Raw genomic sequence first — 72,089 nt, 5'->3', positions numbered from 1 at the left:
TTCACTTGGGCATCATTCATGGTCTTGGTAGCATAGTAGACCGGATGAAAGATTTTGTTGATACATTGCCCTAAAATTCTCCAACCACCACATCACTAGCGTCACACATGAGCTCAAAAGCTAAGCTCCAATCTGGTGCAGTGATAATAGGAGTAGCTGTCAACTTTGAACTGGAGCAATTCGAATGTCTTCATCAATCTTCGTTGAAATGGAACTTGGCATCCTTCTCCAAAAGTTTACATGAAGGGTTTACCAACTTGGAAATGTCCTTGATGAATCGGTGATAGAACTCCACATGACCCAAGAAGCTCCTCACTCCCTTTACGGATGTAGGGGGAGTTTGGAGATCACCTCAATTTTGGCCTTGTCAACCTGAATACCATGCTTTGAAATTTTGTGGCCGAGGACAATGCCTTCCTCGACCATGAAGTGACATTTCTCCCAATTCAATAAAAATTTTGTCTCCTCACATCTAGCCAAGACCCTATCCAAATTGTTCAAGCAATCATCAAAATAATTCCCAACCACAGAGAAATCATCCATGAAGACCTCAAGAATATCCTCCACCATGTCGGTGAAAATAGCCATCGTACACCATTGAAAAGTCGCAGGTGCATGACACAAACCAAATGTCATCCGCGAGAATGCGAAAGTACCATAGAGACGAGTGAAAGTGGTCTTCTCTTTGTCCTCAAGAGCAATAAAAAATTGATTGTAGCTGGAGTAACCATCAAGGAAGAAATAAAAAGCACGTCCGACCAACATATCAAGCATTTGATAAGGAAATGGAAGCGGGAAATGATCTTTCTGAGTGACTTTGTTGAGCTTCCTATAGTCCATGTACACTCTCCACCCAGTGACAGTTCTTGTGGGGATCAATTCATTTTTGTCATTTGTTATCACAATCATGCCCCCTTTCTTTGGGACACATTGCACCGGAGAGGTCCATAAGCTATCACAAATGGGGTAAACAACCCCGGCATCCAACTACTTGATTATCTCCTTCTTGACCACCTCTTTCATTTCTTCATTTAGTCTCATTTGATGTTCAACGAAAGGTTTGGCACCCTCACCCAAAATAATCTTGTGTCTGCAAAATACGGGGCTTATGGCAAGGATATCCGCCAATGTCCATCCAATTGCTCTTTTCCTCCTTTGTAGCACCTCCAATGTGGACTCTACTTGCATTTAGTCAAGCAAGAAGAAATAATAACCGGTAAAGTAGAAGAAGGGCCAAAGAATTCATACCTGAGATGTGGAGGCAATGGCTTTAACTCCAAAGTGGGAGGCTCCTCGATTTAGGGGTTTGTTGGAGGAGGCTTCCGATTTTCAAGATCCAAGGATAGCTTGTACGACTCATAAGTGTACGACCCCATTCCTTGCGATGCATTCACACACTCCACATAGCCTTCTTTCTCCTCATCATCGTCAATGTTGAGCAAAACGGCTTCCAAATTATCCACAACATTTATTATGGAACTAGCACCATCAATAATCATATCGGTGACCAAATTCACGAACGAACAAAACTTCATTGCTATTTGGTTGCCTCATAGATTTGCACACATGGAAGACCACCTTTTTGTCACCCACCCGAAAAGTGAGCTCACCGGCTTCCACATCAACAAGAGCCTTCCCTGTAGCAAGAAAAGGTCTACCCAAAATAATAGGCACCTCATAGTCCACTTCACAATCAAGAATCACAAAGTCCACTGGGAGGATGAACTTGTCAACACGAACTAACACATCATTAATAATACGCAAAAGGCCTCTTAATTGTACGATCCGCCACTTGCAACCTCCTGGATATGGGTCTTGGTTTCCCAATCCCCAAATTTTGAACACCGAGTAGGGCATCAAGTTGATACTCGCGCCAAGGTCACATAAAGCTTTGGCAAAGTCGGTACTCCCAATAGTGCAAGGGATTATGAAAGCGCCAAGATCTTTCAATTCGGAGCCATTGAGTGCACAATATCACTCACTTGATGTGTCATCTTGATAGTCTCACAATTCATTGATCTTTTCGTTGTCACCAAATCCTTCATGAACTTTGCATATCCCGACATTTGTTCCAATGCCTCAACCAAAGGCACATTAATAGACAAGCTCTTTATCATATCAATAAACTTTTTGAATTGGTTCTCACTATTTTGCTTTGCAAGCCCTTGAGAGTAAGTAGGAGGAGGCCTTGGCATTGGTGCCTTAGCCTTTGGAACTATCGATTCCGGCATGTCAATCACGTGTTCCCTAGACGAGTTCACTTTTTTTTGCGTCACCTACACATTTTCATCAATATCAATTCTCACTTCTTCATTAGCTTGAACCACATTGCTTGGAATTTCATCTTCTTGAACCACAACATCATCATCCACATTTATTCTTTGATTTGAGGTGATTGCATCTCCACCTATTCCACTTATTGTAGTCACGACCATAGCATGTCCGTATTATTCCCACTCTTTGGGTTCACCACCGTGTCACTTGGTAGTTCCTCCTTAGGATGAGTGTTCAACGCTTGCGAGATTTGGTCTAATTGAACTTCCAAATTATGAATAGAAGTGTTGTGAGAGGCTAGTTGAGCATCGGAGTCGGCATTCTTATCCATAATCTATTTAAACATGTTCTCAATTCTACCCATCTCATTGTTAGAAGAGCTCAGACCTTGAGAAGGATAGGAGGTGGATTTCTCCGTTGTTGGAACATCAGGGGCCTTTGAAAACCCGACCCCCATTTGTTGTTGTTCCACCCTCCTTGATTGTTGCCTCCCCAATTGCTTTGACTGTTTCCACCCCAATTGCCTTGATTATTGCCTCCCCAATTTCCTTGGTTACCTTGATTATTCCAATTTCCTTGATTATTGTTACCACAACTCTAATTGCCTTGGTGGCCTTAGTTGTTCCAATTTCCTTGATTTCCTTGTGACCGCCATTATTGTTGATTTTTTCCTTGATCATTGTTTCATTGGCCTTGATAATTGTTGAAATATTGCACTTATTCTTCTTGCTCATTGAACGAATCACCTTGGTCATACTCACTGTCATCTTGCATGAATTATTCCGGACAACTTTGGATTTGTTGACCTTTTTGCCGTCTCTTGTTCATTATCATATTCACACCTTTCATCGCATTGACTTGTTTTGGCCGTTGAACTTATTGAAGCTGAGCTTTGGACAATTGATTCATTATAGTTGTCAACTCGGCAATAGCTTGTCCATGATCATGTAGTTACTTGTGTAGGTGAATGACATCTGGGTTACCTTGAGGAACATTGGCTCTACTTTGCCATGCCCATGAGGTATCCGCCATCTCCTCCCAAATTTCACAAGCTTCGGCATAAGTCGTTCTCATGAAGTTCCATCGGTGAGTTGATTTATCACACATTGATTTGTTGTGTTGATCCCCCTGTAGAAGGTTTGTTGGATCATGGACTCGTTCATATCATTATTTGGGCACCATGGTACGATATCTTTTCCAAATCTTGTGCAATGGCTCGTTAGGATCTTTCTTGAACGCAAGAATCTCATCTCGAAGTGTTTCCATATGCCTCGAAGAGAAGAATTTGGCAATGAATTTTCCCCCCAACTCATCCTATGTATGGATGTAAAGATTGGGCAATCTCTCTAACCAGTCCAATGCCTTTCCCCGTAGAGAAAAAGGAAATAGCCTCAACCCCAGCGCGTCCTCGAAGACATTGGTTTGCTTGCTCCCCCAACAAGTATCGATGAACCTTTTGAGATGCTTGTAAGCATTTTGACATGGAGCCGCGATGAATAATCCTCGTTGCTCAAGTAGTGTAATCATCATATTGGTGATTTGGAAGTTGCCCGCCCTAAGTGAGGCGGGACTATAACACTTGCATAACCCTCATTCGGCAACACCCGGTGCACTGCCGCTCTTGGTAGAGGTGTGGGGGGGGGGACGGGAACATTATCATGAGGCGGTCGGCCTCGCCTATTTGCTTGAAGTTCGGGAAGAACCTCATCTCCTTAATCATCTTCCACTTCCTCCCCAATGGCATATTCCTGATGTGCTCATTTTTGAGAGCCATTCTCATAGCTATAATCAATTCAAAGACAAAGTTAGTGACTCAGAAGGAAAAGAAGACAAATCACATAAAAACCTAGATATATAGCTAATTCCGTTTAACTCCACGACAACGGTGCCAAAAATTGATGTCGCCCAAACTCACACCAGAAATATAGGTTGTGAGGCAGTCGAAGCAATAATAAAAACCCAACGCAAGTCGGGGTCGAATCCACAGGGAGTTAGATTTTGGATTGGGTATACACCTAGTGTGAATGTATGATGTGCCTCAAATTACACTTCCACATTTTCAATTGTTGTTTAGACTTCTACTTTTAAACTATTAATTGTAATTGTAGAGCTAAGAGACAATATTTTTGGTTTTGGGTTGCTTTTCAAGTTATGAAAGATCTAGGGTTGTGACTTCTGCCTAGTTGGTTAGCTAATGGATTTAGAGCTTTAGGGAATTTTTGGTTGATCGGGATACAATATAGCAATCACACTCAATAACTCACTCTATACCTCTCGGTAGTTCTAGTGATTTTGCCCGATTTGGCTTTTCAAGTCCAAACGGGTATTTCACAACGCAAGTGATAAATGCTCTAGTCGGATCTTACTATCTCTAGGTTAGACCCTTTAATTGGGGCTATCAATTTTTTGAGTTCACCCCAATTCCTAGTTAGCCAATATTTCCTAGAATTATTCTCTCTTTCTCAAGTAGAGAATAAGTCAAATAGGCATGAATCAATGTTTGCAACAATCAATTCTCAAATTCAAGCAAGAACTAGGCTAAATATCATAAACGCAATCATAAATATGCCCTAAATCAATTACCCATTAAGTACCCATACTAGGGTTGGGTCACAACCCTAGCTAAGGGTTTAGCTACTCATGGGAAATGAAGAAATTAAAGAAAAAACTAAGATAGAATTCATAATACTTGATTAAGGAAAGAAAATCTAATGAAAGCTAATCTAGCCCAATGTTACCCAATATAGTAAATAAAAACGGCTCAGGTGATCCCCACTTACAAAACTTGACCTAAAATAGACAAAAAGTTCTATTTATACATAGCTGAAAATAACTGACAAAATTGCCCCTGCGGAGGTTGTGCGGCTGCACAATTATGTGTGTGATCCACACATTGAGACTTGGCTTGACAGGTTCTAGTTTTGCGGCCACACAATTATGGGTTACGGCCGCACTCCTTCAACTTCTACGGACCACACATTTATAAGTGTGTCCGCACTCTTGCTTCTGCGGGCGCACAATTATACTGCGGTCCGCACTTCTTGACCTTGGGCTTTGGCATTGTGGGACTTCTGCGGATCGCACATTTCTGAGTGCGACAACGCTCTTAATTATTCTTCCGCACAAAAATGGCGGTCCATATTTCTTCTTGACCTTAAAATCCCATCTCTCTGAACTTTATCTTCTGAGGCTGCACCAGAATTGTGCGGTCCGCACTTTGTAGAGCATTTCTTGTCAGAGGCTTTATTCATGATCTACGGCCGTATTCAATATTATGCAGTCCGCACAGTGCCCTTTTAGCCTTGTTTTTGTCCTAATACAAAATTACTCCTTCTTGAGTTGATTTTCATCTCTTTAGCTCATATTCTAACGCTCCCGCAAGCAAGCACATTTCATTAGTTTTCGGGAATACCTTTAGGCAATTTTGAGCTAAAACGAAAGTAAAAGAGTGCAAAAAAGTAGTCAAAATCCCTACTTATCAAATGCAAGGTGGGGGACACGTTCGCGAAGAAGAGAAAAAGCAGTTGGGGACCCCATGCTAATGGTCTACGCATTCGCGGGGGTGAGGTCGCGTTAGAGATGAGAGGGGTCACTGAAGCTTCGTGTTCACGCGTGGTTGAACGCGTTCACCTAGAAGGATTTTGGTTAGAGGTGATATTGTGCTTTGCAAACGCGAGGATTTCCGCGTTCACGAAGAAGGTGTACCTAGGTTTCAAAAACGAGGGTGCTCATAACACAAAATTGATTTGGGAGCTCGGTAGAAGGCGATAATTTGGAGGGATTTTCAGGTGGGTGTTTGGGGTAAGTGATTCATATCTAGTGTTGGTTAAATTCCATGATTATGTCTTTGATTCTACCATTAAATTTGTGATTTCGGATGGAAAATTTGGGAAAATGAAGAAGAGTTCATTGGCAAGATTTTTGAGGTTTTGAATGGGATTTTGATATCGGATTTGAGTAAATTTGGTATGGTTAGACTCATGGTTGAATGGGCTTTAGGATTTTTGTGAGTTTTGTCATATTTCGAGATGTGGTCGGGGGGGACAGCTTGGAGCCAATTTCGGATTTTTGATTTATAACTTCATAATTTCTTATATAATTAATTCCTTTAGCCCGTATTGATTGTATTGTATGCTCGTGGCTAGATTCGAGACATTTGGAGGTCAATTTGAGAGGCAAAGGCATTTTGGGGTAGATTTTTGCTCGGATTGAGGTAAGTAACACTTCTAAACTTGGCTCTGAGGGTTAATGTATATTCTTGGATGGATCTTCCCTAGGCCGGATTGGCCATACAGAGGACTGAGTGATTGAGCATTTGAGAGTGTGAGCATATGAGGCTGTCAACATGATGCATCATATACAACATGCGCATTGTCATGTAGAAGTAGAGGAGTATATTCTTCACATCATTCAAATTTGAACTATCTTACCGTTTTGAGTTTATCTGTTGAACTTGAAAGCATGACTACATTTCTGCACTATTATTTCTATATTGAATTGTGCCGGTGAGTTCGTCACTACTTTTAGTCCAAAGGTTGGATTTTGTTACTTATTGAGTTGGTTGTACTCACGCTACACCCTGCACCTCGTGTGCAGATCCAGGTGCTTCTGGTAACAGCGGCTACTGAGTGTAGAGTCAGGATCTTGGGAGACTATCGAGGTAGTTGCATGGCATTCGTAGACCATGACTCTCCTTTATTATCTTTACTTATGTTTCAACTATTATTCCTTAGACATTGTAGTAGACTATATCCCTGTATAGATGCTAATGTAGTCTGTGACACCCCGGTTTAGGGAGAGAATTGTATTGAGTTGTGAACTTATTTCTGCTTTCAAAAGGTTTTCTTTAAATATTAACTGCTTTCATATATTTTTCAAAGCTCTTATTGGGTTGAATTTGTTGAGTACTTGGCTTGCCTAGTTCCACGATAGGTGTCATCACGATGGTTGGTATTGGATCATGATAAGTTGCTATCAGAGCCAAGGCTACATAGCTCTCACGAGTCATGAGCAGGTTTAGTTGAGTCTTGCGGATCGGTACGGAGACGTCTGTACTTATTTTCAAGAGGATGTCAAACCCTTAGGAAACATCACATTCTTGAATTCTTTTTATGCAAATCTGTTGATTCTAGTAACTAAACTTGTTTTATTCTATTCTCTCACAGGTGGTAATGACACGTACTACTGGAAAGGATGGATAGCCTCTAGTACCACCAGCTAGGGCCACAAGAGGCTGAGGTCACGGTAGAGGCTGTGGTAAGGGCAGAGGTGCAACTCGTACAGCAACAAGGGCAACACCTGTAGATCTACTAGTTTCCCCTGTTCAGGTGCAGGTTCCAGTTGTGGATAAGCCAGTGGGGCCAACTCAAGCACCAACTGTGCCCATTATGATTCCAGGACTTCAGGAGGCCTTAGCTCAGATTTTGACTATATGCACCAGTCTTGCTCAGGCGGTCTCTGTTCCGACTGCAGCAGCCACGTCTCAATTTGGGGAAGGTACTCAGACTCTCGCTGCTCATACATCAGAGCAGGTAATGTAGGGACTCCAGACACCAGGGGCACTACCAGCCTAGCTGGTTGTAGTTGCTCAAGACCAAGTGGTTCCTGTTATGACTGATGATGAGCAGCAAAGACTAGAGAGGTTTGGGAGACTCCAGCCTCCATCTTTCAGTGGGACAAAGTCGGAGGATGTCAGGCTTTCTTGGACAAGTGTTAGTGGATTCTCCGTATAGCAGGTATTTTGGAGACCAGCGGGGTCTCGTTCACTAGTTTTTAGTTTTCAAGGGCTGCCTTCAGATGGTGGGAAGCTTATGAGAGGTGCAGGCCAGTTGGTGCAGCACCACTTACCTGGCATGAGTCCTCCGTTCTCTTCTTGGAGAAGTTCGTGCTGCAGTCTCATAAAGAGGAGCTGTGCAGATAGTTTGAGTAGTTACGTCAGGATGACATGTCTGTGATGCAATACAATAAGGTTTTCTGAGTTGGTCCGTCATGCAATTTGGATGGTTCCCACCGATAGAGAGAGGATCGGGAGGTCCATTGACGACCTCACATATCAGTTGTGGTTGTTTATGACTAGGGAGAGGGTGTCTGGTGGTATTTTCCATGAGGTTGTTGATATTGCTCGATAGATAGAGATGGTCCGGAGCCAGGAGCGAAGTGAGAGGATGACTAAGAGGCCTCGTGCATCAGGTGGTTTTAGTGGTGCTCCTTCTTGAGGTCAGTTCTACCACGATAGGGGCTGTCCTTATAGGCATGCTATAACGGCTCATCCAGTTCACCGTGGTGCATTATCTGGCCATGGTTCATATAGTGCACAACATGGTTACTCATCTCTTAGTGTCGCTCCAGCTTAGAGTTCGTCTCATGCACCATCAGCTCATGGTTCATCTATGTCGGGTCCTTCTAGCAGTTATCCCGATGTTCGGGGCTCCATTCATTCCCACCACCATTCACAAGGAGATGTTGTTTTGAGTGTGGAGATTTGGGTCACATCAAGAGGCATTGTCCCTGCTTTTCAGGAGGTCAAACTCAGCAGAAGAGTCAGCTTACGATCTCAGCACCCGTTACTTAACCACCTACCTAGCCAGCTCGGGGTAGAGCTGAGTCAGCTAGGGGTCACCTTAGAGGGAGAGGCCGATCAGGTGGCAGTCTGGCCTGATTCTATGCTCTTCCTGCTAGACCGGATACTATTGCTTCAGACACAGTGATCATAGGTATTGTCTTAGTATGTCACCAAGATGCTTATGTATTATTTGACCCTGGTTCCACCTATTTATATGTATCATCGTATTTTGCTCATTATCTAGATATGCCCTGTGAGTCCTTAGTTTCATTTGTTCATGTATCTACGCCGATGAGCGATATTTGTTATGGATCGTGTATACTGGTCATGTATAGTGACTATTGGGGAATTTGAGACTAGAGTTGATCTCTTGGTGTTTAGTATGGTCGATTTTGATATGATCTTGGGTATGGATTGGTTGTCTCTATGTCATGTTTATTTTTGATTGTCACGCTAAGACTGTGATGTTGGCGATACCGAGGTTGTCATGGATTGAGTGGCAAGGTTCTCTGGACTATGTTCCCAACAAGGTGATTTCGTATTTGAAGGCCCAGCAGATGGTTGGGAAGGGTTGTGTATCTTATTTGGCCTTTGTGAGGGGTGTTGGTGCTTATAACCCAATAATTGATTCTGTTATGGTGGTGCAATATTTTTCATATGGGTTTCCTGCAAACCTGTCAGTCATGCCGCCCGATAGGGATATTGATTTTGGTATTGACTTAGTGCCAATCACTCAACCCATTTCTATTCCTCCGTACCGTATGGCATCGGATAAGTTGAAGGAGTTGAAAGAGTAGCTTCAGGAACTTCTTGATAAGGAGTTTATTAGGCCTAGTGTGTCGCCTTGGGGTGCACTGGTTCTGTTTGTGAAGAAGAAAAATGGTACCATGTGCATTGATTATAGGAAGTTTAACAAAGTCACAATCAAGAACAAGTATACTTTGCCACATATTGATGATCTATTTGACCAGCTTCAGGGAGCGAGGGGGTTCCCTAAGATTTATTTAAGGTCAGGGTATCACCAGTTGAATATTTGAGACTCGGATATGCAAAAGACAACCTTCAGGGCCCGTTATGGTCATTATGAGTTTCTTGTGATGCCTTTTTTACTGACCAACGCCCCAGCAGTGTTCATGCATCTGATGAACAGTGTGTTTCAGCCTAATCTCGACTCATTTGTTATTGTGTTCATTGACAACATCCTTGTGTACTCTCGTAGCCAGGAAGAGCATGCCCAACATTTGAGGGTTGTGTTTCAATGGTTGAGGGAGGAGAAACTTTATGGAAAGTTCTCCAGTGTGAGTTTTGGCTCAGTTCAGTGGTGTTCTTGGGGAATGTGGTGTCCAGTGAGGGGATTCAGGTGGATCCGAGTAAGATAGAAGCGGTTCAAAGTTGGCCCAAACCGTCCTCGACTAGAGAGATTCGGAGCTTTCTTAGCTTGGCCGGTTATTATTGTCGCTTCGTGCCGGGTTTCTCGTGTATTGAATTGCCCTTGAACAAATTGACCCAAAATGGTGCTTCTTTTAGGTGGTCGGATGAGTGTGAGGAGAGCTTTCAGAAGCTGAAGATTGCCTTGACCACAGCTCCAATTCTAGTTCTACCTTCGGCTTCTAATTCTTAGATAGTGTATTGTGATGCTTCTCGGATTAGTATCGGGTGTGTTTTGATGTAGGAGGGTATAGTTATTGCTTATGCTTCGCGCTAGTTGAAGCCTCATGAGAAGAACTACCTTGTTCATGATTTGGAGTAGGCTGCCATTGTTCATGCATTGAAGATTTGGAGGCACAATCTCTATAGTGTGTCTTGTAAGGTATTTACGGATCACCGGAGCCTCCAACACTTGTTCAAACAGAAGGATCTAAATTTGAGGCAGCGGAGATGGTTGGAGCTGCTAAAGGACTATGATATTATAATTTTATATCACCTGGGGAAGGCCAATATGGTGGCCGACGCCTTGAGTAGAAAGGCAGTGAGTATGAGCCTTGCATTCATTCTGGTTGGTGAGAGACCTCTTGTAGTTGATGTTCAGGCCTTGGCCAACCAGTTCGTGAGATTAGATTTTTAGAGCCCGGTCGACTTCTAGCCTGTGTGGTTTCTCGGTCTTCCTTATTTGATCGCATCAGAGAGCGCCAATACGATGATCCTCATTTGCTTGTCCTTAAGGAAAAGGTTCAGCACGGTGATGCCAGAGATGTTACTAGGGGAGATGATGGGGTGTTGAGGATGCAGGGCCAGATATGTGCGCCCACACTTCCCGGTATTCCATTTATCCGGGTATCGCGAAGATGTACCAGGACTTGAAGCAACACTATTGGTGGAGGAGAATAAAAAAGGATATAATGGGGTTTGTAGCTTAGTGTCTTAACTGTCAGCAGGTAAAGTATGAGAATCAGAAATCGGATGGACTGCTTCAGATAATAGAGATCCTAGAGTGGAAATGGGAGCAGATCACCATGGATTTTGTAGTTGGGCTCACATGGACTTCGAGGAATTTTGACGCTATTTTGGTGATTGTGGACCGGCTAACCAAGTCCGTGCACTTTATTTTTTACATCTCGTACTTTAATATTTGGATGAGTCACAGTAATCTATATGAGCTTGAAGGGATTAAGACCATTAATGAGGTTATGAAGGATTTGTGACTATGTTAAGACCCCGTGACTTTAACAACCTTGATACTGTCATACACATTTGATATGGTATTTTGAGTGGAATATTTTTGTAAAAAGAAAGTTTGAAAAATATGATTTTATATAGCTATTAATATTACTACTTTCGAATATGCTTTAAATTATACACATAATATGAGAAAGTTTATGAGATTTTCTTCATTGTAAAGATAGAAATTATTTTCTCATGGATGTTTAATGAAATAATAGTGTATCTATTGATTTTATATGGTAGAATGATTTATTAATATTTAATACTTTAATAGTAGTAATTTAGGATGAGGACAAGATTATTTTCGAGATTATAAGTATTCACGCTATTTCAAACAAGTGATAAGTAAATTTGTGAAGGTGAGAGGGTAAACGAGTTGAAGAAAATGAGGTTGGTCGAAATTTGACATTTGAAGATAAAATATGGTTCAAGCTATAATACCCCGTATTTATGAACTAGTAACATACCACATGACCATGATAGTAAAATATATTATAGTAAGATATATAAAGTGTGTTAAAAGTGAGTAGTATTTTAAGTAATTTGAAATAATTCTTATATATGTGAATAATTGGTAATTAATGATTTTTGGTGGGAGATTAACTAACTAATTAAAATCTTTGGATAAAGTTTAATGCACCCCAACGTGGAAGCAAGTGTCATTCTTAATCAACCAAACAATGAATCTTTGAATTAAGAGATGAGGTTGCATATTTAGAAGAAATGGTTGGCCAAGTTCTCTTCCTAAGTGGGGCCCACACCCACTAAGACTTAAAAAACCTTTCTAAATCACTTTATGAAGATGTTGATATCCCCATTTAGTGCTTCTTTTGTGCTCTACAGTTGTTATATGACTTATCGGGTTAGTTGGTTCGGGTCCGGAGAGATTTCGGAATGAATTGAGACACTTAGTCTCATAATTGAAAGCTTAAGTTTGAAAAGTTAACCGAATATTGACTTATGTGTAAATGACTTTGGAATGTAAATTTGATGGTTTTGTAGCTCCGTTGGGTGATTTTGGACTTGGGAGCGTGTTCGGATTGTGATTTGGAGCTCTGTAGTTGAATTAGGCTTGAAATGGCAAAAGTTGAATTTTTAGGATGTTTGACCGGGAGTGGGATTTTTGATATCGGGTTCAGATTCTGATTCCAGAAGTTGGAATATGTCTGTGGTGTCATTTGTGACTTGTGTGCAAAATTTGGGGTCAATCGGACGTGATTTGATAGGTTTCGGCGTCAGTTGTAGAAATTTGGAAATTCAGAGTTCATTAGGTTTGAATCCATGTGCGATTCGTGTTTTTGATGTTGTTTGAGGTGATTTGAGGGTTCGACTAAGTTAGTATAATATTTTGGGACTTTATGGTATGTTTGGTTGAGGTCTCGGGGGCCTCGGGTGAGTTTCAGGAGGTTAACGGATCAAGAGTTGAAGTTGGGAAACTGTTGAAGTTGAGTTTTGCTGGTTTTCTGGTTTCCTCTTATGCGTTTGCGAGAATGGTCTCGCGTTTGTGAAGTGCATTTTGAGGCTGAGGAAGATTTGTTCTTCGTGTTCGTGAAGGTTTGGGCAGAAATTACATCACGAACGCGAGATGGGGTATGCGTTCGCGAAGAAGAGAAGAGGTATCTGGGGACCCCATGCTAATGGTGTACGCATTTGCGAGGGTAAGTACGCACTTGCGATGAGAGGGGTCAGTGAAGCTTTCCGTTCATGAGTGGTTGAACGCGTTCGCATAGAAGTATTTTTGTTAGAGGCAATCTTGTCCTTCGCAAACGTGTGGATATTTTCGCGTTCACGAAGAAGGCATACCTGGGTAGAATATAAGTTTCTAACATGAGGGTTTGAGCTCATAACACAAAATTGATTTGGGATCTCGGTAGAAGGAAATTTTGGATGGATTTTCACATGGGTGTTTGGGGTAAGTGATTCCTATCTAGTTTTGGTTAAATTCTATGATTATGCCTTTGATTCTACCATTAAATTTGTGATTTTGGGTCAAAAATTGGGGAAAATGAAGAAGAGTTCTTAGGCTAGATTTTTTAGGTTTTGAATGGGATTTTGATATCGAATTTGAGCAATTTTTGTATGGTTAGACTCATGGTTAAATGGGCTTTCGGGTTTTTGGACTTTTGTTGGATTTCGAGATGTGGGCCCGGGGGCCAGTTTGGAGCCGATTTCGGATTTTTGAGTTATAACTTCATAATTTCTTGTAAAATTGATTCATTTAGTCCGTATGATTGTACTATACTACTTGTGGATAGATTCGGGATATTTGGAGGCCGATTTGCGAGGCAAAGGTGTGTTGGGGTAGAGTTTTGCTCGAATTGAGGTAAGTAACACTGCTAAACTTGGCTCTGAGGTTTTGAAAGCCCGAATTATGTGTTATATGATTGGTGTTGAGATGACGCACATACCAAGTGATGGGCATGAGGGCCTGCATCGTGAGAATTGTGACCTGGTAGATTCCATGGCACTGTATAGTGGTTCTATCTTGTTGATATCCGTGTTTTCATCATGTGATATAGTAATTGAGTTGTCAATCATGCTAGAGATCATGTTTAGGGTATATGCGGTACTGTTGGGACCCATAGTGGTAGTTTCTTCTTGTTGACTTACTGATTTCATTGATATTTCGTACTCAGTCACATTCATTCATTTTATATCATATCTTAGTATCTGTTGTTATTTATTGATACATCATATTATCATGTTCGAGCTAGTTTTATGACAGTGTGAGCCCGTGAGAGAGACTGGAGAAACTGATGACTGAGTGAGGCCGGGGGCCTGATTATGAGTGACATTTATGGGTTCGGGCTGCACACCGCAACGGTTGTACTGATTTGTGATAGCTCTTGGGCTGAAGAAGCCCCTCCAGAGTCGGCACACACACCCAGTAAGTGTGGTTGATTATATTGAGGTATGGATCTTCCCTGGGCATGGATCTTGTCTGAAGCATTATATACCTGGGGATGGATCTTCCCCACGGGCTATATTGGCCCTACTCAATACTAAGTAACTCATGGTCACTTATATATTCAGGGATGGATTTTCCCTCGTCAGATTGGTCATATACCGTACTGAGTGATGGTGCATTTGAAAGTGTGAGCACATGAGGTTGTCAGCATGGTGTATCACATATAGCATGTACATTGGAATATAGAAGTAGAGGAGTATATTCCAAAACATCATTAAGATTTGAACTATCTTACCATTTTGAGTTTATTTGTTGAACTTGAAGGCATATCTATGTTTCTGCACTATTATTTATATATTGAACTGTGCTGGTTGAGTTCGTCACTACTTCCAGTCCAAAGGTTGGATTTGTTACTTATTGAGTTGGTTGTACTCACACTACCCCTTGCACCTCGTGTGCAGATCAAGGTGCTTTCGATCACAGTGGCTGCTGAGTGTGGAGTTAGGATCTTAGGATACTATCTAGGTAGATACATGACGTCCGCAGGCCTTGACTCTCCTTCACTATCTTTACTTATGTTCAGTTCTTATTCCTTAGACATTGTAGTAAACTATATCCCTGTATAGATGTTCATATCCTTGAGTGTGGGTTGTTTATTTTGCATGCATGTGTGGTGAAAGAGTGTACGAAGATTATGGGATAAAAATAATAAAAGATGGGTTGTGGAATGATTGAATCTTACACAAAAAGAGTCTTAAAACATATTGAACACCTAGTGTTTGATAATGTGCTCAAATGAGCTAGAATCTTGATTATCTTTCTAATTTTTCGTCTAGCATGTCATATTCCTAAAATAGATTGAGGTTGTTAAGGGTCCGGAATATTGTAGAATTTAAGGAAAGTTCAATTGAGGTATGTATGGCTAAAAACCCCTCTTCTTAGAATCGAACCCCTTGGGGTCCATGCAATCAGTGTAAGTCCCAAGTTCATCATTATAGAAATTGCTATCCCGAATGTTCTTACGTTGAAGAATATATGTGAAATGTGTGTTCTGATGCTTTTATCGTATTATCTTACCTTTTGAAGATGTGTTAAAAATATGGAATATCTTCTAAATGTGCCTAGACTTCAAGTCAAATATGAATGTTGATTGTTATGCCAAAACCGTGTGAAAAGCCTCTATGCGCCTTAGATTCTAAATTGCTCATGTGTGATAAAAATCTTGAATGAAATGCCTTGTTGCAGTTGATATGATAGTAATGTGGAATGTGTAAAAGAACATGAATTATGAAATTCTGTCAAGTGCCAAGTATGATATAACAATTGTGGCCACCAGTGCCGATGAACTGAAAAACGTGAAATAAGTATGAAATGAGATAATTGGTAGAAAATGGTAATGTCTCGGGCGAGACGACCTAGATGATCGGACCGTGATCGGACACCATGCCGCACACATGGTGGTAACTGTACTAGAAATTAAAACTGAAAATTGAGAATGAAATTGTGATTATGGTTGATAAATCTTAAAATGAGACGACCTAACCGATCGGATCGTGATCGGACGCCGTGCAAGAATGCGGTGGTATTGTAGATGATGGAGTATCAATATTAAAGATGGCCCAATCTAAAGCCATGAAAATTTACTTGAAAGCTTATGTGATTCTTAATTTGATGACGTGGTGTTATTTAAGGATTTTATTGATTTTATGATTACTTCCTTCTTGTATTATTGTTCATTTTAATGAGATAGTGTTTAGTTATACCTATTAGTGCTATTAGACGGCACTAACCTCCCTTTTGACGGGAGCGCTATATCTTTAATTGTTATAGGTGGTTCCACAGCAGGCGGCATTGACCTGTGTTAGTGGTATGCTCCTCCCAGCAATCTTGGTGAGCCCCATTTCATTTCGGCGTTGTACATTTTTTGTTTCTTATGTATTGTACTTGAGGTATAGTCGAGGCCTTGTTGCCGGCACTTTTGTAGTACTCTTTTGTATCTATTTAGAGGCTCCGTAGACACTATGTGGGTTGTATATAGGTATTAGAAAGTTCAATGGATTATGTTGTGTGTAAAACTCATGTTCCACTAAATCGCAAGTATGTGTGTATTTTAAAACTTAAAAATGATGTAATCTATGAAACGATTTAGTAATGGTTACATGATCATCCTATTGTTTTAATAATGAAAGCATGCCCTTTCTTGATCATAAGTGAGTCCGGTAGGAAGTGTCTAACATGCTTGCTCAGTCGGGTTTACTCGGTTGAGCACCAGTCGCGCTCCTTGATTTTGGGGCGTGACATTAGTAACATTAGATGCTATATCACTTACAAGAACTTGGTAACCATAGAGATACGATAGCTCTAGAAAGATCTTCAATAATAAGAACACGATGCCTACAAAGAGACTCGGTTATGGGGATCTAACACATAAAGAAATCAGTAACGATAAGAATAGGACTGTCCTTTTCACGAATTGAAAGTCTATGATACTTGAAAATGGCACGTGAACGCTCATAGCTCATAAGAATATAAGCAAAACAATTTCGATACAACTCATCTTAGTGAAGTACTATAACCCCCAATCACTGTAATTCTTGAAATCTTAATCCTAAGAATAGAACAACCACATTAAGTACCAACTTATAAGCATGTGACATATCATTTACTCAACTAATGGAACCTGTGACATGTAATCGATATGCTTCGTAAATTTTAGACTTCATATCTCATATAGAGAAGCAATAAACGGAAGTTGTGCCGCAACGGCGAAAGAAGGAATAGCCTTACATACCTCATTCGTAATAGTTATCAGACTATGACGATCAATATTCTCCTTTACAACTTCGATATATAATAATAATAACAATAAAAGAAACTTCATGTTAGCAACCAAACATTATTCAAGCCATGAAGACAATTCATTGAACTTTTGGTGGGCATAAGGTTTAAGGCCCTTTCATAATGGTGCTTCACCACATCCTTCAATTCTTCTAACTTACAGCAACACACAAACCCTTTTGTGAGGTTAACAACACCTTCGGTAAAGAAGAACATACAAAACAACCCCTTATACATCACATTTGAATCACAAAGCATGGACTCACGACTTCCGATCATCGTCGCGTGAATCCTTATCCAAACACTTTAAAATACTTATTTGAATCCATATATATGATTAGAAGAAATCTTCTTACCTTGGTTTCTGTTTCGCTAAGAACTCATCACTTGAACTTTGCTAAAAGAAAACATTAATTCAAGAATCCAAGATGGATTGAGAGTAAGATTCATATTCTTGAGAAAGAATTTTACTAATGAAGTATTTGGATCACTTACCTTGACCTTGGAGAGTGATACGAGGAGAGAAAATGGAGAGATTCAGTTCCCATATGGTATACAATAAAAATGAAACAGAAATCCCGAAATTTTATCTTATAAACTACAGGATTTGACTGACTTAACCTTTGGTGCCACGTGTCCCGTAGCTATTGGGCATCGTGCTGGTTCGTTGTAAAACGCGCATAACATTTTACTCTAACGTTGTGTTGATGAATCCAAAATTCAACTAGTCGTGATGACACCTAAACTAACCCACCAAGTAAACCAAATAACAATAAACCACAATATAATGATAAGAGTAAAAAATGAAATAACTGAATATTATACAATTACCCAAGGACTGGTAGTATCAATCATGAGCTTCTAAGAATTAGAGTTTACAAAGCTGGTATGAAATAAATACATCATCTATTCGAAATGTAAATAAACATATTCATAAATATAAAGCTACCAAGAACAAGAGGCAGCTATAATCGGAACGAAGTACATCTTCAATACCAGCTTCCGCCACTTGCAGCAACATCAGCACCAAAATCTGCACGCAAGTTCCAGACATGTAGCATAAATATAACTGACCACATGTATTCAATAAGTAACAAAGCTAACCTTAGGTTGAAAGCAGTGACGAGCTTGAACAACGGTCAGAGTCCAACACCAATAGCCAAGAACAACTTGTAACAATATAATACAAGCAACACAAGTAATAACTCAAAGATATGATACTCAGCGCGTTTATAGTTACAAAAATATGAGTAAATCAGAAAATTATAATTTTTCCCAAAAACTTTCAACAACAGATAAGATATTTCATTCTCAGATAGCATGAGAAAAGTACATCTCTTTGCCTACATTTTAATGTGCATGTGAAATCATAAATGTCACAAAATCGTGTAGCATGAGGAAATGCATCTATATGCATGTATATCAAGTATGCATGCCAAATGCAATGCATCAAGTGATGAACTCCTGTACTCACACTCCTAGAGTACTCAATCTCACTGTCTCGCACTCCCACTCATCACGCTCAATCCCTCAGCACACTCAGTCACACAGCATTGTATGGTACATGCGCTCGTTGTTGGTACGTCAGACTCCGGAATGGAGGATCATGCCCAAGCTCTAATATAAGCCAACATGGCCTACTGCGACGTGCAGCCCGATGCCATCAATAATAATAAAGCATATATATATATGTATACATACATGCATATATATATGTATATATATATATATATATATATATATATATATATAATATCTCTCATAATATGGCTCTTAAGCCCCAACTCAGTCATTAATCTCTCCAGCATCTCGGGCTCACAAATCGCATGTCAATCAGCCCAAACAATGATAACATGATGTGACAACAAAGAATAACATAGACTGAGATATGATATGCGAATGAATGAATACGACTGAGTATATAACTACAATTTAAGCAAATAACTCAGCAGTAGAGATGACCTTAGTGGGTCCCAGCACCAAGTTTAGAAGTGTTACTTACCTCGAACAAGGTGAATCTTATACCGATCAAGCCAAACAATACTCTAGAAATACCATCCTGCACGTACGGACCTTCAAACAGCTTGAAACTAGCCAAAAGCAACTCAAGAACATCAAATAATGCCAAAAGAAACAAACCAAATCAATAAAGGTCGAATCTTTAATCAAAAGCCCAAAGTCAACAAAAGTCAATGTAGAGCCCGCCTTAGATTCCGAATCCAAGATTACCTAGTCGAAGCCCGAACCAATACAAGCTCACACGAACGAAAACTAACACAATCGGAGTTCGATAGCTCAACCAGTTCGTCAAAACATCGCTCTTGGGTGTTCATAACCCAAGAGTCCAACCCACATTAGTTGGATCCCATAACTCCCGAAATACTCCTCCAAAACTCGCCAAATTCGAATTGGTTATTCTCCTAATATAGGAGAACAAAACCCCAAAAGGAATAGAGAAATAAATGCCTCTAACTCATTTTCATATTTTAAAATTTAGGGCATAACCTTAGGTCTTAATTTAAAGAATTAAATGGGTTTTCAATTAACATCATGGATTAAAGCTTAAACCAAGGGAATGAATCAAAGGGAAATACTTAGGTTATGGTTTAGACCATACCCCATGGAAAAACTTGAAGAACATCCTTGAATTCTCCCAATCCCAAACTTTCAAGTTGAGAAAAACTCCAACAACATTAATAGCCAAAAATATGCCCAGCTATTCTACCTCGTTTTGTATGCTAGATGATCCCGAAACTCATTTTTGATACCTCCAATGGATTTCTCGTGAAATTCCAGTCATGTTAGGCATTTGAATCACTCCATTTGACCTTATAACAAAGGAGATATATTGGTTTCAATATTTGAAAATAGTGCAAATTTTTAAATACGAATTCAGTGGCAATTGCGAAATTATTTTGAAAAAATCTGGCAACCCAATTCTTAGTAAAATGACCATAAATTCCTCATATGATGTCAAAACTTGATGAATTTAGTTGATATGGTTCCAAAATTATGATACGGATATAATGGTTTAGTCAAAACATGAATCAAATGTCGTTTTATGAATATGGTAACATTTATGCTCAAATCGACGTCGAAATCGAAAACATTCACCATAAAACCCAAACTTATCTAAATGCCATCGGAATTTAATCAAACTTTGTGGACATGTCAAAGTCATCATACAAACTTATTGAAATAGTTAAAACCCGATTCGGAGTCTGTTTACCCAAAAGTCAAAGCTTGGTCAACTCTTCCAACTTAAAGCTTCTAAAACGAGAATCATTCTTCCAAATCAATCCCGAACCGCTCGAAAACTGAAACCAACCATACAAGTAAGCCATAATACATAATATAAAGGTACTCAAAGTCTCAAAACACAAAATGGAAAGCTAAAACTCAAAACGACCGGACATGTCGTTACATTCTCCCTTATTTAAACATACGTTCGTCCTCAAACGTGCCAAAAGTCATTCTAAAGCCATCAAATCGCCATATACCTCACCTTACACATAACCATGGGTGATCCTACGTCACCCCAATCCATATAAGCCTGACAACACCACCTAACAGAGGATCTTTACTTCAACCTTAGTCCATATACCTTAAAACCCAAATCCCCAACATCATGAACTCATTATATGACCCGATTCTTGCATCTATGCACCGTATAACTCTGAACAAGTAGTATCAATCCATAACCATATCTCAAGACATAATCACATGATATACCACATAACTCAAATACCCATAGCAATAACTTCCGACCGCAATAGTTGCTCGATAACCAACCCGACACCGGTAACGAACCTCATATCAACTAAAATCTTGTTTTGAAACTTCGTACACTGCCAACGATGAAAGAAACATAGAGAAACTCATAACCAGCCATCAGATTAACAAGTCGTGGAGCTTTCTTGCCGGATAAGAACCATAGCCAAATTCTAAGTCGACTAGTGACACCATTCTTGCAAACATACCTTAATTAAATCTGATGGCACTCATTTCAGGCACAATAACCTCACCTCATCCAGTACAAGCTACTCAACCGAACCATCACACAAATACTACTTAGAGCCACATACCATGTAAACCGTGCACCAATGAACAATAACTCAAATATACCTAATGATGGAAAGAGAATGGAAATGAAGAAACTATCCCCCCAACTCAATAGATACCACCACGAAGCGCAATGTTATCAATCCACCACACAAGGGGAAATATAACACACGAAATAAGCATAAAGGATCATATCCTAGCATAAGGTCATTATGATGCATGACCCAATCCGAACACCGGTCCATATGAAATACCTCAAACCACTATGCTCAAAATCAATAACCACATGCAATTCGACATCAAATGCACGAAGTGCATGACCATAAACATGGAGAAGCAAATAACACAACATACCACAACCCGATAACAATGAAGTGCATGACTATAACCAAGGCACAATCAACCATTCAATACCCCAATAGCCACTTTACTCGAATTCCGCTACAAGACCCAAATAGAACTGCATCAGTTGTGCATATAACCAACAAATCACAACCCCTCGTAGCATAGAAGAGTAACACATAGAACATATCAGAACATGAACAAGCTCAACTCTAACCGAATAACACACCTTTTAGCAATAACGGTGTTGAGTCAACAAATCTAACCCGATGTAGAATACACATCCTCATTGGTCCTACCAATGGGCTCCGAACTCAACTCCGGTCATCCCCAAATGGATAAATGGCCCTCCAAAAATCCACAATGACCTAACCATATCACATACTACCATCTAGCTAACTTTGGCCACATCTTCACAGTCCGCAACCCCGAAACAATCTACTTCTGAGAACTCTCAGTCTCCAAATCCATAGAACACATGAATCACCGTAGCCGATCCCAAATACACCATTTGAATGATAAATACATCTCACATACATATTTATCCCCACAAGAAATAGTTCTATAATTCATCCATGCCACATAGCAAGATCTGAACATCAGTAGTCGATCAACCAGGCGAGTACCGCAATACCAATGAAGCATCCATCAGTCAAAACACAGTGTGCCTTCTGAAATGTGCACCCTTCTCAGCAATACCAAGTAGTAATAGCATTCATCTAGTCATCTGAAACCGTCCATGTTGTCTAAGAATTCATATCGTTCCCTTCAAAACTGAATCGTGAGCTTGCACATGAAAATCTCAACCCCACACAACACACCGCATCTATCATGCCATCATATGAAAAGCACGAGAATCTCATAATCAACTCTGAGTCACCAGCATGATACATACCCGATCATTCAGAAACCTTCTATCTGATCCCATCAAGGAGAAAATCACAATACGAAACATACTCCTCACGCCAGAAGGAAATATCTATCTCAAACCGTGGTAGAAATCGTCGAGCACTCTTCGAAACACATTTGCACATAACCAAGACATCAGAACTGAATCTCTCTAACTCAACCAAGACAATTAGGTCGCCACCTAAGAGTATTTCTACAAAACACCTGTAGAGACTCACCACATCATAAGTACCCAAAGAACCGATCATATCTATTATCGTGCTGATCGAACCTACTACCAAGCTGTCATATTTCTCCGAGTTCCTTCCGACATACCCTCAAGTTGACACTTCTCCTTGTTAGAACACCATGATGCTTACCCCAAAGCTCACCAAAAGAGATCCTAGCATAATACCACACCGCCCTAAGGCCCATAAGCCATTATATTCCCTCTTAAGCACCCCAAAAGTACCACATTTGAGAAACCCACTCTAAAGAGACCTTCTGTGATCTAAAGTCATTTCCATTACCTTCCTAATACCGAAATGTAGAATCCATAATGATATAGAAATATCGCGATTCCTGAAACCATCCAATGTAAATCTTAGATTCTAGACATATACGAATCTTAAAAATTATCAATTTCTACATATAAATCTTGAATCCATTAGAACCTTCTCAAGTGTCATCCACTCTACTCGAATCTCAATTGCACCGCCCAAAATGGTCGAACGACCTATGCCTCATTAGCACGAAAAAACCCAACGATGTAACTTTGCCTTAATGCAACCGAGCATATTCCTACTCTATGCACACAACATCCTTCACGAATAACAACTCGATCATTCCATGAATTCCATATACCCATAAAGTGTAATACAACATGCATCCAAAATTTTCCTTGCTTAAGTCATCTTCAAAACCATCCTCTGCAAGTCATAATCGATCCACAAGTATGCCTCAGACCAAAACCAATACAACACGTAACCAAGCAATCAAATCATCGATAGCTGACTCCCCCACTTGGCTCAAAGCCATATATCAAAGCACTCGATGCCCATACTCTATTATTGCAATAATACCGCAGTGAGATTCAACTAAATCCTTTATAAGCTCATGTAACACAAACCATATAATACCTCAAATCATTTGCTCAGCTCGCAATCATCCTCATGACAGTCAGGTCAACTTTCTCAACCAATCAAAACTCAAATCGCAACACCTATACCCACTGGTAAAAAAGAAAGCATCCACACAACATCATAAGCATCACACATTCATAGATTACCCCACAGGTGATAACCAACCTCCTTATCCTCAAACTGACATCTCTATATACCCTTTCACAACCACAACTACTTCGCAATCACTTAATCTTATTGAGTTTGAACTCAGCAACAAGAAATGAAAATCTACTTCGTTCCACAAATGAAATGACATGAAAGAATCTCTCAAAACCTTCATAACTCAAGACTTTATGACACATCCACAAAAATCGAGCATCTAATAGTCCTTTTTATGTCTCAAGAAAACTCTTCCTATCACATTCATACCATCTGAACATATCCCACAGTCACATCCTACTCATCATATAGCCAACCAACCACTCACCGAGCCACCAATCCCACTCATAGTGACACCACTGGACATAGAAGTCCAAAATCACATGCTAAGACAACTGAAACTATCGAGCCTAAGCTGCGGTCCAAAACGGGCCACAAGTCCTCTAGACTGGCCCATCACCAAAACACAGAGAACACATCTCGCACTTCATCCATGGAATCCACAAGCCATTGATGTATAGCAGATACCGAGCGCTTACATGCATATACAAGTGAGTGGAAGGAATTCAAAGAGTTACGCTTCAAGCTAAGTCAATGTCGCATGATAAGGAAAGAAAAATAGGAAGTTTATTCTAAATGCCTTGTAGCTTCTCGAAGATAGGTATGGACGTCATCATACCGATCTGCATGACTCTACTAGACACTTGCACATGACTCATAGAACCTATGAACATAGAGTTCTGATACCAACTTGCCACGATCCAAAATTCAACTAGTCGTGATGGCAACATAACCTAACCTACTAGGTAAGCCAATTAACGATAAACAACAATATAATGATAATGATAAGATTCAAAAATGAAATAACTGAATTTTATACAATTCCCTAAAGGCTGGTAGTACCAATCATGAGCTTCTAAGACTAAGAGTTTACAAAGCTAGAATGAAATAAATACATCATCTATTCGAAACGTATATAAAAATATTTATAAATCTAAAGCTACCAAGAACAAGATGCAACAATAACCGGAACGCATGTACATCTTCAATGCCAGCTCTCGCCACTTACAGCAACATCAGCTCCAAAATCTGCATGCAATGTCTAAAAGTGTAGTATGAGTACAACTGACCTCATGTACCCAATAAGTAACAAACCTAACCTTAGGTTGAAAGCCGTAATGAGCTTGGACAACAGTCAAAGTCCAACACAATTAGCTAAGAACAACTCGTAACAATATAATAAAGCAGCTTGTTCATAATTACGGAAAAATAGGCATGCTTTTTAGATATAACAGTAAAACCCAAATCATTCACCGAAATCACCAAAATATGAGCAAATCAGAAAACTGTAATTTTTTCCCAAAAACTTTCAACAATAGATAAGATATTTCATTCTCAGATAGCAGGACGAAAGTACATCTCTATGCCTACATGTCAATGTGCATGTGAAATCATGAATGTTACAAAAATGTGTTGATGAGAAATGCATCTTTATGCCTATATGTCAAGTGTGCATGTCAAATTCAATGCATCAAGCGATGAACTCATGTACTCATACTTTCAAAGTACTCAATCTCAATGTCTCGCACTCTCACTCATCACGCTGAAGCACTCAGCACAGTTAGTTACTCAGCAATGTATAATGCATGTGCTCACTACTGGTATGTCAGACTCATGAGGGGCGGATCCTACCCAAGCACTATTATAAACAAACATAGCCGACTGCACCGTGCATCCCAATCCCATCATGAATCAATAAAACCTGCTGCGGCATGCAGCACGATCCCATCAATAATAATGAAGACTATAAGGTGTGCAGCGGCGTGCAGCCCAAACTATATAATAACAATACTAATATATAAAGCCAATATGGCATGCTACAGTGTGTATCCCGATCCACAATATCTCTCACAACATAGCTCTCAGGCCCTAACTCAATCATCAATCTCTCCAACCTCTCAGACTTACAAATTGTATACCAATCAGCCCAAACAATGATAACATGATGTGACAACAACGGATAAAAGAGATTGAGATATGATTTGTGAATTAATGAATATGACTAAGTATGTAACTACAATTTAAGCAAATAACTCAATAGTAGAGATAACCTCAGTGGGTCCCAGCAGAATAAGCATATAGCCTAAACATGATTTCTAACATGATGCATAGCTCAATTTCTCTAACACGTAAAAATTTCATTGATAGAAATAAGGTAAGGTAACTACACATTATCAGCAAATCAATCAAGTCATAATTTATACGGTGCACGCCCACATGCCTGTCACCTCAATGCGAAGCACATAACACATATGTTCAGGGATTCATACCCTCAACACCAAGTTTAGAAGAATTACTTACCTCGAACAAGCTGAATCCAATATCGAGCAAGCCAAACAATACTCTAAAAATGCCAACCCGCGTGTACCGACCTCCGAACGGCTCGAAACTGGCCAAAAGAAACTCATGAACATCAATTAATGTCAAAGGAAACAAACCCAGTCGATAAAGGTCGAATGTTTAATCAAAAGCCCAAAGTCAACCAAAAAGTCAAACAAAGTCAAACAAAGTCAACACCGGGCCCACCTTAGATTCCGAATCCAAGCTTACCCAAGCACAGGACGAACCAATACAAGCTAACGCGAATAAAAATCGACTCAATCAGAGTTCGATATCTCAACCAATTCACTAAAACATCGCTCTTGGGTATTTATAACTCAAGAGTCCAGCCCACACTAGTTGGGTAACATAACTATCGAAACACTCCTCCAAAACTCGCCAAATTTGAGTATGTTGTTCTCCTAATATAGGAGAACAAAACCCCAAAAGGATTTGAGAAATAAATCCCTCTAACTCATTTTAAATTTTTAAAATTAAGGACATAACCCTAGGTCTTGATTTAAAAAATTAATTAGATTTTCAATTAAAATCATGGATTAAAGCTTAAACCAAGGGAATGAATCAAAGGGAAATACTTATGTTATGGTTTAGACCGTACCACATGCAAAAAATATGAAGAACATCCTTGAATTCTCCCAATTATAAACGTTCAAGATGAAAAAAAACTCCAACAACATTAATAGCTAAAAACACCCAGTTGTTCTACCTCGTTTTTTGTGCCAAACGATCCCAAAACTCACTTTTGGTGACTCTAACAGATTTCTCATGAAATTCCAGTCAATTTAGGCTTTTGAATCACTCCATTTGACCATATAATGAAGGAGAAATGTTGGTTTCAATATTTGAAAATAGTGCAGATTTTTTAATACGAATTCAGTTGCCATTTTGTCATTAACCAGAAAAATCTGGCAACCCAATTCTTAGTAAAATGACCATAAATTCCTCATACGATGTCGAACCTTAATGATTTCAGTTTCTATGGTTCCAAAATTACGACACGGATATAATGGTTTAGTAGAAATACAAATCAAAGGCTGTTTGCTCAATATGTAACCTTTATGCTCAAATCAACATCGAAACTGAAAACAATCACCATATAACCCAAACTTACCCAAAACGCATCAGAATTTAACCGAACTTTGTGGACATGTCCAAAATCATCATACAAACTTATTGGAATAATTAAAATGCAATTTCGAGTTTGTTTACTCTAATGTCAAACTTTGATCAACTCTTCTAACTTAATGCTTCTAAAACGAGAATCATTCTTCAAAATATATCCCGAACCGCTCGAAAGCCAAAACCAACCATAAGCGCAAATCATAATACATAATATGAAGATACTCAAAGTCTCAAACCACCCAATAGAGCTAAAGCTCAAAATGAATGGTCGGGTCGTTATAGGAAACTAGTCTCAATAGCCTTTAACTTGAAGGGTAGATCAACCCTAACTCCAAATACACAGGTCGTAACATGCACTAGAAGTTGGAACTTGTTCAAATGCATTCTGAAAAGCTTAACTATGAGCGACTTTCACTTTTACTTTTAACGTCTACCTTTAGTAATAGCAAAATTATTATGGATTCACTTACATACTTCCAAAATTCTTTAGGGCTCAAGCCTCACGACATTTGTTGTAAGTTTCACGTTTTACTCCAAATGTACGGGATATGATATTTTCTTCCTTACTTTTTTTGTTCTTCTTAACATTCATATGATAAGGTGATTCCTTTCAGTCCATATAGCTTTCTAGAGGGAGTGAAAGACATCCAGGTAGAATCATCATTCAATACTTATAATAGCCTCTATTTCGGATCTATTGTGTCATCAGAGGTTTTACAATAATTGCCTACGGTGTCTGATTCTATGCACCAGATTCAAAGTTGAGAAAGTCTAACAGAACTTCCAAACCTCCCGTTTGGATGAAGGATTTTATTGTTCCTAATGTTAAGCATGTAGTTCAAGCTTACTTATATCCCCTGTTAGCAGTTATGGATTATAGTTCTTTGTCCTTGTCACGACCCAAAATCCCAATAAATAAGGGGTCGTAATGGCGCCTAATGATGTGTGGCTATAATTCAAGTTTTTGCACATTATATGCTTTGCGTTTTACATGCTTTAATGTTAAAATACACTATGTTTAAGCATAATATAGGCTATTTTATGTGCAGGTGCATCGAAAATGAAAGTAGAGCTAAAGGGATGCTTAAACGTCGAAAGTGCGCTCGAGAACGGTAAAAAAGAGAAGTCGGGAAAAAGCTAGCTCGACGGGGCTTTATCCAGGTGAGGTCAGCTTAAAGCCGGGCCTAACCAAGCTTTATCCAGGTGAGGCCAGCTTAAAGCCAGGCCTAACCAGGCTTTATCCAGGTGATTCCAGCTTAAAGCCAGGCCTAGGCTGGAGTTATCCAGGCGAGGCCAACCTAAAGCCATGTCCAATCGGAGTTTTGAAGGCTTATTTCGTCTCCTGGTCTGACTAGGACTTGGCCCACACATTTAGGCCTTTTCCTACACATATAAATAGACCTAAAAATGCCATTTTTGGGGAGACCTAGAGGGAGATCGAGTTTGGACACGCTTGAGACCTACGTATGCAAGAACACACTAGGAGCAAGGTGGAGAATTCTTCTACGAGTTTTTCAATTCCTTCTTCCTAGTTCTATTATTGGTTATGAATTCTAGTATTGTAGTTTTGCATACTATTATAAATAGCTAATTTGTTATCTAGGGTTTTGATGGAACCTATTGGAGGATGATTTTATTGTTTTGTTAATATAGATTTGCTGTAGTATTTTCTCGATTTGTTCAACTACGTTATTATTGTTGTTGATTGAAGGGCCCTCAACCGATTGTGTCTATTTAGTATGTATTACTCGGGAGAGAGTACATATTTAGGTAGTTGTTGAACAACATCACTCCTAACGTATATGAGGGATCAATACGGAGGGTTTAAAAGTGGGATTAGGGATAATGAAACCTTGGGTGCGATCCGAGTGAGCCGTACTTAATGCCAGCTAGCGTAATTCGGGAGAATATGTCTAGTAAATTGTGGTAATTACTCGAGAGAGAGTTATGACATTGAGAGAGCTCATGATCGGTAGAGAATACTTAGGCTACTTTATAGAAAACTTAGCGGGAAGGATTCCGATAATAGGGGAAATCATAACTCTAGACCTCCTTAATCTTGTCTCTAATCCTTATCCTTGTTAATTGATAGTTTTACAGGTTTCTAGATTTGTTAGTTAATTAGATAAAAATAAATATTATAATCTTTATAATTAGGAAATTGTTTGGACTTGTGTTTCTTAGTGATATTGAATAACTATAGCTAACCTTAGTTCTCTGTGGGATTCGACTTTGGACTTGTAAACCGGATTATATTTGCAACGACCGCTTAGTCCTTTTTATAAGGTATAGTTGGGCTTGATCTCCTAACATAGCTTACTAGGCAAGCCAACACAACAAATAATATGCAAAGAAAAGCAATAAATATAAAACAGCTGAACAAATAACATAACATGAAACAACTATGCAATAACATAGTAAGTTAAAAAAACCAGTAACTAATGCAAAGCCACCCCAAGATTTAGTATCACAAGTACATGAGCATCTAGATACAACTAAATACAAGATTCTGAAAGAAATACAACATTGTTCGAAATAAAAAAAATCATACAATAAAAATAGGAAAGTGACTTTAAATCCTACTAATGGGATGCGGTTCTAACTTGAATCACTGGCTGGTATCCGCTATGTACCTTTCACGATTCTGCTGTTACTAATATCAAAATCTGCACAAGAAGTACAGAAGTGTAGTACGAGCACAACCGAACCAATGTACTCAGTAAATGCCGAGCCTAACCCCGATAAGGTAGTGACGAGACTAAGACAAATACCTACTAAGTACATGTGCAGCTATATACATAAAGCAACGGAATAACAAATAAAGCGTCAAAATTAACAACAGGGTAGGGACATGTAAAAAGGGCATAAGTAGAACAAAAAATAAAAATCACCATGCAAACATCTTTCAAGATAAGATCTGAAACCATCAGGTTATGTTCAAATTTCAATTATCAAGTCAAAGCAATAAAATCAACAAACTGCACGGCATCACCCTTCGGTTATGGCTAGTGGCCTCTCCACTACCGGTAAATATGCCAAACTACCCATGCTCTCTACCTTTCTACCCAATGCATCACCCACTGTATTGGCCTTCCTCAGATGATATAATATGGTGATATCTTAGTCTTTCAACAACTCAAACCATATCCTCTGCCAAAAATAAAGGTCCTTCTGATTGAATAGGTGCTGGAGGCTCTGATGATCGATATATACCTCAAATGGAATGTCGTATAGATAGTGCCTACAAACCTTCAGCGCGTGAACAATGGATCCCAACTCTAAGTCGTGCACAGGATAATTCATATCATGAACCTTGAACGGACGAGATGTGTAGGCAATCACCCTACTGTCCTGCATTAACAACGCGGCAAGCCTAATACATGATGCATCACAATACATAGAGTAAGATGTCGAACCTGTAGGCAACACTAACATTGAGGTTGTAGTCAATGCAGTCTTGAGCTTCTGAAAGCTCACCTTACACTCGTTAGACCATTTAAAAAGAGCACCCTTCTGGGAAAACTTGGTCAATAAGGCTGAGATGGATGAAAAACCCTCCACAAACGGGCGATAATAACCCACCAAACCCAAAAAGTTTAAAATCTCAGTAGGTGATGTAAGTCTAGGCTAGTTATAAGCTACCTCAATCTTATTTAGATCCACATTGATGCCCTCAGAAGATAAAACATGGCCCAAAAAGGCAACTGAGTCCAACCAGGACTCACACTTTGAAAACTTGGAATATATCTAATGATCCTTCAGAGTCTAAAGTACAATCCGTAGATGCTGCTCATGCTCCTATCAACTATGGGAGTAAACCAAAATATCATCAATCAAGATGATCATGAAGGATCCAGACAAGGCTTTAGTACCCGGCTCATCAAATCCATAAAGACGGCTTGGGCATTAGTCAAGCCAAATGATATTACCAAGAACTAGTAGTGACCATACCAAGTACGAAAAGTTATCTTAGGGACATCTGATGCCCTAATCTTCACCTGATAGTAGCCTTACCTTAAATAAATCTTCAAAAACACCTTGTCACCCTAAAGCTGGTCAAATAAGTCATCAATACTAGGCAACAGATACTTGTTCTTGATAGTAACCTTGTTCAGCTGGTGATATTCTATGCACATCCTCATCGATCTATCCTTCTTCTTCACAAACAATATCAGTGCACCCAGGGTGGGACACTAGACCTAATGAATACTTTTTCAATCAAATCTTGCACCTGTTCCTTCAATTATTTCAACTCAACTGGAGCCACATGGTATGATGGAATAGAAATAGGTTGAGTGCCCGAAACTAAGTCAATACAAAAGTTGATATCCCTGTTGGGTGGAATCTGATAAGTCTGCAGGAAACATATCTAAAAACTCTCTCACAGGGTCAACTCTACTCCCAAGTAACAAAAGGTCGACCCTAGTCCAATAGCTCCCAATGGTGACCAAACAAAATGATAGACCCGCTCTACCATAATAGAATTCCCAACGGGCGTAGACACATAATAAGAGGACTCAAAGAATCACAAGACATATCCAAATATGAAGTAAAATAGGATTACACATACGAATAAGTAGAGTCTGGATCAAATAAAAGTAATACATCTCTATGGCAAATCGGAACATTAATTAATGATTGCATTAGACGACTCTGCCTCAGGTCTAACTGGGAATGCTTCTAAAATCTAACATCACACTCGTCGGACCATCTAAAAAGAACACCCTTCTTGGACAATTTGGTCAATGGGGTTGAGATGGATGAAAACCCCTCCACAAACGGGAGATAATAACCCACCAAACCTAAAAAGCTCTGAACTCTGTAGTTGATGTAGGTCTAGGCTAGTTCTAAACAACCTCAATCTTCTTTGGTTCCACCTTGATGCCCTCGGAAGATACAACATGGCCCAAAAAAGCAATTGAGTCCAACCAGGACTCACATTTTGAAAATTTGGCATATAACAGACGATCCTTCAGAGTCTGAAAGTACGATCCATAGATGTTGCTCATGCTCCTCTCGACTATGGGAGTAAACCAAACTATCATCAATCAAGATGAACATGAAGGATCTAGACAAGGCTTTAGTACCCGGTTCATCAAATCCATAAAGACATCTGGGGCATTAGTCAAGCCAAATGACATTACCAAGAACTCATAATGACCATGCCGAGTCCGAAAAGCTATCTTAGGGACATCCAATGCCTTAATATTCACCTGATGTTAGCCCGACCTGAAATAAATCTTGGAAAACACCTTGGCACCCTAAAGCTAGTCAAATAGGTCAACAATCCTCCATCAGGCATAGCAACGAGAAGAGCCCCACCAATCTGACCTCCTCCTGTTGGATGGCCTCTCACGGGCTAGCCTCTACCTCAAGTTGCCTGCCCCCTCTAGCTGGCTTAGTGGGCAGTGGAGCAACCGGTTCCGGAACTATGGCACGAGTACCCTATTATAGCATACGGCTTTGTGACCAAGTACAAAACCTCGCGACATGTCACAGATCTCCACAAGTATAATAAGCCCTCAACTGATGTGAATGATGACCTTGGACTGACCTTGTCAAACCGAATAACCACCCTAAAAACTCTAAATCGATGGTGTACTGATGGGAGCTGAAGGTGCATTGTATGCAACCTGCTCCAATGAGACCCATAAGAACCATGGTTGCATGAAGCACCACGTGATACTTGAGCCACTAACTGAATCGGACTGATAGGATGGCCTCTACTAAATGAACTTGGCCTCCACACAAAGCACCACTGAAACCACCGAAATGATGAGGCCTCTTCTCAGATACCGCCTCTATCCTGACCACGAATCCTCTCAACAGGCCCAGCAATCTCCACAACTCGAGTGAAAGTAATATCATCATCGTCTCTTTGGCCATATGTAGCCTGATGCCATAAGTAAGTCCATCTATAAGTCTCTGCATCCTCTCCCTCTTAGTAGGGATCATGATAGCTCCATGACGTGATAGTATTACAAATTTGGTCCCATACTAGGTCACGGTCATGCTACCCAGCTGTAGGCTCTCAACCTGATTGCGTAGATCCTCTCTCTTAGTTAAGAGGATGAACTTCTCTAGAAATAACTGTGAGAACTGAGCCCAAGTGAAAGGAGGTGAACCTGTTGGTCTGCCCCGAACATACTCCTTCCACCACATCTTGGTAGTGACATGCATCTAAAATACTACAAAGTCAACTTCGTTGGACTCCGCTATACCCATGTTACGCAATACCTCATAGAAACAGTCCAAGAAATCCTGGGGGTCCTCCGAAGGTGAACCACCAAAATGAATAGAAAACAACTTAGTGAGATTGTCCAACCTCTTCAACCCCTTGGAAGACATTGTGGGTCCCTCCCCAGACTGTGTAGCAATAACAGGCTGAACTAGTCCAACCGGTGGAACTACCAGAGTCTGATATCTGTGAGCCATCTACTCCAGAGTGTGAGTATTGGGATTTTGGGCTCCTACCCCAGTCTAAGAGACAGTTGGTGCTACAGAAAATACACCATCATCGGTCAAGCTCTCCATAAAGCCCACCAGGTGGACTAGGGGTCCTGAAGTACTAGGGTAGCAATGAACCCCTCTGGGACCTGAGAAAGTCCAACGGTGTGGCTGGAATACAGATCCTCTCCTCATGCTCAATTTGAGGCTCTACAATAGGTGTTGCTACGTTTTCTCTTGGCTAAGCTCTACCTTTGCCTCTGGATCTACTTCTGCCCCGACCTCTACCCCTGTTAGTGGCTGCAAACTAGGGCTCCAACTCCTGATTAGCTATTGATGTAGTATGTGCCCTCACCATCTGTGAGAGAATAAGATCAGTAACTAACGTAAAACCATTCAAGATTTAGTGTCACAAGTACATGAGCGTCTAGATCTAACTAAATACAAAGTTCTAAAAGAAATAAAACACTACTTGAAATAAAATGGAAACAATATAATGAAGATAGGAAAGTGACTCTAAGGCCTGCAAACGGGATGCAGCTCTACCATGAATCATCGTCTAGTATCCGCTAAGTACCTCTCGGGACTCTGTTTGTACAAAAGTCGAATTCTGCACAAAAAGTGCAGAAAAGTAGTATGAGTACAACCGATCCAATATACTCAGTAAGTGTCGAGCCTAATATTGACGAGGTAATGACATGGCTAAGATAAGACTCCTACTAAAAATATGGACACCTACTAAAAATATGTGCAGTTATATACATAAAGCAACAGAATAACAAATAAAGCGTCTAAAGTAACAATAGGGTAGGAACATGTAGAAAGAGCAATAAGCAGAACAATAAATAAAAATCACCAAAAAACGTTGTTCAAGATAAACTCTGAAACCATCAAGTCAAGTTCACATTTCAATTATCAAGTCAAAGAAATAAAATCAACAAACTGCACGGCATCACCCTTCGTGCTTTAACCTCTCATGTTAAAAAGCATGTGCACGACATCACCCTTTGTTCTTTTAACCTCACATTAGCTATAACCTATATATCATATCTTGACTAGTTCTTTAGATCCAGATAATGCAAAGTGATGAGTTGGTTATTAGTTCTATAATTTTTAGTTCATACTATGTGGGCTAGTCTTTTTTAATCCTAACTCTAAAAAACCAATGAGTCATACACTAACCATAGCAATTATATCAAATGGTCAATCGAATTTTTATTCAACCTTATAGAATTAAGAATTATAAATGTTCCCCTTTGACTCAATCAATGATATCAATATGTAGATGAGGCATAACAACACCCTTTGTTCTTTTCAATCTTCCTCACCAAGCATCAACAACAACACAAATATCAAGCAAGGTGGGAAGTAAATACATTTCAGTGATATTGTTGAATTCCACTCGTCATAGGAGAATCTTTTCACAATTAGAGCCAACAACCAATCACAAGTTCAACATTCTCAACACCCAATTAAGTATGAGAAATAACTTGAAAGCAACTAATCAAAGAATAAGCAATCTATCTAAGGCATGCAAGGCATAGTAAAGGAAAAAATATGCTACAATTAAGGTAAATTTTCCACCCGCATGCTTATCCCAATGGCCAACATATATTCACTCATCACCTCGCATATATGTCGCCCCCAACACATAGTTCACATAGAAAATAGACTCGATTCTACCTTAATTTTCTCAAATCAAAGTTAACCATGACGCTTACCTTTTTCTGCAACAAAATCACAATCAACCACGACTTTGTCTTTTGAACAAGCCTTCAAACTAATCGAATCTAGTCAATTATCGTTCAAATAATTAAAAAGAAGCTTTAGAAACTACCCACGAATGAAAAAGGTTCAATTTTGATCATATTTTAAAAAGTCAACTCCATGCTCGCTTGGTCAAAATTCGAGATTCGGACCCAATTCTAATTACATCCAAGCTCGGTTATATGATTTGTTTCAAAATTTGACCTTAATTTGAGGTCAAAATCTCAATTTTATAAAATTCCTAAATTTTACTCAAACCCCTAATTTCTACCTTGTAATTCATAGATTTGATATTAAAAATTCATGAAATGTAGTTGAAATTGATTAAAAACTAATTAAAGGTGCTTACCAATGAATTTTGGAAGAAAAATCTATCAAAAAATTGCCTCTAAGGAGTCTAGGGTTGAAAACTGGTGTAAAATGAGCTAAGTCCTGATTTTTCCAACTTTTACCCAACTGCAGATGTCGCAATTGCAAACTCTTGTTCGCAATTATGATGTTCGAAAAAGCGAACAGCTACCCAGCCCCTCTGATATTACATTTGCGACACATTGATCGTATTTGCGATTGACCCTTACTCTTAAAAGTGAGATTGACCATCCCAGCTTTCAGTCGCATTTGCCACCTTCCCACCGCAATAGCGAATACCCCAACTCGCAATTGTGATATCCACTTCGCATATTGACGAAGATCACAGTCCCTCCCTAGATATATCATTTGGGAGTTCGACTTTGCAAAATCGAGACTCGCAATTGGGAACAGGTCATCACAATTGCAAGACGTGCAGACTTGAAACACCAGAAAAAACATCAGCAGTTCGATAACACTCTGAACATATTTGAAACTAATCTGAGCCCCTCGGGATCCTATCAAAACATGCACACAAGTGTAATAATATCTCACAAACTTGCTCGCTCACTCAAATCATCAAAATAACATCAAACATCAAGAATTGATCATCAAAACTCAACTTTTCTAATTTTTCATATAATGTACCGAAACGTGCTTGTGTCACTCGGGACCCTAACCAAACATAAGTACACGTCCAAAAAATATAATACGAACCTACCAGAATCTTCAAAATACTGATTCAATATTGTTTATTAAAAACGTTGATCGTGATCAACTCTAACCTTATTTTAAGTAAAAACTCACGTTTTCTTCAAAATTTCGCATAATATTTTTCCAAAATATGATATGGATCATGCATGAAAGTCAATAAACATCAATTGAATCTATAAAAGGTCTCAAAACACAGAAACTAAGGCTAGTACTCAAAATAATCTATCGGATAATTACAATCCTCTATGTATAGAAGCTTCTTAAAAAGTTCTCGGATGAGGTAGAACCTAGAAGTTATGTTCAAGAAGCCAAAAATCCAAGATTGGTTGAGGATATGTAGGCTGAGATTAAAGCTAGAAGATAATCATAGTTGGGATGTGTTTCTCTACCAAAAGAAAAGAGAGTAATTGGATGTAAATGGATCTACAAGATAAAGTACACGACCACTAGTGAAGTTTAAAGATTTAAAGCAAGATTGATGGCTGAAGGGTATAGTACTGGAGGGACTAGATTACAAGTGAACTTTCTCTCCGGTTGTCAAAATGATATTGTTAGATCAGTCATTTCTATTGTTACAGCCAAGCATTGGGTAATCCACCAAATGAATATCTATAATGCTTTTGTCCAAGGAGATTTGAAGGGGGAGGTCTACATGACATTGCCTTTTGGGATTTACTCACAAGTAATGAAAGTTGCAAGTGTGCATATTACTTAAATATTTGTATGGCCTCAAATTGGCTTCTAGACTGTCAAATATCAAAATTTCCACTACTCTTCTATTATTTGGATTTGTTTAAAGTCATTTGAGTTATTCCATAATTACCAAGGAATCACATGGTAAGATTGTAATTAATTGATTTATGTGGATGACTTGCTTGTCACTAGTAATGTTCTACTTCTAATCCAGAGACCAAAGACTACTCATAAGCTTTAAGAATAAAGATGTAGGTGAGCTGAAAGATTTTCTTGGGATTTTACCAAATGTAAGGGTGAGATCCTCATGCACCAGAGTTGATTTCTAATTTTGAATTAGTTGGCACTTAGTCTGTGAGAGCTCCTCTAGAGATGAATTAAAAGTTCAGGTCTTTTGAATTTGATGCACACTTGCCCTGGATAATAATAAGTCTTTGGATGACCCTAATCATTATCAGAGTAAGTTGTTTTATTTGACCATCACTAGGGCAGACGTTGTCATTATCAGAGTAAGTTGTTTTATTTGACCATCACTAGGGCAGACGTTGCTTTTGTTGTGTAATGTCTCAGTCGGTTCATTCATTTACCCAAGCAATCTTATATGAAAGTTGCTCTTACACTAGCCATATATATTAAGAAGTCACCTGGTTTGGGTATTCTTATGTTTCAGTAGCTGACTTTCATCTTACTGCCTTTTATGGTATTCATTGGGCATCGTTCCCTAACACCACAATATTTGTTACTAGATATTTGGTTATGTTTGGGAGTTCACTGATTTCTTGAATGTCTAAGAAGCAGTCTATAGTTTTTGGAAGCTCTGTTGAAGAAAAATATATAGGAGTTTGTCCTCCATATTGTATTGGGAAAAAACTGGATTTATATATTGAAGATGACGTGTCATGACACATGGACTAGTCAAATGGTCAGAACACGGTAATCAACCAAGAAGGCACGGGCGACAACAGATACGGAGAGAAGAAAGTTAAATAGGCACGAGTCGCTATTCAAAAGGCACGAGTTTCGTACCTATATAAGTCATTTAAAACCCGAAGATCGGAAGGGATTGAAGATATGAATCTGATGACGCACAAGAGTCCAAATTCAGCATTAAATATTAAATGCGTTAGAGAATTTGTATTTAATAAGAATGATTGAGTAACGTTTCTTTTAATGTTATTTATTGCTCATAATTGCCTCATTAAGACAAAGGCATTATACCTTCTCCTAAAATCAATTATAAAAGGAGAAGGACTCGACATCTGTAAGGGGACAAGAAATATTATTGAGATTACACTAAAATACAAAATTACTTATTATTCTCAAAGATCTTTTATTATTTTCGTCTCTAGATTATCAGTAACCCGAATTTCTTTATATTTCTAAAGATTTGACCAAAGACTCAGATTTTTGGTTAAACAAATTGGTTCCGTTACCGGGAATCTGATAATTTTCTCTTTTAAGCTACATTCCAGCCGTTGTCATCATCATGTCAAACAACAATAAAAGTGAAAACACCTTGGGAAACCATGAAAATCAAATCCATCAAAATCAAGGAGATTTACATAACATTGACGTGGTTCCCTCCCCTCAAAATTCACCACGTCAATCTCGTGAAGGCACTCTCGCTCCTGAATCTCGTGTTGATCAACAAGGGCAATCTGAACATTTTGAAGGGGTAGATGAAGCTTTATAAAAAATAATTGATGCACGGGTTAACAAAGCTCTTCAGGCTCTAGTTAGTCGATTACCTGTTGCACCACCCACATCTACACCAAATAATAATACATTGGAGAATCCTCGTTCTGGCCTTGTTAATTCTGGAAATGGAGGAACCCCAGTGAACCACAGGAAGGAGAACCAGGTAATTCAAATAATTCTTATTTGCAAAATTTAGTACTAACTTTGCAGAAACAGCTTAAGGAACAAAATGAGCGCATCGAGCAAATCCCTGGAGTTCCCCCTGTAATTAAAGGAGTGAATGTGGATAAATACTCATAACAACCTTGGAAACCAAGTGCTGCTCCCCTTCCAATCTCTAAAAAGTTCAAAATGCCTGACATCTCGAAATATGATGGCACAACAGACCCACGTGATCACGTAACTGCATTTACAACAGGCGTGAAAGGCAATGACTTAACCAAACAAGAAATTGAATCACTACTGGTCAAGAAATTTGGAGAAACACTCACCAAGGGCGCATTAACCTGGTATTCTCTTTTACCCAAAAATTCTATTAATTCTTTTGCTGAGCTTGCAAATTCTTTTATTAAAGCACACTCGGGAGCTCAAAAGGTTGAGAAAAGAATGGAGGATATTTTCAAAATCAAGCAAGGGGACTCCGAGTTGCTCAGGGATTTTGTTGATAGATTCCAGCGTGAAAGAATGACTTTACCTCGTGTACCTGAAGGAAGTTAAGGACTTCATTTGGAGAAATATAATATGCCGTTTTGGAGAACCAAAGGAAATCGCGTGTGACAACGGTCCACAATTCATAGGAACTCAAATCACTGAATTTTTTCAAAGTTGGCAAATTAAAAGGATAACATCTACACCATACCATCCAGTGGGTAATGGACAAGAGGAATCCACAAACAGGGTCATTATCAACAATTTGAAGAAAAGGTTACAAGATTCAAAAGGTAATTGGCCTGAGGTATTACCTGGAGTATTATGGGCTTATCGTACAACGACAAAAACAAGCATGGGAGAAACACCCTTTTCAATGGTTTATGGTGCGGAGGCTTTAATTCCATTTGAAATAAGAGAACCGAGCACAAGGTACATTCAAGCAACGGAGGAATCAAATGATGAAGAGATGCGGGTGAATCTTGATTTGCTCGAAGGAAGAAGAGAAGTTGCACTAATAAGGATGGCAGCACAAAAGAAAATAATTGAACGGTATTATAACAGGAAAGCACGCCTCAGATTCTTTAAAATTGGGGACTTCATGCTTAAAAAGGTGTTCCAATCTACAAAAACTGCTAATTCAGGAAAGCTGAGTCCAACATGGGAATGACCCTACAGAATTCGTGACATTGCAGGAAAAGGAGCATACGAGTTGGAGACAATGAATGGAAAGATTCTACCCTCGCATTGGAATGATGTCCACCTAAAGCGATATTATTTCTGAGAAAGTACCTACGATCAGGTATCGTTGTATTAGAATTTTTCTTTGAATTGTTAAAATTTTTACTAACGATTTTAGATGTTAGCCAAAAACCCTAACTCGTGCCAAATGATGAGTCACGACCTGCACGGCAAAATGGAATATTCTAAAATTCTCAGCCCAGGGTTACAAATTAATCTAATGGAAATATACACGGGTTAGGCAGTCTTCATCTCTAATCGCACCTCCGAGTCCCGTATGTTTTTCTGTTTCAGGAAAAGGACAAAAATTGAGAGAAATAGACAAGTGCTCGAGACTTCATACTTCACCGCTCAAACACTTGGGGGACTACATATTATACACAGATACGTGCAAATTGTGCACAGATACAAAGTGGCAAGTGTTGAGCAAAAGTTATGGAGTTTCCAGCATTCATCATAGTGTTCTTTCCCATTAGAACAAAGGGAGATTGATATCATCATAGTGTCTCAAACTCATAAGAGCAATGGAGTCACCTCTCAAACCCTTCTTAATACATGAAGATAGGGTCATGACTATGTACTGAAACGGGTTATGAGGAAAAACCTTGTTTAGTTTACATTCATTTTGTAAAAATCTGTTACAAGAAAAACAGTTAAGAGAAAGTTATAGATGTATTTTAATACATGTAATATTCGAAAGCTTGTCCAAGTTCATGAATAAAAACTTGTCAAAGTTGTTTCAAACAAAACATGTGTATTCCTATTTCTTTCATCGTATTGTAACACCATTATGAAGTTGAGACGTCTTCTTCATTAAGTGTTGATATAAATAAAAGGGCCCTCTTTTATAAACCTCATGTTAATAAGTCATGAGAAGAATCATAAAGCATTTTCAAAGGATAAAAATGTTAAACTATTCTATAAGTCCTAAATAAATAAGGAAAAGGCAAGAATATAACACATTGAAGTACTAACAAACTTTTTAATATAATTAAAAAGACTAAGTAGTAACTTAGTCAATAAAAGTTTATACAAGTGCCCCATTATGATAACTGGGGACTTTCACCAAAAAAAATCCCTTAAAAAACTAACTAAGGGATAAAACCATCATCCAATAAAGAAAGAAAAAAGCAAAGCCTGGAAATTTAATTGGTTACTGAAGGGGTTAGCACATCAGAAGTTGCAATATTAATTTCACTTTCAGAAACAGCCACAGGCACGGTGGAAACTTCTAAAGAAGCAGCAACAGGAGCGGTTTCAGTTGAGCTTGAAGTGTTAGGATCAATGAGGGGAGCAAGAGTCACGGAAGCTTCAACTTCCACAGATTGAGTCATAGAAGTTTCACCCTCTAGAGCTGGAATTGCAGCATTTTCAACTGCCACAGCAACGACTTCGACATTTAAAGGTTCTTCAGCCACGGGAGCTTCAATTGCCGGAGAGGGAAAGTCAAGTAGTTGTTGGGTTCTCTCAATAGTCTCTAAAACTTTGGTCAACTCTGAGTTTAAATCAAAGTTTTCTTGACTGGCCTCCATTAAAGCATCACGACGAGAGTTTAGAAAAGCCCAACTCACCTCTATGTTAAAATTCTCCTCAAGAAGTTCATACTCCCTTTCCCACATAGCAAGATCATTCTTTAACACTTGATTTTCAGCTAAAGAATAATCAAAGGAAGCTTAAAGGGAGGCATGAGAACTCTCTAAGGCACGAACCTTATCAGAAGAGATTTTTAAATCAGCTTGAGCTTGAGTCAATCTTTGCACTAACTCCCCTGCATACTCTTCTTTCTTGGCCAAAAGTGCCTTAAGTTCTCTGATCTCTTCACTGCACTTTGATAATTGCTCTGAAAATGAGCACTCAAGGCGCTCCTTATCTTTTTCAAATTGGCTTGAAGAAGACTTGGCAACTGCTAATTCAGAAGTCAGACCTCGCTTTTGCTGCTCCAGGTGATTTCTACTCTCTTGCAATTCTTCTATTGTTCCCTGAGCATTCTCAAACTGCTCTTTCCAATTAGCTGCTTCTAGCTGGGCTCCCTTGGCTATTTCCTCAGCCTCGTGGATAAACTTTTCAGACTCACGGGCTTTCTTTTCCAGAAGAGAAATTCTTCCCATCAATTCTGTACCAATGAGGTTAGCCTGCAGTGACAACTCATGAAAATAAGAATTTGGAGATAAAAATAAAAACTTGTTAGTAAGTAAAGGAAAAATACCTTCAAAGTAGAATGAACAATGTCATTCATCAAAGTTAAGCAGCTATGGTTGTCCATCTTCTTCTTCTCAATATCTCCAATCAAAGGCTTAAGCCAGTCATCTGCTCCACCAGACTTCCTTAAAAGACTGTTATTGGCAAGAACTTCAAGTGTAATGCTCCTCATAGCCGAGCTTCTGCTGCTAGTGCCCTCCTCTGCATGTTGAACAGAGGAAGGGGGAGCTATAGAATGAGGAGCGGTAGATGAAGTGAAAATAATAGAAGTCAAAGGATTCGAAGCAGGTAAGGGAGCGGGAACAGATAGAATGGGCAAGGAAGCACTTGAAATCAACGGAGAAATAGAAGGAATGGGAACAGAGGAAGAAAGAGGAACTTCATTCAAAACTAGACCTAGTTCACCACTTTCAAAACCACCAACGAAAAGACGTTGAATAGAATCATTGGTGTCCATTGGAGTGGTTTCATCATCAGAAGGAATGTGAACAGGTTCGGTAAGAGAGGCACGAACAGGGGTAACTTCAGCTTCATCCTTGGAAACGATGCGTCTCCTGGCTCTTGGTCTAGCCATCAAAGAGGTGTCTTCATCTTCATTGTCCTCAGAATCTTCTTCTACAACTTTCCTCTTTGGCAGTCTAGCCTGAGCTCTCTCCAAAGAAAGTGAAGTACCAGAAGAGGCTCGAAGGGCAGTAGCCACTTCAGTTGTCATTCCTCGAATAGCAAATCCTGACAAAAAGAAGGATAAAAAGTAGAAACAAGAAAGGATTTAACATATGGAAAAACATAGAGAGATGCATACCGTGAGTTTTCACTTTCCAACCATTCAAATTGGAAATGGATTTCCAAGTTCTCGCCTCTATTGGCATGGCTTTCAAGATTAAGTCTACCCAACCACGGAAATTAGGAATGGGATCCACATCTCCCATGGTTGCTATAGAAAATCAAAAAAAGGATAAAATTAGAAAAGAAGTTGAAATTCTTAAAGATAGGAACGGTAAGTAAAGAAAAACTTACATGTAAAGTTCCACTTCTCAGGGAAGGGGATATTTGTTTCACCTACCAAATCAATTGTGCGTACCGCAACATAACGAGTATACCACCCACGATCCTTGTCATCTTCAGGGCTTACCAAGACCCTTTTACTTCTTGCAGTTAAAGTGAAAACTCCATTGCGGAATAGCTTGGGGTGGTAAAGGTGAATAAGGTGGGGGAAGGAAAAATCAACATTAGCTTTGCTAGATAAATACCTCAAACAAGTCACTGCTCTCCATACAAGGGGGCCAATTTGTCCCAAACAAATTTTGAAAAAGCGGCAAAAAATCAAGTATAACTGGGTCGATAGCAGGAATAAATCCCAAAGTGAAGGGGTAAGTATAAACAAAAGAAAATCCAATCCTAAAAGAATAAATTCTTTGGTTTGGGTTAGGGATCACTATACGAAGATCACTTCTCCAGTTACAATCTTTTCGAACAATAGAAACCAAAGGTTCAGTAATTAGAGAAGGAAAAGTGTCAGCCTTCTCTAAATTAACGACTTGGTCATGAAGAGATTTTCTATCATTCTCAAAGGATAAGTCATTAGGCACTATTTATTCAACTAAAGGTTCTTGAAGAGGCTCAGAAAGTTCTTTACCTTTAGAAGAGGGTTTCTTAGTGATAGAACCTCTGGAAATAGTGCCAGAACTAGAAGATGGAGCGATGGAGCCAGAGAAGCCACCACGAACGGATCCTAGGTTACGAAGCCTGCCACCTCTACCCCTTCTATGCCTTACAGGGGCATTAGGAAAGTTATCAAGAATTGGGATTCTTTTAGGGTTAGGATTCGGAGATGCCATTGCCAATAAAGGATGAACTAAAGGAGAAAAGAGCAAAAGTAAAGAGTAAAGTATCTGTTAAAGGTTTATGAAGAAGAAGACAAAGAAAAAAAGGTTAAATATGTATATAATAGCAACCGTCGAACAAAGAAGTGTAATGATGGAAAGCCTATATTAAAGGCAACTATCACTTCGTGAATATAAGGTATGAATAAGCCTTGAAAAAAGGCTGCAAAATTACAGAGCCAATCAGAAGGTGACGCGGGTGCAGAGCATTAAATAGAAAAGACAATTGAAGCATCAGTACTGTCATAGCATTGATTATGGTAAAAATTCCCTTTTTGTGAAGATCCACTTCCCAAATATTTAATTGATAAATAAATGGAAAGTGGGGGGACTATTTGTATTGGGAAAAAACTGGATTTATATATTGAAGATGACGTGTCATGACATATGGACTAGTCAAATGGTCAGAACACGGTAATCAACCAAGAAGGCACGGGCGACAACAGATACGGAGAGAAGAAAGTTAAATAGGCACGAGTCGCTATTCAAAAGGCACGAGTTTCGTACCTATATAAGTCATTTAAAACCCGAAGATCGGAATGGATGGAAGATATGAATCTGATGACGCACAAGAGTCCAAATTCAGCATTAAATATTAAATACGTTAGAGAATTTGTATTTAATAAGAATGATTGAGTAACGTTTCTTTTAATGTCATTTATTGCTCATAATTGCATCATTAAGACAAAGGCATTATACCTTCTCCTAAAATTAACTATAAAAGGAGAAGGACTCGACATCTGTAAGGGGACAAGAAATATTATTGAGATTACACTGAAATACAAAATTACTTATTATTCTAAAAAATCTTTTATTATTTTCGTCTCTAGATTATCAGTAACCCGAATTTCTTTATATTTCTAAAGCTTTGACCAAGGACTCAGATTTTTGGTTAAACACATATAAGCTTATGTTGTGTGGCTTGTTGGGTTGTTTAAGGAGGTAGGTGTTTTCATTCAATTGCATGTTTCTCTATACTGTAAAAGCAAGTCTGCTATCTAGATTGCTGCAAACCCTATCTTCTAGCACACCAAGCATATTAATATTGACTGACATTTTATCCAGGAGAAAGTACAACATGGGCTAGTTCTTCTTCATCACTTACCTTCTTCAGAGTAGTTGGCTGATGTTCTGACTAAAAGCCTCACCATACTTCAGCACAACTACCTAGTATCCAAGCTCGGAATGAAGAACATCTTCATTTCACCTAGCTTGAGAGGTGATGTAGAGGAAATCACTTGTACTGCAATTACTTAACAATAATAGTTAGTTTAGTCTAACCATCGATGAAGCAGGTATCGATGCTCCGTTGTGATTATTTAGTTGGGTTGTAGGTGAAGCATTGGTGCTCCACCATGGTTAGTTATCTGAGTAGTATGTGAAGCATCGGTGCTCCACCATATAGTTAGTTAGCTGAATTGTATCTAATTTAACTAATTCAAATTAGTCTTAGTTGGCATAGTTAATGGTCCGGGGAATATAGTTGGTTAGGTTGATTAGATGTATAAGTTGATATAATTAGATAAATATCTTTTTCTCGGTAATGAGCTCAATACACATTGCATAATTTTCTCTCTATATTCTTTGCTCTCTCTTCGACTCACTCAGTTTAATTTTATTTCTTTGCCTAGCTTAGCTTACTTCTCATCAGATTAATGGAAGTTAATAATTCTCTGCGGATATGATTTTCCACATGTCATAACATTAAAAAAAATAATTAACCTAAATAATCACTCTCCAACCATCTAAATAGTATATATATATATAGAGCCAACTATACACTATATTAAAAGCACGAAGGCCCTTAGCGAAATATCGTTCGTCTGTTTTACCCTTTTAAAATATAATTCACATTGGAAAAAATAGTCATTAGATTATTCTCCTAATATTTAGAAATAATCATTTAATTATTTTTTCTAATATATAGGAGCATTTACTTAATTAGTAGTATTCATTTAATTATTTTCCTTACATTTAGGATTTACTTTTTTTAATTCTAGAATTCCTGTACTTTTCTATCCAAACTAGGAAAGTTTCATCCACTTTGTAAGGTTTTGTTTTATTAATAAAGTTTTTAAAATTTCAACTCCACTCAAATTAGTAGTACTATATTAAAGAGAAAAAAATATTTTAAAAAAAGGATTGAAAGGAAACAGGTGAAAGGTTTCATGCATGTCAGCAACGATGGGATTTTGTTCTTATTTCCAGCCTTTGTTTCATTCACTTAACTATTGTAGTGTTTGTACAATTCGTACAGCTTAATTATTGTAGTGTCTGTACAATTCGTATAACATTTGAAAACATCCAATTAAGAATTTAAATAATATTTTAATTTATTGACTTCAAAATATTAGACATCAATAATAATAAAACAAGGATTAAAATAACACTTAAAATAGTATTTGTATATATGACACAAGAATAAATGTTATTTTACTAAAAGTAATAATAGTAATAATGTATTAATAAATACATATAGAATATATATAAATAATGTATTTGGTATTCTGTATTAATTTTTAGAATGTACAATGTATAATTAGGTGAATGACAAATAAAACAAATGAATTACAAATATTATAATTCTGTGACTCCACAAAGGTGTTTGTTGAACAAGTTTTATTCCAAAAACATCTAATATTGTACTATAAATTAAAATAATTATTTAATTTTTTAATATTTAAAACTTTAAAATTATCTAAAATTTTATTAAAATTTTCTATTTGAATTAAGTAGGACTCCTAATATTAGAAATTTAAAATTGAATAAGATTTTGCTTGTGTGGTAATATCTATCTATTTATCTATATTATATTAAAACACAAAGGCTTTCATTTAATTTAATTTTATAATTCAGCGCAGATAAATTTAATATTTATATAATTTTTAAGAATTTTATATTCATTGATACGGATACACGCGCGTTCTAAGACTAGTATATATATACTAGTCATATACCGCGAATTCGGGTGGCTATTTGTGTAAAAAATCCATGGAAACTAGCCGTTTCAATCTGGCAGACACTAGTCATAAAATGCCAGACAACCTACGATTGAGCGTTCTGTCTTGCTCTCTAAATGGTGCTCTTGATTTGAGGTGTCCCCAAAATGGGGTGTGCTTACAACTTCCATTCACTGAGCCCCTCACAAACTTAGTGGCGACAAGTAAGATAAAGACGGAAATTAGGGCGGCCTTGATTTCACGCCTGCCTTTTCATTAACATATATATATTTCTATGATATCAGAAATTAAGGCGCTAACTTTAATGAATTTTCTGTTTGAAGATACATAATAGTGGTGTTAAAACTTCTCGAATTTCACTGAAAAACATTTTACCATGTTTGTATGTCTCTGTCACGATCAACAACTTAAACAGAAAAATAATGAGAGGGTCGACAATATTCTTTTTCTTTTTGTGAGTTTATAAGGAAGCGAAATACGAGAGAGGGGGGAGGGAAAGTTTGATAGAAGTATCTACTTGGACATTTGGTAAAGACAAAGTAAATCCGACGCGTTGCGCTTTTACCAATCTTACCTTTCCCTCCTTTTTACTTATAGTTTCTTTACTTTCTTTGAGTTCGTTATTCAAACTATGAAATTTTACTTTTGGCATCTCCATGCAAGCATGCTAGTTGTTTTTTTCTTTTCTTTTTTCATTTTATTAATTCATGACAAGGGCGTATTTCCATTTATATTTTTGTAATTTGAACTGAAGTAGTCCTAAGCAGTTGAGTGCATTCAAGTCTAAATGAATCAATTTAAACGATTAGCATAAGAAAGCTTGATTCGTAGGCCGTCACTTAAGGCTCAATTTTAATTTGATGATCTAATGAGCTTGCTTTTGAATTTACATTTGGCTTGATATATATATATATATATATCAGAAACCATCCCAACTCCCCGCACCCTCCAATCTTATTCAAAAGAGTTAAGTTCTGTAGATGCACTGGTAGTCTAAAAATAGTTACAGAATCAGTTCATTTATAAGCAATTACATACTCCCTCCGTTTCAATTTATGTGAACCTATTTTCTTTTTGGTCCGTGCCAAAAAGAATGATCTCTTTCCTTATTTGGAAATAATTTACCTTTATGCAATGATTTATAGCCACACAAAATATATGTGTCTCATTTTACACCACAAGTTCAAAAGTCTTCTCTCTTTTTTTAAACTTCGTGCCCAGTCAAATGGATTCACATAATTTGAAACAGAGGGAGTATAATTTTATGATAAACATTAATCAATAACTTTAGTAAAAATAATAACTAATTTGTTATAAAAGCACAAATTAGTAAATTATATTGTTCATGTATGCGACTTAAATCATTTTCAAAATTATGATAAGTCTAAATTTTTCATTTATTAGAACCGGGAATTTATACTTCAAAACCTTTTTCCAGAGGCTAGGAGACGTGCAAGAAAAGGGCCTCTATTAGTGTATTGTGTAGTATCTCCTTGTTGTGATCCGCTCTTGATTCTAAAATGAAATCAAGTAACCGAGAAAGTGAGACGGTCAATTAGCTTTGCGTGCTTTTCTGCATTTCCCAACAATGTTCTATCGTATCTTTAACTTGAACGCACTCTCCTATACTCCTATATATTAATCAAAACAACTTGTTTGTCTGCTAGCACCTGTCAATATACGTTCTGCTGCCTTGTAAATCCTAGGAAATCCATTTCCTTTTTATCATCTGCTATTTGAAATTAATTGTCTCATTTTATTTGGATTCACATCAGATATATGCCTAAAGAGATAGAATGCTCGCTACCCAAAGGTTCTGCATCGCCCGTGTTAAAATCGGAAATTATCACTTTTTTTTACTCAAACAAAGACTTTAATCGGAAATTATCACTTTGATTTGCCTTTTGAAGTGCAATTATAACCACCGCCGTTACATTTTACAAACAGGGTCCAGCCGTGTATTTAGGATTGACGACTTATAATAAGCTTAGCGGAACCAAATTACAGGTTTTCCATTTATACTGCAATTTTTGTGGACTTGATACAAAAATTATTTCTAATATTCAACACTTGAATATTCAGTCTATCATTTTGTCATCTTACAAATTGCATGGGTTGAGTATTGAAGTTTTGATGATCGACAAAGTATGACTAAATGTTCAAAGAACCAGGTCCTCATCGTAGCTGCTTAACTGTTCTCAAGAACCTGTTCCTCAGGAGAAAGAATCAGCTCCTCATGATTGATACTTGTACATCTGTACAAGACAGTAACTTTATCTCAAAGTTATCCAGGTCCGAGTTAGGTAGAAGATGGCTGCTATAAGTGATAAGGGTCGTTGCTCAAGAAGATACGGATAATTCAGTCAGAGAAAAAAGTCCCAAAGCTTGTGGAATCTTTGGAACAATAGGAGTCCTGTCAAAGAGGAAGCTGACTATGAATAGGACTCCTAAAAGATCTCAAGTGGTGTTTTAAATAGGATCGACTTTGAACTTCTGAACTATCTTTTTACGCATCAACTAAAGAGTCATAAGTCGTTTACTTGTGTTGAGTACTTGTCTTGTATTCTTCCTAAGTAAGTCTAGTGAATGTGTTTCAAGAAATTGAGTTATAATCAAGTGTGATAAATAATTAGTAAGTTGGAGTGAGTATTTTACTTTACAAGTTAAAATAACTTGTGAATCAAATAGGAGTAGTAGGATTACTGGAGAGTATTTATTACAGTCTTGTAATTGATTCATTTTGGCTCATTGTTCTAGTGGAGTTCGAGTTGAAAATCCTACGTGGTATAGGTCATGGTTTTTGTACCTTTTGAGAGGGTGATTTTTCAGGTAAAAATCGTTGTGTTCATTTTATTGTTTGTTTATTTTACGCTTAAAGAAGACGGTAAAGAACCAAGTTCTTTAGTAATCCATACGGATACTCAAACTAACAATTTGTATCATAGCAGGTTCTCTCATTTATACGGCTAACACCTAGAGAGATCTTGGAAGCAAGATGAGTGCTCTACCCGGAATTAATGAAGGACAATAAACTACTAGGCCACCCATGTTCAATGGAAAATATTACAGTTTGTGGAAAGCAAGAATGGAAGACTTCCTGACAGCTGAAGACTATGAACTAAGGATCATAGTGAACCAAGGTCCTTTGATTCCTATTAAACAAAATGCAAAAAATGAAACAATTCCTAAGGACCTTTCCGAATTTGTGGCAGCAGATTTCGGAATGATAAAGAAGAATGCAAAGGCTAAGAAAATCTTATCTGTGGACTTGGTCATGATATGTAAAATAAAATTTATGTGTGCTCTAATCTGAAGCAGATATGGGATGCACTCCAAACTGCTCATAAAGGAACAAACCAAGTAAAGAGATCAAGGATTGAGTTACTCATGAGAAACTATGAACTTTTCTCCATGAAGGAGTCTGAGCCCATCCACGATATGATGACTACTAGGTTCACTATAATAACCAATAAATTGAAATCATTTGGAATGGTGTTTACCTCAGAAGAGTTGGTTAGCAAAGTTCTTAGAATCATTCCAGCTTCGTGGGAATCAAAAGTCACTGCAATCCAGAGCCAATAAATTAGACAAAATCTCACTTGATGAGTTGGTTGGAAACTTAAAAACTCATAAAATAAGAAAGATAGAACTGCAAGAAAGAACTAAGAAGGATAAGGCCTTGGTTCGTAAAGCATTTGAGGATGATGAATCTGACTATGATGATCCTGATCTAGCAATGTTTGCCAAGTTCAAGAGGTTCATGAAGAATTCCAAAAGTGAATCCAACAGAGAGTCTAGTAGTAAGCCCAAGAAGATCGACAAAGCTAACTATGATGGGTGCTACAAGTGTAGCAAGCTAACTCACGTGGTCAAGGACTGCCCAATGTAGGAAATTGAGCGGAGGAAATAACAAGCTGAAAAAGAGAAATGGGAGAAGATGAGAGAAAAGGGTTCCAACAAAGGAAAAATCCTAGGCAAAGGATTTACTGAAGCAATGAAGCAGGCATTCTTGGCAGCATATGAGGACAGTAGAAGTGATCAATAGGAAGAAAATGAGGATGAGGCTATAAGTCTCTATGTTGTGATTGATGAACACCAAGCTGTGAAGACAGAACCTCTAGTACAACTTGGAATGCACATTGGAAGACCTCCTCTATTTGATGAACACCATTATGATGAATGGAAGCTACGTATGGAAACATTTCTTCATCCTACTATCTTTGACCTATGGGCAATTGTCAGTCATGGACAAAGTATCCCAACCAAATTGGATAGTGAAGGTAACAAGTGCAACAGAAGAGGAGTAATACGATGAGGAAGATCATCAGCTAGTTCAGAATAATGCTAAAGCAAAGGACTTGCTCTAAGAAGCCTGTCTAGAAATACTCTCCTCATAGTGTTCTCTTGCATCTCAGCTCATGATATATGAAGGACCTTAGAAACTGAATTTGGAAATGAAAACATCGAAATAGCTTTGATGGCGATTGAAGAATCCAAAATAGAGGAAGAAGTGATCGGAATGATGGCCATGAGTGATTCAGAAATTGAAGATGAAGCAAACCGGGTAAGTATATCCAACTTGACAGAAAATATTAATGATGTGTCCGAAAAACAACTAATGGCCATAATTGTGACCTTAATGAAGGAAATGGTTAAAATGAGTACTGGAAAAGATCAGCTAATAAGCAACATTTCTTGTGTCAAACTTGATGTCAAAGAGCTTGAATCTGACAAAGTTAGTTTAGAGAAACAGGTCAAGGACCTTAAGAACCAGGTTCTTGAGCTTACTTTTGAGAATGCGAAATCTCCTAATATACATTATAAAGGAAAAATGAGTGATCTGCAGGATAAGCTTGAAAAGGAATTAAATATTGCTAATGATAATCTTTGTGATGCTGAATGTAGAAATATAGTCATGCATGAAAACCTAGAAAGTCTAATTTTGAACTCTCTAGACTAAGCAAATGGCATACATCTTCTGATGCCTTGAATTGGCTAAATGAAAATTATAGCTATAACAAATTTGGAATTGACTACAAAAAACTGTCCCTAAGTTGGACCCAAAATATGTAGGAATTTCTGATAATAACATGTGCACTCATTGTGGAATAGTAGGACACTTTAGAGACACTTGTACTGCCTTAATGCATGCTCAGTTTAGAAACACCTTTGGTATTGCTAAAAATGTGAAGAAGAAGAGAGCCAAAGGTTAATCCTCCTATCCATACTAAGTGGATTAAGGTTAACAAGAAAATAGCTTCTAATCCTCTCCCCTTTTGAGCCAGAAGGGATCTGATTCATCTTTTTTCCAACAAAAAGAGACCCAAGCTTGTCTGGGTTTTCAAAACTAACTTATTAATTTTGATGCAGGCTAAGGTGAGAGGCAACAATCAGTACTAGTATCTAGATAGTGGATGCTCAAGATATATGACTAGAGGAAAGAAAATCTTTCTCTCACTAACAGCCTTTAGAGGAGGGAGTGTGTCACTTGGGAATGGGAAAATGGGCCAGATAATAGGTATTTGCAGGATTGGCAAGTCACTCTCTCATGCTATAAAAGAAGTGTATTATGTGGTAAGTCTTAAACACAATCTTCTTAGCATCTCTCAAATGTGCGACAAAGGAAATGAGGTAAAATTCAATTCTAAAATTTGCATTGTCACTAATCTTGATACTGATGAATTTGTGTTAAAGGGTAAGAGACATAAAAATGTCTACAAGATATCGATTATGACACTTCCCCATAGGGAGCACACATGCTTAAGTGTAGTGGAAGATGATCCATTGTTATGACATAGAAGACTAGGACATGCCAGTCTCTCTCAACTCAACAAGTTGGCAGCAAAGAACTTGATCCTTGGGCTATCTAAAGATGAGTTCACCTCTGAACTCCTTCACATGGTCCTATGTGGACCAATGAGAATAAGGAGCAGAGGAGGTAACAGGTATGTATTTATGATTGTTGATGACTTCTCCGGGTATACCTCGACTTTGTTTTTGGGATCCAAAGATTAAATTTTTGATGTTTTCTATGTATTTGACAGAATGATTCAACGAAAGCTAGGATGTAATGTTATAAGTATAAGAACTGACCATGGAACTGAATTTGAAAATTCAAAATCCCTTGAGTTTTGTGGCTCACATGGCATTGACCATAATTTCTCTGCACCTAGAACTCCACAACAAAATGGAATTGTAGAAAGAAAGAATAGATCCTTAGAAGATATGGGAGGACCATATTGATTGCTAGTGGACTGCCTAAGAATTCTGGGCTGAGGCAATCAATACTGCTTGCTACCTACTAAATAGATGCATGGTCAAACCCATATTCTTGAGAGAACTCCCTATGAGTTACTGTGAGGAAGAAAACCCAACATCAGTCACCTAAGAGCCTTTGAGTACAAATGTTTTGTGCATAATAATGGGAAAGAAGATCTAGGTAAGTTTGATGACAGACGTGATGAGGGATTTTTCTTGGGTTACTCTCCACATAGTAAGGCCTATAAGGTTTTTAATAAAATAACTATGTATGTGGAAGAAAGAATTCATGCTATTTTTGATGAATCTAACAATTAGGCTGAGAAAGGTCTACAGGATAAGGATTATGACATAGGATTCACTGGTGATAGAGATACAAAGGAATCTGATTAAGATGGATATGAAAACCACAAGGAAATTGATAGTGATCATGAGGAACAAGAAGAAGAAATAGCTACTTTAACTGCTGACCAGACTAATAAAGCCACACCTAGTGAACCTGCTCCTTTGTGTAACTTCTCGGGTCAATCTTATCTTGGTATATAGATCAGACCATGGAACCATCAAAGCTCACATCCTCTTAAGCATATCATCTCTGATCCAAATGCAGAGGTGCAAACCAAGTCTTCTTTAAGAAATCTATGTGCACTCACAGCGTTCCTCTCACAAGTTGAACCTAAGACCATCAAAGAAGCTCTAAAGGATCTAGATTGGATCATAGCCATGCAAGAGGAGCTAAATCAGTTTAAGAGAAGCTAGGTCTGGAACCTGGTACAGAAATCCAAGAACAGAACTGTCATAGGTACCATATGGGTGTTTAAAAAAATGTTGCATGAACAAGGAAATATCAGGAAAAAGGCCAGACGGGTGATTCGGTGATACAATCAAGAGGAGGTCATTGACTATGATGAGACATTTGCACATGTAGCTATAATGGAGGCTGTAAACGGTGAAATCGGGGGGTCCAATTTCTCGTCATTAAGGCACTTCGGAAGATCACCTCGAGGGCTCGAGGCCACGGACGAGTATCCTCCCTCGAGGGTCGTCGATACTCGACATCATGGCAGTAATGATCATGGTTATGGTATAAATGGGGAGTTCCCAAGGCACACGACTAGGACTGACATAGCCGAGTGGGCTACCCTAAACCTGAATCAGGGTGTCAACTAGTTGTCTCATCTCCGCATCTTTGTCATTAATGTATTTTGTACTATGTTGAGATTCCCCTCATATATAAAGGGGGTCCTTGTCATTTTGTAAAGGTCTATTGCTTCAGTTGCTCCACACAAAATATACAAGAACATTCTCTCTGCTCTCTAGTACATTCTCTTGATATTACTGCTTCCATTTATTATCTTCATTATTGTTCATCACTTATTGCTTATCATTGGCCATAAAGAGCCTTCGTTGATTTTATTATAATTGTTAGTCATACTCCGATCACCTTTGATAGCTCACAGTCGAGCTCCGGAATCGACCTCGAGACCTCCGAATCGATAAGCTCGAGGCCCTGATTGTTAACCTATCGGTTTGTTTATCACCTTACTCCTTACACTTTTCTCGTTTCTAAGCCTCACACATAGCATCAACTGCTTAACAACTAGCATAAAAATACATCACGTATTTTTAGAGTCCCATAATCAAATTTATTGTTATTACAATTTTTACGGTAAACGGTTTGGCGCCCACCGTGGGGCTAAGAATAATAGTGATTATTTTCTTGCTGGTTTCATTACACAACGCAAGTTTTATTTCACACCTGCTCTTGTCCAAGATCTTCAAATTTCAGGTCGAAATGCCTAACTCAGTAAAAAAACCAACAATCTTAAGGACCACAGAGAAAATGGTGTGGGTGTTCCAGGTGTTGGTGTACCACCACAAAACCTTGAGAACGTACTAAGACCAATTCCAGCGGATGCAGTTTCATGCGACGCTCAACAAGTCGATATAAGCTCACACACCAACAGGAGTGTGCACCAAGGAGATCAACAAGAAGCTTAGAAAACCCTAACTGGGGAGGAACGAGAGGCTAGCCTTCATGTTATTTTTGAAATATTGCAGAAATAACAGCTGGCTATTTCTCAACTGCAAAGTCACCAGAAAACTCCTAGCACGGTAGCACCAGGGATAGCTCCCCCAATCGAGCAGGTACTGGAGAGATCGAGTGATAACAGATCGATAATCGATCCTGCCATTGTAAAGATGCTCGAGGACCTCACCAGACGGATCGAATCGGGCGAGAAAATGATAAAAGCCAATGATAAGAAGTTCGAGACTTACAACTCCAGGGTCGACCAAATTCCGGGCGCACCCGCGATCCTAAAAGGGGTAGATTCAAAGAAGTTCGTACAAAAGTCGTTCCCACAAGAAGCTGCCCCGAAATCCATTCCAAAGAAGTTCAGAATGCCATATCTTCAGAAATATAACGGTACCTCGGACCCTAATGAGCACGTTTCCGCTTACACCTGCGCAGTAAAGGGCAACGACCTGAAGGACGATGAGATCGAGTCCGTCCTGCTGAAAAAGTTCGAAGAAACACTTTCTAAAGGGGAAATGATGTGGTATCATAAACTGGCCCCAAACTCTATAGACTCATTTGCCATGCTGGCAGATTCCTTCATAAAGGCGCACGCCGGGGCCATCAAGGTGGCCACAAGGAAATCCGTCATATTCAAAATCAAGCAAAGGGAGAACGAGATGCTGCGAGAATTTGTATCTCGCTTTCAAATGGAACGAATGGAACTACCACCGGTCTCTGACGACTGGGCGGTACAGGCCTTCACTCAAGGTCTGAATGAGCGAAGCTCGATGGCTTCGAAGCAACTGAAAGAGAATCTAGTCGAATATCCTGCTATGACCTGGTCGGACGTCCACAACCGATACCAGTCGAAGATTAGGGTCGAAAATGACTAGCTAGGATCCCCCTCAGGCTCAGTATACCCAAACAGGCTCCTGACGAAGGAGACAAAGCAAAACAAAGAAAGATATCAGCCATACACCGAAGACAGGAGAAACGCCCGGAGGCGCAACCCACCTCGTAACAATCAAAGGATAGACTGAGGACGGAATCCTCGGGGAATCATCAATAGAGCCGAGTTCGATAGGAATGCAGGGACAACAGAGGAACCTCGCTTATCAGAATACAACTTCAATGTCGATGTATCAGGCATCGTGTTCGCCATCAGTAAAATTAAAGACGCCAGGTGGCCCAGGCCTGTACAATTAGATCCTTCACAAAGGAACCATAACTTAGTGTGTGAATTTCACAACACGCACGGCCACAGGACCGAGGATTGCCACCAGCTCCGAGAAGAAGTAGCCAGACTGCTCAATAAAGGTCATCTCCGAGAATTCTTAAGTGACCGGACCAAAAATCAGTTCCGGGAAAGAGAGGTGGCCAAGAAGAACAAAACGAATGAGCCGCAACATGTCATCCACATGATCTTGGGAGGCATCAATGCTCCACAGGAACCTGTGATGAGAAGGACGAAAATATCCATCACCAGAGAAAAGCAAACTCGGGGGTACATACCCGAGGATGCCCTCACATTCAGGGAAGAGGACACTAAGACAATGTCTCAACCTTACAATGACGCACTGGTAATCTCTTTCCTTATAAATACATTTCAAATAAAACGTGTTCTCGTGGATCCAGGTAGCTCGGCCAACATTATCAGGTCGAGGGTAATAGAGCAGCTCGGACTGCTTGATCAAATCATGCCCGCCACTCGAGTCCTCAACGGATTCAATATGTCAAGTGAAAAAACGAAAGGAGAAATCACCCTCCCATTCAACGTGGCCGGCACAACCCAAAATGTCAAATTTCATGTCGTTGAAGGAGACATGAGTTACAACGCCTTGTTCGGACGGCCGTGGATATGCTGCATGAGAGCAGTGTCATCCACCCTCCACCAAATGATGAAATTCCCAACAAAGGATGTGATTAAAACCGTCTAAAGGGAACAACATACGTCGAGGGAAATGTTTGCGGTGCACGATGTGGCACCGATACTAATATCTCCACTTGTTATTTGTGACATCGAGTGCTTATGTGAGATCAGCGGTCTGGCAGGTCCTTGGACGCTGACACTTATAATCTAGTCTACTCGGACCTCTACTAGGGCTAGAGCTAGCCGAAAAAAGATCGCGAAAGAGCCAAAGTGTAATCAAACTACATCTTCGGTTAAGCCCGATTCAACTAAACAGAGGACCATACCGCGTCCTCATCACAAGCGACTAGGACATATCGGACCTCGAAACATCGCCGGCACATCCCACACTAAGGTATAACTACCTCCCTTTTCATTTTATATTTCACACTAACCCTTATGCATGCACCCAACCAAAGCAGTCAAAGCTCTAACCCAGCTCGAAGACCTTAAGGTTTTAAAGCATCTGTTGCACTCTTTTCCTTTGGCTGAGTTTTTATTCCGAAAAGGGTTTTTACCGGCAAGGTTTTTAACGAGACAACATCCACATGCTACCTAAGGGAGACTCAACAAGTATTCAAGGCTTCTTTTGCAATCAACATCTAACATTGGGGGGCATCCCCCCGGAAGGCCATCCACTCGAAAATGCCAAGAAATGCCAAATAGGGTCCCAATATGAAAATAATGTACCGGGCCAAATAGTCGAATGAACCTTGTCCCTATAGTTGGGCCCCTGATGACGAAAATATGTATACTTGTACCAAGTAATCGAAGAGTATCTTTTATCAAAGCATCCCACGCTCCAAGAGAAACTCGGCATTTTCGCAAAAATGATTCCTTTGTCGAAAAGGTCACGAACACTCGGGGACTGGCGTCAACAATTCAACACCTGAATGACCTTCGGGTCGGACCTCCAAACTCATAAGCCCTCAACGAGGCAACATGAAAATCACAAAATATCTCCAAGGCCAATAGTGTCCCAAACACTCGGGGACTGGCATCAAAATCTCAAAGATCGCACGACCTCAGGGTCGGAATCTCCGAAATCGTAAGCCCTCAATGAGGCAATACCAAATTTAAGAGTAACGACTCCTGAGCCAGAATACCCTTGATGACTCGGGGACTGTCGCCAATAACCTTTCGTTAAAAAATGCGAGGTCATAAGACCCCAAGCGGGAAGACTCAGTCTCGTAAGACCTACATAAGGCAGCAATAGTATCTGTAAGACCTCAAGCAAGGCATGAATCATACTTGTACCAAGTATCTAAAAACTGTAAGACCTCAAAGGCATGATATTTTTTGTAAGACCTTACTAAAGGAATAAATCCGATCTCAAAGTTAAGGCTATATATCAAACTTGTAAGACCCCTAAAAGGCATACCCTCGATATAGACGCTAAAACTATTTCACTTGGGATTAAAAATGGCTCTGGCCAAGCACAAATGACTACGGTCATAAGGATGTACCAGCCAAACTAACACGACTCATGGATGCCCAACTATTGCTACAATATCATAGGCCTTCAATTACTTTAAATCTACTTTAAAAAAACCTGTTGAATAGGCTACCCTCGATACAGGCAAAAGAGCTTTGACCATGTCAGCTCCTAAACACCGGCTTCGCGATACTCAGCCTCCGAGCCAAAACTTTCCGAGGTGATCGATCATTTCCATATAACGACTCACAATTGAGGCTTTTTATTAAGCCGTCAAAGAGTCAGGCAAACACTATTTCAAAAAATACTTATCAGGGGAAAAATAAAGCCTACATAAAAGGTCGCATCGATCCAGGGCGTAAAAGCCAATGTCGCTGATCGAGGCCAACCCTGCACTACTACAAAGTAGCGAGAGTGGTCGAAGTAGCTTTTACCCTAGAAGGTAGGGATCAATTTCCACAGGGAGCTAGAAATGGGAATTGAGTTTTTATCTAAATTGGAGATGCGTAATTGCTCGTAATTGCACTTCTAATCATAGTTGGTTTTGATATTACTTCTAAATTTCTAATAATAAGATACTAAATTAAGCTAAGTTAAGCTAAGAGTAAATTACTTGAAGGTTGTCTAAATAGTTAAAAAGGCACTAGGGAAGTGACTTTCTCCTAGGTGGACACTTGACGGGTTCTCGAGTCTAAGGCTAGGTTGTCATATTGGGGATTACGATATAACCATTGCATGATACTAATCACTCTATACCTCTCGGTAGTTTGAGTATTTTGCCCTAATTAACTTTCTCAAGACCAATTGGGTATGATAATTTGTGCAAGAAATTGAGGTTCAAGTCGGGTATTACTATCTCTAGGTTTAACCCTTTAATTGGGGCTATCAATCTCTTGAATACGCCTCAATTCCTTGTTGGACTAATTTTCATAAACTTAGGCTCTCTTTCTCAAGAAGAGCCCAAGTCAAATAGGCACAAATTAGTGTTTGCAACCACTAATTCAACTTTAAAACCATAAATTAATCCAAATTTTAAACTTCATAAACATTCATGCCTTAAAACACAAGACCCATCAAATACTCACACTAGGGTTAAGCCACAACCCTAGCTAATGGGTCTAGCTACTCGTGATTATAGAAGAAAACAAAGAAATAGATGAAGAAAAACCCATAATATTTAATTACAAGCTAAAACTTGAAGATTCAATGATGAAACTATTGTAAAATTACTCAAAATGATAAAGGAACCCTGTTCACGAGCTCAGCCCAACATTAAAATACAACTAATGACCTAAAAATGGGGAAAGAAACTATTTATACTAGGCCGAATTTTCTGGAAAAAATACCCCTGCGGGGTTAGTGCGGACCGCACAAAATCGAGTGCGGCCGCACTGAGGCTCTTGGCTTTACACTTCTGCTCTATGAACTTGGCTACCGTGGACCGCACAAAATGCACCGCGGATGTGGTGGCTTCTATTGCGGTCTGCACAAAAAGGACCGCGGACCATATTGGCAGTGATTACCCAAATTGGCAACTCTCTAAACTTTGTCTTTGCGGACCGCACAGTATCGAGTGCGGCTGCATTGAGTCCATTGCGGTCTGGACAAATTGCTTTACGGCCACAATGCTTGAGTCTCCGAAATAGCACCTCTCTAAACTTCCTCTTTACGAACCGCACAAAATGGAGTGCGGCCACATTGGTCCTGTTACACTGTGCTTGGACTTGTTCTTGGTAGTTGTGCATGTTTTACTCCCTTTTGAGCTGGTTTTGACGAATTGTCACCTTGTTGACCAAACCCTGCAATCAAGTACAACATGTAAGCCTTTGGAACTATTTTTACACATTTTTAATCAAAACTCAAGTAAGAAGGAGTGTAAAATGCACCATAATCCCTAGTTATCAACTCCCCCAAACTTAAGCTTTTGCTTGTCCTCAAGAAAACAAAATAAGACTCACCCCTTAAGAGTAAATCCAAGAAAATTCAGCCGACCTAAATTGACCTCATCTAGCCTCAATTAGGACTAACAATTGCCCTCAATTCAAATGAATCATTAATAACATTCACTCTTTTAAGCACCATGGATTTAGTGTGACACAAGAGCATCAAGAGTTCACTCAACACATCAAAGAAACTCTTTCTATTACTTTGGTCATTGTGGAACCCAAGCTCACACATCCTCAACTCTCCCTAAGAAAACCTCACCTTTAGGATTGTAGCACTCAGAATGAGGTTAATGGAAATACACTCATCTCTCTCATAGAAAAGTCACAAGTCCGGCTCTAAGTACCATATGCTTGCCCCTTATGTGGGTCACCACTAATGTAAGCTTCATTCAACTCAAGATCATATAGGGATTTTGTGGAGATATAGTGAAGGATTTTGGTTCAGGGTAGGAAATGTTTGGTCTAAATAGGTTCCATCTTCCCTTTAGCACTTCTTTTGCTTCATTTTGGCACATATTCTCTTTACTCTTTAAGTCATTTAACTTCTTTCTAAGGGGTTAGAGAGACACATTATCACTCTTTCTTCTTCATTTCAAATCTTTTTCTCCTTTCTCAACTTTCCACACCTTTCATCGTTTTACTTTTATTGAATCCCTTCATTCTTTTCTACATTGATCATTCTTTTTGTCTTTTTGATTTTCTTTCTTTTTCATTGCGTTTCCTTTTCTTTATCTTTTACCTTTTACCACTTTGTTGCATTCCTCGTCTCTTCCCCCAAACTTATGTTTTTTCCATGTGCTAAGGAAAGATCGGGTGCCAAGAGAGGGTATTTTAGAATGGGTAAAGGCTTGTATTATGGTTCTTGAAAGAAAAAGGTCTATGGCTCAAAAGGGTTGACTACGGATTTTATCATTGGTAGGCTATGGATCATTCAGATCAAGGAGAGCCTATAATAAAATCTCAAGTTAAATTACACTTAGGATTTCGCCTAGACAAACATTCAGGGAAAGTTCTATACCAATGGCTCCGGACTTGGACTTGTAATTCAGATTCTCACCACACAAGCATTGGGATTGCTAAAGAAACAGAGTTGGGGGCCCACAACAACCTTAGTTGAGATTTGAGCAACACAATGGTCCCGAAAAACTACTTGATAATTATCGGTCAATACAAGAGTCTCAAGGTCACCACTTTCACCATCCTATACACAACAATTTTTTTTACCATAGGATTAAAGGCAAATGTGTTAGGCCCAAGTGAAGCTTTGCTTGAGGCACCCTTACCAACTAACTACTAAAAGCAAAGAGAAAACAGACTCAAACCCTTAAGAAGGTTGTCATGCCATCCATTATCGGGAAGAGCCACCCGATTCACACAAACTCCACCTTTGGAAAGAACCGTGGCATTAAGAGAACCAAAGGCTTATTGTACGCAAAAACTCAAAACAAGAAGCTACTAAAATAAAATAAGAAGCTATAAAAGGAAAAATGTGGAAAGTAAAATGAATATATACAAGAGGGGATTTAGTCGATATACAATAGGGAGAATGAATATATACATAAGAACGTAACTTTATATACAGACCAAAAGTAAAAAAAGTATGAAAAGTGCAATGAAATGATAAAGGTATATACATACCAAAGGTAAAAAGAAAGCATAAAGAAAAAAAAATATTGTCATATATACAGTCATCCAAATAGGGCTACCCCCTCAAATGAAAGCTGACATTGTTCTCAATGCCAACTAACCAAAATAAGCACAAAATAAGGAAGAGAAGAAAAAGAAACTCCCTATGGGCCCTCCGTCTGCATAGGGTCCTGAGTCTGGGTCCCTGGGTCCTTTGTCTGCTCAGGAACCTGTGACTGGATCCCTGTGATCTGTGGCTCCACTAGGACCTGGGCCTTGACCTAGACTGAGTCCTGGGCCTATACTGGAATCTAGGGCTGGCTGGAGGAACCTCCTTGCGGGTCCTCCAAATTTATGACTGCATCGTCAGTACGGGGAATCACACTCTTCCTCTTAGGTGGCCCCTATGACTCCTGCTCTAGCTAGGGCTGGGTTGCTAGCATTGGGTCATGCAACAACAGATCCAGAGGTAGGTGATCCACCTTCAAGCTCTCTACCTCCACCCTAATCTCCTTCACCGACTCTTTAGAAGCCCGAGTCTTTCTCATTTTCTTCGCCTCCCTAGAAAGCTCCTTCAATGTCTTTCCATGAGAATCAACAGCATCTATGATCTTCTTCTGGTTGTCCAGAATCTCCTCAAGAGTGTCCTCCACGGACTATGGGACCTATGGCAGAGAAGGTGCTGACTGGGTTGCCACCATAGTAGATAGTATAGACAGTTTAGAAGTGGCTGTCTGCATCCAATTGTCGATGCTGGCGAGGGTCTGGCATAGGTGGTAGGCAGTCAAGGGGAATGTAGTGGATGATGGAATCTATAGAGATAAAGAAGTAGAGGGCCCTGGGGCCATGTCTAGAGTGGCAAAGGTAGGTTGAGTAGGAGTAACTACTACTGGCTCTTCAGACTGGCCAGTAGAAGCAGTGGATTTGCCCTTGTAGTTCTTGCCTTTAGGGTTGTCATCACCCTGTAGGCTGTACCAGGAGAACTATGCCTTCGCCTTCACTTTGACATCGAATCTCCGCTTCTCCATATCTAAGTCCTCCAAGTACATAGTCAGGAAGTTGGGGAAGGGATAGGATCTGTCACCTTCGTTCACCACCCGAGTAATTACCCTTGTTAGTTTATATGAGTCCACCAAACTATAGAGTACCTAGTCCTATATGAGATGATGCTGAGAATGCTATAAAGACTAAAAGTAAATAAGACACGGGATTTTTACGTGAAAAATCCCACACAAGGGGATCAAAAAACCACGACATACTCTTGTAGGCTTTTAACTTCACTAACTTGCAATCTCTCTATTACAAGCCACTTTGCAATAACCCTATTGCAAAGAATTCAATTAACTTGTGATGCACCTACCACAAGCCACTTTATAACTATCCTAGTTACAAAGGCTTTAAACTTATGACTATTCCTAGTCACAACATAAACTCGGAAGTTTATGAATTTTTGGTTTGTTCCTAAGACAAAGCTTCTAAGAAAGCAAACTAGGAAATACAATGAAGAGAAAATAACAAGATTACAACTCAACTATGAATATATACAAAATCATTAAGCAACTGATCCTTAGTGGAGTTGTCTTCTTGTTCTTGACACACCAGTGACTTCAATGCCGTATGAACACTATTATGCTTGAGAGAATATCACTGAATGCACAAAGATGTTGTGCCTTGCACCAGGTTGTAATATCACAAAAGACATCACAATGGATAGTGGTGTCAATTCTTGATACACGCTTCTTCCCAATGAGAAGTGACTGTTGTACTATCTGCACAGCCATTTCTGTGCAGTTGCGTTCCAGCTGGATAGTCTACATGTACTTCTTTCAGAAAACACTAACGAACCAGGTCCTTGTTGTGTTCCTCTTTTGTAACAGTTGCGAAATGGTCAACTTTTGCTGCTACATTCCAGCCATACAGTGATTTGTACTTTTGTCAGAGAACCCTAAGGGACCAGGTCCCTGTTGTGTTCCTCTTTATAATGATTGCGGACAGTCACTGACTTGTACTTGTGTCGGAGAACCCTAAGGGACCAGGTCACCAGGTCCCTGTTGTGTTTCTCCCTATGGTCGTTCATTCATTTGCTAATTTTCAGACTTGGACCTAGTCAATTGAAATATATACCATATGGGCCAAGTTCTCTATCTGGTTCTTCACAGCAAGTTTGTTAGATCATTAAAACATAAGAAGCATAAGGCAAAGACATTAATAACCCATCAACCCGGGACATCACATTCCCGATGTTAATCGGGTACCCCACCATGATCGATGCCACCAATCTAGCTCGGTGGATAGGAAGTGAGTTCTCGTAGCTGGTGGGGTCTAGCCTTTTACACACAAATGTTTCCCACCCTTTAGCTTTAAAGTTTAATGTTCTCCTCAGAATCTTCACTCCCATAGTCAACCAATCTGGGGTGGTACCTGGGATTGCCAAGTACTCTACCAACCAACGACGAGCAGCCTCACCCAATGCCACCTTCTCCAAATACAAAGACTCATCCACCTCCGGGAAGCCCAAATAATCATTGATTGTTTTGCCATCAAATTTCACTTTTATGTTCCGCACCTTAGCCATCGTAGTGCCCTTTTTGATGTGGGCAATATTGGTATAGAACTCCTTGACTAGGTACTCATTGGCATCCTCCATATGGCCTATGAAATAATCCCATCCAACTCTCTCTCAGAAATGCCTCAACACATTGGGGTTGTGAGGCAAAATATCCTGGGTGATGAATTTACGCTCAAGTATTAGCTTCCTCTCGGGCCACCACTCTCTGAACTTGTGATAGGCAACCTCACTCACAAATCTATCCTGACATGCCTCCAGATTTCTGGTTCTTTCTACCCCTCCTACTTGGGGATCACCCCCTTCTACTTCTTCCTCTTCTTCTTCTACGGGCCCCTCCCCGGATAGTGAAGTTGTAGGAGAGGTGGAATATTCATTGCCACTGCCTGCAGCTAAGCCCTCAGATGACTCAGAAGATATGTGCACTGATGCTTGGGCAGTGGGAGAGACTGGAGGTGTATCCCTCAACCAGTTTCTCTTTGGCCAGTCAGGAACATACTCTGGCGCGGAGTCTGACGATGCCTCCCGGGAAGGCTCATACTCACTCCCCGATTGGTTAATGACTCTGTTAGTAGCCTTTATGAGCCTCCTGGTGTTTTTGATGTTTTGCCGGGCTTGCAGGGTCAATTTGACCATACCCTTTCCTCTACCCCGAGAAGACTCTCCTCTTCCTGATTGTTTATCACCTTTTCCTCATGATTTCACCATTGTCTGCAAAGAACATTTAATTGAGCCTTGTTAGTATCAATATAATTACTAAAATGCAGAATTGTAGGAAAATTATTGTAGACAGTCAAAAATAGCAGAATGCGGACCGCACAAAATGAAGTGCGTCCGCAAAAAGGCTATCGCGGACCGCACAAAATGCACTGTGGTCTGCACTGAGGTGGGGTTCAGACCACCCACTCTCTGAATCTATGCACAGCGGACCGCACAAAATGCATTACGGTCCACATTGAGGCATCACGGACCGCACAAAATCCATTGTGGCAGCGGTCTTCACTTGACAGCTTTTAGAATATTTACCACCGCGGTCCACACAAAATAGCTTTGCTGACTGCATAGGAGCTCTGCAGACCGCACGAAATCCACCGCGGTCCGCGGTGAGTGCCCAACAGCAATACCAACCTAGGGTTTAAGTTTTTCACATTATTAGTCCAAATTTTCACTTATTAATGATTCCCTAGGTGTTGCATCAGTGTTGTAACTAATTATTCCTAATTAAAACAGGATTAAACTAACATATGCTGCAAAATTAAAAGAAAAACGTGAAGAAAAGGAAGAAAAACTAAGAAAAATAAAAGTTCAAACAAAATAACAAAATTAAACAACTAAGAAAGAATTAAAGTTACCAGAAGTGAGATGCAATCTTGATTAACGAGCCTTAGCAGTTAAATTCGTGCAATTTAGAGGGATGAATAGTAATTTTGAAGCTTTGAGAGTAAAAAGGTCGAAAAGTTTGAAATAAGGACCTTAGGTCCTATTTATAGAAAAAGGTCATGGGGCCCATCTCACCTACCCACCACGAACAGCACAAAATGGCACTGTGGTCTGCGGTGCTCAGAAACATGAAACACTGGGAGGATGGCCACTGCGGTCCGCGAGAATTTCAATGGAGCCACAGTGGTCCACCGCAGACCACACAAAATGAAATGCGGCCACGGTGGAAAACATTAGAGACTCCTCACTTTTGATAAATCACTTTGCGGTTCGCATTGATTTCTTACCCCCGCATAAAGGCCTTTGTGGCCGCACAAAATGAAGTGTGGTCTGCATTGCAAACTTCAGAGAGTGATCATTTTTCAACTTGGTCCTGCACTGCATCAAAACAATCCTACAACATCTCACAACTAGTCAGTCAAAAAATAAATCCTACACTACAAAGAAAAACAAAAAGAAAGACACATGGGTTGCCTCCCTAGAAGCGCCTGATTTAACGTCGCGGCACGGCGCATGTTACCATCAAATCACTTTAGATGAAGAAGAGCCACCACGTGGCTGTCATCAATCTTGCCCAGGTAGTGCTTGACCCTATGTCCATTCACTCTGAAAACCTCCCCATTTTTGTTCTTCAATCAAGTGCACCAAACGGAGTCACAAACATCACTTCAAAAGGTCCATTCCATTTCGACTTAAGCTTTCCCAGAAACAGACGTAACCGAGAATTGAACAAGAGAACCAAATCACACACTTTGAACTCCTTGACATGAGCATATTTATCATAAAAGTACTTCATCATGTCTTTGTACAAGGACGAACTGGAGTAAGCATGGAATCGGAAGTCATCAAGTTCATTAAGCTGCTCCACACGAAGATTTGCTGCCACATCCCATTCAAAATTCAGCTTTCTCAAAGGCCACATGGCCTTGTGCTCTAACTCGACTGGTAGATGGCAAGCTTTCCCAAATACCAACCGGTACGGAGACATACTAATCAGAGTTTTATAAGAAGTCCTATAAACCCAAAGAGCATCATCCAACTTCTTTGACCAATCGGTCCTATTTGCATTGACCATATTCGACGATATACTCTTGATTTCCCTGTTTGAGACTTCAACTTGGCCACTCGCTTAAGGATGATAAAGAGTAGAAACTTTATGATTGAAACCATACTTTGCAATCAATTTGTCAAAAGCTCTATTGCAAAAATGAGACCCTCATCACTTATGATTGCACTAGGACTGCCAAACCTTGTAAAAATACTCTTCTTGAGAAACGCAACAATACTCCGAGCCTCATTGTAAGGTAAAGACACGACTTCAACTCACTTTGAAACATAGTCAACCGCCACAAGAATGTATGTGTTCCCACACGAGCTAACAAACGGGCCCATAAAATCAATGGCACATACATCAAAAATATCAATTTCAAGGATGGTATTGAGAGGCATCTCATTTTCTTCGAAATTACACCCGCTCTTTGACATTCGTCACACCACTTCACAAGTTCACTTGCATCTTTGTACAAAGTTGGCCAATAAAACCCACAACTAAGAACTTTGGAAGCCGTCCTCGCTCTGCCATGACGGCCACCATAGGGAGAGGAATGACAAGCCTCTAAGATACTCAATTGCTCCTCTTCCAGGACACACCTTCGGATCACACCATTCGTGCAAATCTTGAACAAGTACGGCTCATCCCAGTAGAAATCCAAACTATCCCATTGAGCTTCTTCCTTTGGTTAGAAGAGAGCTCACACGGAATTATACCAGTCACAAGGAAATTAGCAACGTCTGCAAACCATGACATACCATTCACCGACACCGAAAGGAGTTGTTCGTCGGGAAATGAATCATTGATCTATAGTCCATCACGAGGCCTCCCCTCCTCCTCCAAGCGGGACAAGTGGTCTGCCACTTGGTTTTCACTACCCTTCTAGTCCACAATCTCTAAATCAAACTCTTGAAGTAACAAGACCCATCACATCAGTCTAGCTTTGGAATCCTTCTTCGTTATTAAGTACCGATGTGCGGCATGATTGGTATGGACTATGACCTTGGCACCCATAAGCTATGGCCGAAATTTATCCATTGCAAACACACTAGCCAAAAGCTCTTTCTCGGTCACCGTGTAGTTCACTTGAGCATCATTCACTATCTTGCTCGCATAGTACACCGGATGAAACATTTTGTTCACTCTTTGACCCAAAACTGCCCCAACCGCAACATCGTTCGCATCACACATGAGCTCAAAAGGCAAGCTCCAATTAGGTGCGGTAATAATAGGAGTGGTGGTCAACTTATGCTTGAGAAGTTCAAAGGCTTGCATACATATCTCATCGAACACGAACTTGGTATCTTTTTCCAACAACTGGCATAAGGGATTCACGACCTTCGAAAAGTCTTTGATAAATCTTCGGTAGAACCCCACGTGCCCAAGAAAACTTCCAACTCCCTTGACAGAGGTTAGGGGAGGGAGCCTTGAAATCACATCGATTTTTGCTTTGTCCACCTCTATATCATGCTTTGAAATTTTATGCCCAAGAACTATGCCCTCTTCCATAATGAAGTGGCATTTCTCCCAATTAAGAACAAGATTGGTTTCTTCACAACGGGCCAACACTCGATCAAGATTTTTCAAACATTCCTCAAATGAATCACCCATAATACAAAAGTCGTCCATGAACACCTCCAAGATATCTTCCACCATATCGGTGAAAATGGAATCATACACCGCTGAAATGTAGTCGGTGCATTACACAACCCAAAAAGCATCCGAGAAAAGGCAAAGGTGCCATATGGACAAGTGAATGTGGTCTTCTCCTGATCTTCCAGAGCAATCAAGATTTGGTTGTATCCAGAATACCCATCCAAGAAACAGTAGAAGGCATGCCCAGCAAGTCGATCTAACATCTAATCAAGAAAAGGCAATGGAAAGTGATCCTTGCGGGTCACTTTATTCAATTTGCGGTAGTCCATGCATACCCTCCACCCGGTGACGATCCTGGTAGGAATCAACTCATTTTGCAAATTTGCAACCACGATCATGCCACCATTCTTCGGTACACATTGCACCGACGAAGTCCAAGAGCTATCAGAGATGGGGTACACAACCCCGGCATCCAACCACTTGATCACCTCCTTTTTCACAACTTCTTGCATTGCCTCATTCAACCTCCTTTGATGTTACAATGAGGGCTTTGCATCATCTTCCAAAATAATCTTGTGCATATAGAATGTGGGGCTTATCCCTCGAATATCAGTTAAAGTCTATCCAATTGTCTTCTTCCGCTTTTGGAGCACCTCCAATGTGGCATCAACCTGCATTTTAGTAAGACAAGAGGAAAGAATAACTGGCAAAGTAAAACTAGGTCCTAAGAACTCATACCTGAGGTGTGGAGGCAGCGACTTCAACTCCAACACTGGAGGTTCCTCAATTGAAGGTTTTGTTAGTGGAGTTTTCCTATTCTCAAGGTCCAAAGAGAGTTTCTTAGACTCATAAGAGTAAGAGCCCATCCCATATAAAGCATTCACGCACTCCACTTGGCCTTCATTGTCATTGACATCAAGATTCAACAATACGGCCTCTAGAGGGTCCTCCACATTGATCATTGCATTGGTATCAACAACTATCACTGCTGTGACAAGGTCCACAAAAGAGCACGCCTCAGGACTATTAGGTTGCTTCATTGATTTGTATATATGAAAGACCACTTTCTCTTCACCCACCAGGAAGGTGAGTTCCCCTACTTCCACATCAACTAAGGCCTTGCCAGTAGCAAGGAAAGGTCTTTCCAATATGATTGGAACTTCATAATCTACCTCACAATCCAAGATCACAAAATCAACTAGCAAGATAAATTTGTCCACCCGGGCAAGGACATCATCAATAATACCCAATGGTCTCTTCATAGTTCTATCCGCCATTTGCAATCTCATGGAAGTCAGCCTCAGTTGCCCAATACGCAAAATCTTGAAAACTGAGTAGGGCATCAATTTGATACTTTCCCCCAAATCACATAGAGCCTTAGCAAAGTCCGCACTCCCAATGGTGAAAGGAATGGTGAAAGCACCGAGATCTTCAAGCTTCGGGGCCATTGAGTGCACTATTGCACTAACTTGGTGGGTCATCTTGATAGTTTCACAATCCATGGATCTTTTCTTTGTCACCAAGTCCTTCAAGAATTTAGCATAGCCCGACATTTGTTCAAGAGCCTCCACAAAAGGCACATTAATGGATAAGCTCTTCATCATATTAATGAAATTTTTAAACCGATTCTCATTTTTCTGCTTCGCGAGCCTTTGAGGATAAGGTGAAGGTGGCCTTGTCAAAGGAGTCTTGGCTTTAGGCACAATCATTTCCAGCATGTCTATTACGTGTTCCCTAGACGAGTTCACATCATTCTGAGTCTCCACCTTGGCATCTTGAATATCAATCCTCACTTCTAAATTCACGTTCTCATCAATCACATTTTCTACCACCAAAGGAATTTCATCTTCTTGCAACTCAACTTTATCACTCAAAACTGCTTTTTGCTTGGAGGCATTCACATCACCGCCTCTTCCACTTCTCGTAGTCACCTCCATCACATGATTGTTCCCAACCTTCGGGTTAACTACCGTATCACTTGGTAGTGCCCCTTTAGGGCGAGTATTCAAGGATTGTAAGATTTGGCCTAATTGAACCTCCAAGTTTCTGATTGAAGTATTATGCGAAGACAACTGAGCATCAGAGTCCGCATTCTTTTTTATCATCTATTCAAACATCATTTCAATTCTCCCCATTTCGTTGTTGGAAGAACTAGGACCTTGGGATGGAAATGGGGGTGTATTGTTCGGTTGTTGGTACATTGGGGGCCTTTGAAAGCCTTGCCCCCGATTTCTTTGATTGTCACTGTTCCAACCTTCCTGATTGTTATTACCACCCTAGTTGTTGTTGTTGTTGCCATTCCAATTACCCTGATTGTTCTGATTGCCCCAATTGGAATTTTGGTTTTTGTTCCCCCGATTACCATTGACTTGTTGTTGTTGATTGACCCAATTGCCTTGGGGTCTCCATTGTTGTTGGTTGGAAGAATTTCCCCTTTGGCCTTGATAGCTATTCACGTACTATACCTCTTCATTCTGCCCTTCATAACCATCATCTTGGAATCCATCATAATCATTGTCAAATTGATCCGAACTCCCTTGTTTTTGTTAACCTTTTTGTCTTCTTTTGTTCACTAGCATGTTGACACCCTCCATAGCATTCACTTGGCGCAGATTTTGAACCTGTTGTAACTGTGCTTTTACTAGCTGGTTCATTGTAGTTGTCAGCTCTGCTATAGCCTGCCCATGGTCATGTAGCTCTTTGTGCAAGTGAGTGACCGTGGGGTCACCCTGTGGCACATTGGCTCTACTTTGCCAAGCGGAGGATGTGTCAGCCATCTCGTCAAGAATGTCACAAGCCTCATC

Source organism: Nicotiana sylvestris, chromosome 3 (assembly GCF_000393655.2).
Source record: "Nicotiana sylvestris chromosome 3, ASM39365v2, whole genome shotgun sequence".
Classification (NCBI taxonomy): Eukaryota; Viridiplantae; Streptophyta; class Magnoliopsida; order Solanales; family Solanaceae; genus Nicotiana; species Nicotiana sylvestris.
Note: the sequence above shows the minus strand (reverse complement) of the source record.